At 42.8% G+C, this 71,740-nt stretch overlaps 1 protein-coding gene and 1 long non-coding RNA gene across 5 annotated transcripts; one reads left to right on the plus strand and one right to left on the minus strand.

Annotated features, from left to right (window-relative positions):
• Nucleotides 1–5,481: 5,481 nt before the first annotated feature.
• Nucleotides 5,482–40,840, minus strand: ADTRP (androgen dependent TFPI regulating protein). Of its 4 annotated transcripts, none has more exons than XM_062617900.1 (6): nucleotides 40,422–40,832; nucleotides 32,974–33,108; nucleotides 31,412–31,513; nucleotides 18,137–18,252; nucleotides 13,043–13,194; nucleotides 5,485–6,728 (listed from the first exon to the last, which is right to left on the minus strand). In XM_062617900.1, the coding sequence occupies exons 1-6, from the start codon at nucleotides 40,572–40,574 to the stop codon at nucleotides 6,685–6,687; spliced, it is 702 nt and encodes a 233-aa protein (XP_062473884.1). In that variant the 5' UTR covers nucleotides 40,575–40,832; the 3' UTR covers nucleotides 5,485–6,684. The 4 variants fall into 4 exon arrangements, with proteins under 4 accessions (XP_062473887.1, XP_062473886.1, XP_062473884.1 ...); XM_062617901.1 differs by lacking the exon at nucleotides 5,485–6,728 and adding an exon at nucleotides 9,250–9,628 and having other exon boundaries at nucleotides 40,422–40,834; XM_062617903.1 differs by lacking the exon at nucleotides 13,043–13,194 and having other exon boundaries at nucleotides 5,482–6,728; nucleotides 40,422–40,840.
• Nucleotides 6,915–11,119, plus strand: LOC134163235 (uncharacterized). The gene is made up of 3 exons (XR_009964635.1): nucleotides 6,915–7,454; nucleotides 9,009–9,184; nucleotides 10,437–11,119. It is a non-coding gene; the product is annotated as an uncharacterized LOC134163235 (long non-coding RNA).
• Nucleotides 40,841–71,740: the final 30,900 nt, after the last annotated feature.

A 71,740-nucleotide genomic window follows, 5' to 3' on the forward strand; every position in this document is an offset into this window, starting at 1 on the left:
AGTAAATATGTTGTAACTGGAGAGCATTACATGGAAATGTCAGCTCCAGTGTTTGCCAGAAATTTAAACTGCACTTTAAAACAGTTATTTATTTAGTTTTAAATCAGCTTTCATCTGAAATAGCTGAGGTGAGGCCTGTTTGCTATTTCTACACCTATGATTCAGAATTTAGGTCAAAGTTTAACTCTAAACTTGCATCAGACATCTAGAACTGAGAATTGTGTTTACTAGACAGATAGACTAGAAATACAAATGTGAATGAAAATTTGGAAGTCAAGCTTTCACACAACGTACAGTGTGAGTGTGAATTTGTCCTTTCTTTCACAGCTTTCTGTATAGATAAGACAAATGTGTTACTGATTGCAGATGATTTATCTTTATTCTCTATCAGGAAATCTACAACACAGGCAACAGCAATATGAAGTTCCTTTGGCTGACCAAGATGCCTTTGCTGTGGTCTGGACTATTGATAGCAGAAAAGCTAAGGTGGTCCTTCACTGGTGCTTTTTGAACTAGTAGGAAACAAACTCACCTATTAGGGAGTCATTTTGAAATAGGTAAATAAGCCCCTTTTTCCCACAAGCTATATATATTTAGCTGTGTGTGATATCTAAGTTTTCCAGGTATTTCGTCTTCAGACAACTTTTTCCCCTAACCAGGAGGGTTAGCCATTTTATGTTCCCTCATGAACAGTCATTCAAATTGATATTTGTGTATTCAGAACCAAACTGAATAACTGTAGTAAAGGTTGAAGAAGGGGGGGAACAGCTAAAAGAGAAAACTACTTTAGCCATCTGTATCTTTTCCGCCTTTGCAACTAGTTTTCTTTTTACAGTCACATCCATGTATAAATACCATTTAAGGTATTAGAGAATAATATGCAAATTTTAGTGCTATGAGCACATGGACAGAGTACTCAAATATTCGTGTTTTGTTCTCACTTATGCAACAATATAAAAACAGCTGCTGAGCTTCAACACTTCACTATTTGTTAATATAAACTCTCCCTCATAATGTTTTTTCTCTTCCATCCCCTACCACTTTCTTATTTCTACTCCACCCACTTCCAGTGTTTCTGCATGCTTTTCAAGTTGCTCTGCTCCTTTGGGTTTATTTGCGCTGTGTACACCATCCATAAAGTCATCTCTGAAACTTAGAAGTACTTCTGCAAAGACAACAGTGGGAAGGCAGTTGCATATCGTATTATTTTTGGCGAGATCTTACAGGAACAATGGCTATTGTTTGGCAGCTAGCAACAAGGAGGCTGCTTTAGCTTAAAGCCTGGGGGTTGTTCCTCAAAAGGTTGTGAGCTATTTTAAGGTATGTGTGATTCAAGGTCAAAATTATTTGGCAACATCTGGTTAAAAAAAAAAAAGGAAGAAAGGAAAAACATCCCCAAAACCAAGACTGAGGGTAAAAATAATGTGTTCTGTTAACTTTTGTTTCTTTCCTCTTGTACATGATTCTTACATGTGTTGACCAAAATGACTAACTTTATTCTCCCTGTGATTTCTGATTTAAAAAGATGGTGTTGGTTGGTTGTGAGGTGACGCAGTAGGACAGAGCATGGGGTTTTCTATTTGTCTGGTTAGGTCTCACAGATGTGCGAGTGAAACGGTGCCTGTGCCAAAAGCCTCTTCCACCAGTGCTCAAAGAGCAAATGCTAGCACAAATGGGGCAGTTTCAGGTGGCCTTCCTTGTAATGAAGTATTAATTAGCATCGTTTATAACCGACTCCCCCCAGTTGCAGCATCCCTGACGCCTGAACTCGTAGGTTGTTGAAATCACGCACAGCTGCAGCTTTTTCCCCCAACATGCGGCGTTTTCCACAGCTGCGTGTGGAAAAAACTGAGCCGCGGTCCCTCTTGGCGCTTCGGGGCAGGTGGGCACCCTCTGGGCTTGCCGGCAGCTGCCGCTCCGCTCCGTGCCACGGGCAGGAGCCGACGCAGCGCACCAGGTGGCGCTGTGGCGCTGCGGGAGCCGGGACCCGTCGCCCCGCCCGTAGCCCCTTTGCTCCCCTTGGAACAGGGAAAGTGAGAGCAGTCAACGTTCAGAACCTTCCGCGGAACCGAGGTGCTGGATTTCGGTCTATTCTTCCGAATGGAGCGTGAGAGACCAGTGGTAGCAATGTCCCCGCTTCAAAGTGCGTTTCTTCCCTCCCAGAGGCATGCTTCCACATTGGTCCTTCTCTCTGTCAGCATCTAGAAACACTTGATAAAAGAAAGTGCTTAAGCACAGAGCTCCTCTTCTCCTCTCCATTTGCTCCCATGTCGCACTTTAGCACCAATGCTTGGGCACGCTGAAACCTGCTGCAGCCATGCCATGTTTGCACATAGCTGTCGCGTAACTGCAGCGTGTGTGAGCTCTGACTTGGGAGCTGAGGCTGTTCCCATTATTTTGGCAGTTCCCACTGCTAACCAGGGCTGGGAAAGGTGATTTGCTGGATGAGAAAAGCCATGTCCTCACAGGCACCGGGTGTGGGCTCCGCCAGTAAAGATGCCCACTTGGTTGCCTCTGCCATGGGAACGGTCACATCTGAGCCTGGGATCAGTCACCTCTGCAGCACAGTCTCTAAAATGGGCACCTGAACTCTTCACAGGCCGACCCTTTCCCTTCATGTATGCACTGTGCAGTGTGCCCTTGCCCTGTGTCAGAGCCAGGAACACTGCTACCGGAGCTCCTCATCCTCATGTGGGGGAAAAAGTGGTGTTTCCAAACACGGGCAGAACTGGCAGTGTGTTGCAGCACACCAGTGTTAGTAGACTATGTGATGAATGTGTTTCACCTGCCAGCTGAAGATGGCATCATCGCGGTGGCTCCCACGTCACAAACTTGAATGAACCTCCCAAAACAAAAAGCAGGTATGTGCTGGTATAAGTAGGTTTCTGGCTCTTCTCCTCAAGGAATACAGCACTTATTAACAGCGAAAACGTGTACTCAGAGGAGGTAGTTCTGTTTGTTTCAGGTATTGGCAAAAAGATATTTCTTTTATATGTGCTTCTTTCTGAGCAGCAGGGGAAATTATCCTCTCAAGGCAAAAGGAACTCAAAAGCTTGCTAAAATGTTTTGGGAGCATTTCATAGAAGGTGATATTTGAAACGCCAAGCACTATTCGTACGTTTTATGGCTGAGAAGTATTATTGGGCCATATCCTGGAGGTTTTACTCAAACCCATGTTTTTAAACACTGATGTCTGGAAGTTAAACTAAAGTGTATTGACATGAAATACCTTAGGTATTTGGTTTGCTTCTCAGAAGCATCAAACTCTTTGCAAGGTAGGGCCTTTGGGGACTTCAAAAAGGCAAACATTTTACTTTGGAGCTCTCTACCACTTGTTACGAAGTCTTGCCTATTGTAATTGTGTTTGGTTTTTACCTGATGTTTTTTCCAAACAGTTAATTTAATTGCAGACAGTTCTTAGCTGAAAGCAGTAGCTTTAGTTCAAGAGCAGAACTTGATGTTGGGGTTATTTATACAAATCCACATAGACAATAACCTCTTCCTCTGAAGTAATCAGATAATCAGTAAGGTTAAATACTAACAAAAATTATCATGAACCTATATATATGAATGCAATGACTTTTTCCAATATTTACTGAATAACTTGCCTGGGAAATAGGTCTTAGTTTGGCTCTCATGGTTGATTCTAAGCTTCCTTCTACCAATACCCATGAGACTCTGGTTAATTTTGTGGCATAAAATATTTAATTATGTGCTCTGCCAAGTGAATACAAGGTCTCAATTTGAATTTCAGCCTCTATGGGCAACTATTTTAGACATTTTGGTAGAACGTAAATGCATATTTTCTACATGCCAGATCCTGGCCCCATATCCATCAAAGTAAATCTTCAGTAGTTCCACTGAAGCCTTGGAACAATCCTAAATTATGTTATTGAGGTCAGATCATGACCCTGAAGCTCTGGCAGAGACCCAGACCAAGAAATTTGTGTGGGAAATTGGGGAGGGAATAAATTATCACTTGCCTATGTTGTTTTGTGGGAGTAAACTTAGAAAGGTGTGAGCTAAGATGAAAGCTCCTAATCATGGTGGATATTGCTTTCCAGCTGTTTCTGCTGGAAATAGCTGTCTGTGTGGCTATGGGAGAAGTTCTTATTTTCTGTCTCAAATAACAACCGATTTTGCTTTTGTTTTCCCTGACTGTCCCTGTCCCACTCTCTCCCTTTGGAGAAAAGTCACTTGATCTTGTAAAAAAAAAAGTCCAGGCGTAGGTTCTAGTTTGAGCGGGGTTTTTTACTCTGGTGAATGTAAACCTTAATTTTCTCTCTCTGCCGAACAAAAGTGGCAGGTCTAAACAGTATTAGGTAATTGTGGCTGTCATATCGTACGTTGTACTGTGGAAAATATTAATTGCTGTTTTTCACTGGAGGGTTTAAACAGCGGTCCTTCTGTCTGACAGGGAGCATGTCGTTCTCCTCCCGATTAAGGCTGTGTACTGTAGAGCAGCATGAAAGGATTCCTGTACAGCTGTGCTGGGAGAGTGGGCGGGCATCTCATTCAGTAATAACATCTAATTTATACAGCCATGAAAATCTACAGCTATAAATAAACAGTTCTGACTGACTTCACATGCTTGCTCAAAATAAAACCAGAGAAATGGGCTGGAAGGAGGAATCTAGTGTAAACGTCATAAAGGCCAGATCCTCACTCAGAGTACCGCAGTAAAGTCTTTCTGAAATCAGTGTCGGATTGCAATCAACACAGGTGCATGCTTTCTTCCTTACAGGGCTTCATGTGCACCAGAGAAAGGAGCAAAGCAAACCCAAGATCCCATCAGTTGTATTTTGGGAGCAGGCACTCCTGATTGCTTTCCCAAAGAGCATGACTGGGATCCAGCTTCTCCACAGCAAAAAGCAGTGCCTCTTCTGAGTCCTTTTTAAACAAAGAAACACACACACGTACGATTCTCCTCAAACCCCTTGTAGTTCAACAGCACAGTCACCTCACTAGATCCAGAAGGTAACCCTGGCACAAGTGGGAGTCAAGGACAAGATCTGCTGTTCAGATCAGACATGGAAAGAGCTACCCCTCCATGTCAGGTCCCAGGCTCTACTTTGAGTTTCTGACATTTAAGCTTTTACAGTGGGTTACTTTGAGCAACCTGAGCTAGTGGAAGGTGTCCTTACCCATGGCAGGGGGTTGGAACCACATGACCTTTTAGGTCCCTTCAACAGTTCTGTGATTCTGTGACCAGTAAAAACCAAAATATTAGAAGAGGTAAAAAAAAACAACAAAACTGTTCAGAGTTGCCTCTTCCCTAATTCCCTTGATTTTTTTCTTCACTGTTTGTCTCTGAAATATTTCCTTTGACCAGCATCTTTAAAGTGTATTCCTTCCATGTTCTCCTTTAGTTTCAGCAGAAAAAGATGGGGGGGGGGGGGGAGTGGTGTGCCCACATAATTGCTTACATTCCCCTTGCAAAGTTAGCTGGAGTGAGTTATCTAGATAAGCTGAGAATTACTGGATGCATGCACATCTTTCATTGAGTTAGCTTACAGTCTAGCCCTAGTCTGTTAACTTCCCAGACTAGAATTTTATCAGGTGCTTAACATGTGAAAAGAACAATCTTATGTATACACATTATCTTTTTATTGCTCACAGGCAGCTTACAATGTGTTTCATTTTTACTAAGCTCCAGCAGCATTTGGAAGATGAAAATAACACCCCGGTGAACTGCACACACAGTAGCTCTAAGCTAAGGGTTTTGGCAATGAAGATGGAGTTAGACATTTAAGTACTGGAACTAGTTTCAAATCCTCTTTTAAATGCAAGGCTAATAACAGAGATCTTTCTTTTTCACATTGACCATTAAGGAACACTTATGCTACTGTTGGTTTTGCCTGTTTATTGGAGTTTGCAAAGCAGATCTCCAGTGTTTTAGATGTTAACAAAATGTTGAGGCTAATAACAGAAATCAACTATATTGAAGTAGATTAGTAAACGTGAATGGAGTGTAATTATATGGCAAGCAGCTTTATGTTAAACAGTGCTTTAAATTAACATGCTTTCTGTCAAAGCAATCATACTCTCAGTATAATTAGGTTACTTCTGCTGCAAGATTAACTGAAACCAAGAAAAAGGAAGAAAGTATTGCATTCAGATTTCCTGTTAAAATGGAAGGGAGATATTATGCATATTAATATCCCAGAAAGTTTCTCGTTAGGAGAACTTGGCTCCATGGTGAACTGTGCAGACATTCCTAATTACAGTCCTTGTTAGCCCAATTTGTTATCTAGCTAGCTTGGAAGTCACAGCACTGTTAAAATTATCCCTCTTCTTAATTTTTTCCAGACCTGATGAAGGGCAATCCAAACAAGAGCTGGCTTGCATTCACAGGTCTTTTAGAGAGTAGTGCCAAGCTCATGAGGGAGTTCATTTACCAGTGATGAGTTTTAACCATGGACACATCCTCACATACATTGTGCAAGATATGAGAAACTTGTGTAAACAGACGAACACAATTTTCTTTTCATAGAAGTTGCAGAGTTATCATGTAAGAGGCAAACATTTCATATTTTCCACTAGTTTTCCATATGTCTGATGACATAATGGCTTCACCAGAAACTGCAATGAATTGGAGAAAGGATTTATCACAGCTGCATTTATTTTCCTCTACTTCATGGCTTCAGTGTTCATGGAGAGATTGTTTGGCTCTAAGAGGAGGATTCACTTGCCTTTCTGCCTGTAGTCCAGTATTACTATTGAATCTCCTGTTTGGAGGCAGAGGAGAAGAGATTATTATGGGGTGGAAAAAAAAAAAGCACAATAGAGAAGTCCTTTTACAGATCAGATACACTGTTGGGAGGAGGATGTGAACCTGGCCCCAGCCTCCCAACATCCCTGGGAAACCGAACCCACCTGGGAGTGGGAGTAAGCTATGGCTTGGACCAGCTGCTGATGTTGAATGAGCCTGAGGCATCCCTAGCAAGTAAAGGATTACTCTGCTACTGAGGAATGATTTGAAATCTAACATGACCACATCCATTGAGAATAATGGTGCTTTGTTAATGGGAAAAAGTATATGCTGCCAAACAAACCTAGCTTGGTGTAAGAATATGTGAAAAACTTTAAAAATAAAGCTTGTTTGGAAAGACAGCTGATCATTAATCCCTGCATCTGAGATGTCTGGAGCATCCTCACATGGCTGGCCAGTACAGTGCAGGGCCTACTGCAGGTCCACAGCTTTCAGAAGCACCACCTAGAGACCCAGTATACTGCCATGGGGCACACCAAGTGTACCTAATCTAATACATGGCCTCAGTCTTCCTGTTGACGATCATTTATGCACAGGGAACCCTGTGCTTTCCTTGTCCATAAACCTCAGAGGCTCTGAAACACTAATTGCTGTATTTTATTTATCTCCAGCCTGCCTAGCGTTTGTTAATTGACCTGGTATGGAGTAAAATCCTGGCATTTCTTCCTTCCCAAAGGATCCTGTATGTATTTTGCACTGACCACATATATATTTTAAAGATTGGGTAGAAAAAAAAAAGACTATCTTATTAGGTCAGGGACAACATATTAGCAAGCACCTGTTAATGTCTGGCCTTCAGTGATGAAACTGTAAGCCCTAGGTTGCCAGGGCTTCCGATCCTGTCTGCCTCCAGTGCATCATCAGATAAACTTGTCAGTAAGAGCAGGGTGTGTGACAGATGGCACAGGTTTCCTTTAAATAGTTAGACTCCTCTACCCGAGGGGTAACTGCAGCTTGGGGGAGTGACAAATATAAAGGATATAAATATGCCATCACAGGTTTGTGGCACAACTAGGATGAATGGATGAGACAAAAGCAGGTATTTGTATTTAGTTTGCAAATTCTGGGCTGTAAATCCTCTTAAATTTGAGTTCCATTTGTCACTGGCAATATACTGAAATTGTAGATATAAATATTATTTGTTCACTGAAAGAAATAGATACACCCTGGACTTTTATTCTTTGTTTTCAAAGGCACAATAGAACAAATGAAGTTATATTCTTGAAAAGAGGCTCAGTTTAAAGATCCCTTCTGGACGCTGTAATAATAAAGGGTAGAACCTGTATCTGCATTAATAACTATCTGCAGAACATGAGCATTTTCACATTCATGCAAAACCACTGTGCCAGGACAATGGTAAAATATATCTCACACAGTTGCCCTTTGCATCACTTTATTTGCCACTCGAGTTTCTGCAATCTCAACAGCTGCTCAGAAGAATGAGAGCATTGAGAATTCAATCGTATTATAGTATTTGTATTAGACAGATTCATGTGCTGTCAACGTAGGCTGGGTTTCCCAAAAGCTGACTACAGGGTATTAAGGGAGCTTGGTTTCAGAGGCACATAAATACAAAAATAAAACCCAGGGAAAAAAAATTGTTTCCTAAAACATGTTATACATTTCTGGAAAATTCATTTAATGTAGAAGTGCTCCACAAAGAAGACTGCCATCTAACTTTAGCTCAGCTTTAGGTGAATATGTTTCAGCAGTGGCTTCACAGGCTATTCAAGAGCCTATTCAAGAGCCTGTAGAAGATCTGGAGGAGCACATTCATCTGTGCACTGGGCAGGTGCAATTATTCCACCATAAGTTTTCTCTTTTTTCCTGGGAATAATAGCTCTTATTCTTGTTGTACTGCTTTATCCCATGCTTTACAATATCTGTAATTCTGGCTTTGTCCCCAGTGTTTCCTAGCCAGCTGCTGACCAAAGCTTTCTCCTCTGAAGGTCAATGAGCATCAAGGCATGGATCTGTTGGAGCTGCTGCAAGCTCTTAGAGCTAGCCTCCTGTTCTGCCCCATTCCATCACATGGAGATGAGCATTTCTCTGGACTTGGCAGAGGCCTTGTGGATGTAAAATCTTGCAAGAGGTTTGCCCAGTGTCTCTCTGCAGGTATTTAAATCACTGGTGCAGTGGGTATTTGTTGCTAGCTACAGCTCCTATCCAGCTGCATTTCAAACTATTGAGCTGAAACAGCTGCTGAATGTTGTTCTCTGTTGTTTTTTTTTTCCAGGTGAGTTAGATGGAAGACAAATGAATTTGCTTTGTCTTCAAATGCTGGTGACAGGGAAGAGACCTCATCTGAAATGTTGCTCTGTCTGATGTGGAGAACTTTGATCCAAATTTCTCCTGAGGATCTGGTTGTCTCACCAGGAATAAAACGCAAGGGAAAACGGCTTTGCTTTATTTGTGAGTGTTCTAGTTTGACTGTAGTAACATGAGATCAGTTGCCTGTATGTTTTTTCTGCCCATTAGGGAACAGGAGAATCTATCGCACGGTTCCTCTTTGGTACTCAGACCCTGTAGCCAAATTCTTGGCTGAGGTGAATTTATGGCAGTAAAAGAATCAGCCCACTGTTTCAAATTATCCTCTTTGGAGTTTCTGTATTGCTCAACATGGTCTAGTACTCTAGAAACTCTGGGATTTAAAGCAAAAAAAAAGTCATTACTGGTACTATTTTCTGTGCCTCTCAGGCTATGCAGCTGGGTTGCCTTAGTTACCACCAATCCAACTGTGCAAGGGGAGGGAGAGGCACATAAGAGATAATACATTTTTAAAACCTCCAATACTGTATGAAACAATTCATCTATAAATAATAGAAGAAATTTAGGGTCTGACATTGTTTGGTTATTCTGAAAAGGGAAAACAAGGTTATATTATTTGACAGCCTGGATTTTTCAGCTCTCAGAAATGATACTGCATCTTTTTGGTCAAGCACTGGACATACCGCTTTAAAAATTACTTGCTTGAAGTGGAAAGCTGCCATCCATAGACTTTGGAATAAGTTGGACCTGAATATACCTTTAAGGGTGAAAAAGAGTAAATATTTACGTAGCTGTTTTTAGGACAAGTGGTAGTGGCCTGAAGCTATAAAGGAACATGAAAGAGAGCCCATATAAAGCATGGTATGCTGTGGGACAAGTTTCATTTGTGGCCTGAAGTCTGCCACAGGATGTAAATCCAAAAGGAAACCAGGCTTGCCATTCATGTGGAGCTATTTGTGAATCACTTCTCACACCTTTGACTAAACACAACTTACCTGGCCACAAACTCAGCTAGCTTTCTTCCTTCAAGTGGGAAGGAAAGAGAAGTAGCCTCCCCAGAGCCTTTCCCCTTGGGTAGAAGCCTGGTCAGAGCAGCCCAGATAAGGTGCTCTGCCTGGTAGATGCTGCCAGCATCAGGTCCAATTGCTTGGTGGCTATGGGTGTTAGTGGAGAAGGTGTTTCCAGATGTGCTATAGGAACCTACTGGACAATTGCATTACTGTAACTCAAACCGTGCCTTTGGGGGACCAAGCAGGAAGCAGAAGAGAGGGCAGAAGTGCCCTTCCACATACCCTTTGTGGTGGACAGGGTGGAGGGTCTGGAGAGATGGAGAGGTTTGTCTTCTACCACCACAAATCGTTTTGCTTTGTGTGGTTTGCTTTTTTTCTTTCTGCAGGGTTGTTTTAACTGCATCATCTCCGTTATTGTGATGGGAAGGTGATACAAGAAAGGGTAGAATGAAAAAAAGTGGAGCCATTTTTGCTGTGAGAAGAGAGGTATGTTGGAATCATGTCTTCATTCAGTTTGCAGCTCTTTTTACTTTGGCAATGCTGAGCCAAAGATTTATCTCAGTCAGGAACTTATTAAGACTCCAGCACACTGTAATTTCAAATAGTTTCCCTCTGGCTGTGATTCAATATTTATTGTGGCCTTGTTATCAATACAGCTTAAGGAGGTCCTACCCTTCTCTTGGGTGGACACAGCTGAGAAATGGGTCAGGAAAAAAAAAACAGTGTTGAAAACAGCCTCTGCTTGCAAGAAACCTTGCTTGAGCAACCTGGTCTAGTGGGAGGTATCCCTGCCCATGGCAGGAGGGGTTGGAACTAGATAATCTTAAGGTCCTTTCCAACCCAAACTATTCTATGATTCTATGAAACAGGCGTGCGTAGTAGAATAAGAGGGAGTGAGGGGTAGTAGGCAGGAGCTTATTGAGAAGTTATTGCTGCCAAAGCTCCCATACAATCAAACTATAGCCTCAGATACTGTGGATTGCCAGGTATCAGGGTACAGCTTGAAACTTCTTTTATCAGTGCACAACAAATCCAGGGAATGCTGCTAGTCCTGGGGGTGAAGAGCTGAGGATGCATGTGAAGCAGCACAAACATGGGGAAATGTAACTCAGCGCAGTGTCCCACACATGGATGAAAACACTGTGTAATTGTTAAGGCCATGATTTTGTGGATCCTTTGAAAAATATGAAGTATGTATGGAGAGGCAGACCCACTACACACAGGAGTTCTCCATAGATTGCAAGAGCACACCAGATACCTGTGGAGGATATTGTGTATGCTGTGTTTATATATATTCTCTGAGATAACGTTTGTGCTATCACAACTGGGGGATGCTTTTCAGCCTTTCTCTGTGCACAGAAAAGAAAGCTGAGTGTTTGTCCCAGTTTCTTTAGAAAGCTCTTAAATTAACATCTCTTAAGTGGGCATATTTAGTCAGCTGTTCAAACTGTGTCCAATTTGTGCAGTTAATTTGATCTCTGCTTGGCATGACCTTTTGCCCAATTGATTAACACCTTGCAAATCAAATTAATTTCATTCTGATTATCTCCAACTTACGCATCTCCAATTTAGGCATACTCTAGGCCTGAAATTACTATTATGTACTCAGTGATGAAGAAATCTGACACCTAGATGTATAAGCTATGCAAAGACCTATATTGTCTTATGATGATGTGGTCTTTGATTAGTAATAGCTACTGTTTATGTGATGCCTCTGAAAACAGAGCTAGTGCAGGATCTGTTTTCATTTACCAGCAATCCTCATTTTGTATCACATTTATGCAAGAATAGAATTCAGCCAAAATTTCCAAACATGGACATGTAGAGCAAGCATCTTATTTGCAAAGGTATCAAGCGGTGAAGCTGGTTATTCAGCACATTTGAAAGTCAATCTGCTGCTTTTAGGTAGCTGAGAGTACGAATGGTGAGAGACTAGCTACAGACGCTCTGCTTTGGCTTGACAGGCATGTGAGACTTCACAAAATGCATCAGGCATTAAATGTTCCCTGAGAACAGAGGGAAGTTGTCTTATTTATTTTCAGAGGTGTTTTTGCAGCATTTTTTCTTTCATCAGAAAGCTAGTGTAAGAAATTGCAAATGTTCACACGTTTGTCCTAAATAAAATACATGCGTTTTCCTGACGGAAACACTTTCATCCTCAAAACCATAATCTTGACTGAGAAGGGAGAGAGGAAACCAGGTGAGAAATAATAATAATTATAATAATATAACCCTATGCCAAACCACCAAAGCTGCTTCATCAGTTGTTTATTCCTTCCTTTCACTTGTTGAACGTGTCCTCCTAAACTACTTTCTTTTTCTAACTGCCCATTTGTCCAAGGAGGCTGCCTTTCATTTTCTTTAAATCACCACTGATTATGCCACTACCAAAGTAGAAGGCAGATGTTCTCAAGAGTTTGTAAAACTTTCTGAAGTGCTGTTTTACCCACAGAGGTGCTGTGATGCTTTCACTGGGATACACTAATGCCTTCCTATAAATTGTCAGTAAATTGCAATTCCCTTGACAAACACCACATAATGAAGGTGTAAAAGTTTCAGCCAGAGAGATTTAGTTCCTCTGGAACCTTGTTTGAGAAGAAATTCAAATTCCAGTGATTATGCTGTTAAGTGGTGTTTCTTGAGCCACATTTGTGAAACCTGGCCCTGTATCTGGTGGGATTGGGATTCTTGCTCCAATTTGTTGTCTCTTTGTTATTAACTGGTTAGGACCTATCAATCTCTAGCAGACACCCAAATACCACACCCACAGTGTACAAGGGTCCCCTTCCAGGTTGGACAAGGCTTTGAGCAACCTATTCTAGTGGAAGGTGCACCTGCCTGTGGCAGGGAGTTGGAACTGGATGAGCTTTAAGGTCCCTTCCAACCCAAACCATTCTGAGATTCCTTTCCTACCTGCTTAGGCAATCACAAGAATTCATTTAGATGATATTTTTTCATATAGATAGAAGTGAAAAACAAAACTTGGACTGACCCCATATAACGCTGTTGAGGAACTCCCCGAAGTTGTAGAAAGAGATGATGATGGCAACGCTAACGGCAAAGAAGGCTGCTAGCCCGGCTGGGCTGAACAAAGCAAAGAGCGGATATACCCACTCTCCTGTTACAGAATAAATCCACAGGACCCTAGACAAGGAGAGAAATGACCTTTGGTTAAAACCATTCAGTTAGAAGAACCACTTCATGATTTCTAGCTCCTGAAGGACCAAGTTATCAAAACAATCTTGATACAGAGGAAATTAGCTCCACTGTCAATACATCTCCTTGGCATTTGGGCTATTTGCTGTGAAGCACACTTGAGCTGCTGCTGAATTAGATGGGTTTCATCACAGTTTGAAATGCACACAATGTTCTGCTCTTCACCCTGGTGGCACTGGCTATTAACAGTGGCAAAATAATGGTAAAATAAAAAAATGCTTACAAATAGGGATGGCACGTGACTATTCTAAGGGAAGCTTATTCAAATGAGCTCTCACATATGTGCTTGCTCTTTAGTTACAACAGCTTTTCAGCCCTAGCCATATTTCAAGGATCTGTGAAGGCAAAGTGCTGTTTCTCACTGTCTCTATCCTGCCACTGCTGACCACTGTTTTGGGGAGTAGGAAGAGGTTTTCAGGAGGCTAGAGGCTATGAGAATTCTCCAGCACATTTCCTCTTGGTCTAAGAGGGAGGAGGAGAAGAGGAGCAGATAGGTAGGAAACAAAGGTAGCTGCTTTGCTCCTTTGTGCCAGAACCGTTTGCAAAGCACTCTCTGGAAAAGGGAAAGAAGGTTAAGAGAAAGGATAAACATGCCTGCTTTACAGGGCTTCTTTTCTTCTGTTTAGACCCTCTCTTTCTGCCTTTTTCTTCTCTCAGAAAAAACCCACCTTGTAGTGGCTGTCAGTCCACTGATATTATTTTCATTATTTATGTCTCCTAAGTGTGGTCGGTAGCAAATGCCTGGACTTAAGAATATAAAAATGGTCCCTATTTATTAAATAATGGCTGAAATTTAATACGTTTGTAATAAATATGTAAAGAACATAAAAATTAGGGTGGGTCTTTAGTGATTGTTATGAGGATGTGTTATTTTAATGATAATTGCCATAAAAAGGACCTTTGGGTCCAACATGTTCCAAAAGGTTTAATTCTTAATTTAAAAAAAACACATCTGAGGAACATATCATACTTTCCACCACCAGTGCCTACACAGGAATGCAATCCCACTCTCTCTGATGGCACCAAGCCTGTCAGCTTACACTGGGCATCATGCTTCAAAGGAAATGACAAGCACGCTGCCCCATCAGCCTGAAACTGTCATGAAACTGAGAAATGGGAGAATGATAAGGAAAATACTACTACTACTACTACTACTACCAATAATAATAGTGTGAAAAGATGATTTCTCCTTTCTTTAGGTAGAGAAGGAAGGGGTAGGGTATAAAGAGGTGCCTTAAAGAGAGATTCACTAATCCCCATCTAAGGGATAGAGTGAGGAAATGGAGGGGGGTGATAGTGGAGCTGTCCGGGCTGAGCATGGAAATGTTAAGGGTTGAGACTCATTTTCATGATTTAAGGTTCTTTCATCAGGCAAACAAGGCTGTGAAACAGCTAAGTGATTAAAAAGAAAAAGCCTGCACAGAAGGCCACAGAGAGGCTGAGCAGAGGCACTGAAGACTGGGTGCAAGCTGGAGCCCATGCAAATGTCAGCATGTGTTCTTCACTGCACAGGGCTGCTGTTTTCTTAATGTGCTTCTAACAGCAAAACAGAGGGTGATAACTGCCTTTATTTTATATAATGAGGAACTAGATTATCTTGATGCAATTTGGCCAGCTGGTGTGCCTCGAGTGAAGCACTCCAACCCATATTTTCAAACCTAAACAAATGACTACGCAGGAGAGCTAAAGCACTTTCAGCTATCTAGCTATCCAGCTTGGTAGGAGCCCTGCGTTTCCAGGTTTTTTATCCTGGGGCATACCTCCAGATATACCTGAACTTACTCATTTGATCACAGAATGGTTGACAGGTTTTGGTTTTATTTTTGTTTTGTTTTGTTTTGGGTTTTGCTAGGGATTTTGTAAATCTTGCAAATGCATATTGCTCATTACTCATGGGCAACCAACTATTAAATATACATGCAGGATTTGGAAGCTTATTATTCTGAAGATTTCATTTTACCAAGTTTCATTTTTTCCCAAGATTTTACCTTGAATATCAGTGACTGAGACAGAAGCAGAAAATGCCCAGAATTATTGGGAGGATAGATGGAGATAACAGCCCTGGGCATAGCCAAATTTGCCAAACTGCTATAGGATAGAGAACAGCATTTAGATACTAAGGAGAGGTGATGTGCTGTCATAGTACAGCTGGATAAAACTGGTGAATTTATCCTGTCCTCTCGTTACCTGTCCATGAATGTTAGCAGGACCACCACATTCACTGAAGGGGAAAAAAATGGCATCTCTAGGGAATTATTCAATGGGATGATCCAAAAAGAAGAAAATAACATATTGCTTACATATGATCTCTCTGAGTCTGGTCAATTCTAAATTAAAAAGTTGTGTACTGAAAATGAGCATGCAGTGACTGAAAAAGAATTTGATTCCCATCAGAGATGGAATATGGACCTGTTGCAAGAAAGTTATCAGTCTCTAAATTTAAGTGGTGGTGGTTTTTTTTTTGTATTGTAGTTTTGTATACAAAATGCAACCTATAATGATTTATATTCCCTTGAATATAAAAGTTTGAACTTTTCTCCAAAGACACATGCAAAATTGTGAAAATTAAGGTTTATTTTATACTGATCTGTTATCACTGAAATGGTAAATGGAAATCTATTGTTATTTCCTTTTTAAGATTTAAAAATGCCAGTTCTAAAATGTATATATTCTTCACTGTTTTCAATGTGATGACTCCAGGAGTAAGGCATTACTTAATGCAGCCAGGAGGTGCAAGTTCCATCTTTGCAAGAATTAACTAACATGCCTAAAGGTTCTCTAAACCCTGATGCCCCACAACTGAAAGCCACCTTTCCGTTTTGAACACTGTGGGTATTCAAAGCTGCAGTGAAGCCCCACTCAGACGCAGGTATCTCATGTGAGGCATCACCGGCTGCTTGGTTTCTCTACTGCCTTGCAGTGACCAGTCAGTTCTCAGCCCATCCACACTGGGGAAGGGGAAGCTCAGCAATGACAGTAACAGTTCAAGGAGAGACTTTTAGGAAGGACTGTTGCTTGTGAAACATAAGGTGCCCAAATGGGGCTATTAATTCACCAGGTTGCAGAACCAACAGTGAACTATTTACATGTGTAAAGATTTCAGTGCACAGGCTAAGAAATTTTTTTGTTAGTTGAACCCTGTTCTCTGTGGTTGCAGTTAACTGAGACAAGGAGGCAAAAAGAAAGCAGACAGCAAGCAGGTTCCTTGCTGCTTCAGGAGGAAAGAAAGCAACAGTATTGCAATCCTAATATCTTTAACCCAGTTATCAGGGCTCTGAGACACAGGTGACAAGTGCTCTCACGGACCACCTTCCACTCAGGATCTCAGCAACACCCATGAGACATCAAGTCATAGAAGATACTGCAAGGACTCAAATGTGTTGATACTTGTATTGATCATCACCCTTTGATGAGGATTCAGGTCCCAGCATGACCTGTGTCTCCTGTGGGGTGGAATTGCTCAGCTGATAGGGGCTTTAGGGGAAAGCATGGCACTCATGACTGCAATAGCTGCCTGGAGAGCTGTCTGGTCTCAAAGACAATAAAAACCAAATGCTGTCAGAAGGCAAGCAAAATTAAGCTGGCTTTAAGCAACTGGGTGAACCAGAACATAGAAAAGGAATTTAGGAAGCCGTGATTGTAATCCTGTTAGGCTGTGGCCTGGATTAGGATAAATGGCTCCTAACTTGGTTACGTAACATAGCAGTGAAGTCCACTGCTTCGCCAGCCACTCTGATGGTTTTCGAGTCACAGGAACATTTCATCTGTGCAGTTTATTTTCTATTCCAGATTTTCATTTGGTGGCCTGAAGGCAGTCTCTAGGTAAGAGTGAGAACTGGTAGGTGGGAATTGGAAGAATGGGCACTCTCATAGTCCCAGTAACTTCTCAGAAATCTTTGTGAGAGTAAGTCACCTCCATGCTGACCGGTTGTTCTGTACCCTCTGCTCTAGGGCCTGGGTGCTTCCTGCACTCTGGAAAGTGATATTGCAGCATACCCTGAGAGTATACGGACTCATTCTTGAGCTGAGTCTCAATGTAAGTCATCTTCAGAGTGGTCTGAAGCTTTGACAGGTGCCCATATTCAGATGGAGCAGGCAGTGCCTCCAGACCACTGCATCCAGGATGCAACAAGCAGGAGTGGATGTAAAACCAGCTCCAGGGGTGCATGACACACACAGGACATGAAGGGGTGGCTGTGGGCTGGGGGGTGCCTGGTGAGGGATAGTTTATTGTCTCAGGATCACCCTCCAACAGGTCGGAGATCAGCTGAGGTATGTAGCTGGAAATGTAGGCGGTGTCCACCGGTGGAGTGGGAGGTGGAGTGGGGCAGATGCCTCCTTGCTGCCCGTCAGCGTGCACCTGGCTCTGGATATCATTTTCTATCTCAAGTTTCTAAACCCAGACATGTGTCCCTGCCAAATACCAAACTGGGTTTTGCTCCTCTTCTGCTCCCATGACCCCAAGACCTTTGAGATTTGGAGTTTCTGCAGTGAGCAAGACACCGAGCAGAGGTAAACTCGATGGCACTGTTAGATGTACTGGGTTAGAAATAAAAACCCAGCCTGGAGAAATAACTCAAAGTGCACCAGAGTTCATGGCAATTTAATTGTTTTTCTAAAAGAGGCCATATAAGAGCAGGAGATATTACGTATGGTCTCAGGACCAGTATTGTGTTTGAAGAAACCTGCCCTGCCTCTGTCTGGAAATAGTTTTCATGGGTCTCAGCTGAAGTTTAAATGACTTCTCTCCACAGAACAGACTGCTGTCTCCCACGTGCCTGGGAGGGGACCTAAATCTAAGTACAGCATTTGGCCCTATTTTGCAAGCTAGATCACTTAAAGAAAATGTTTTAAAGTATGTAATTCTTACCAGCTGATATACAGAAAGCTGACAAATCCCAATAGGATCAATCCCTTCTTCTTTGCTGGGTAACGGTGGGGCAAGGCAAGGAGTTCCAGGACAGCAAATGGCAATATAGCTGTGTGCTGAGGAGAAAGAAAGTCTGTCAGTGATCAATCACAGTGCCTCTCCTTTGGTGATTGCTGATCACGAAGCTCACGAGTCTGCCCGTGAGCAAAAGATTATTTAACAGCACTGAATGTAACTGTATACAAATGCACATAATTCTTAATTTTTTTATAGTGAAGAAGTACCCCTTCAGTAATGAGCATGGAAATTTTCTTGTTAGTGTGCTGTATAAAGTGGGTAAAGATGTGTGTCTGCAGAATGACCTGCATTCCTTCATAATACGTGAGCTTCCCGTTTATATTTTATAATACTGTAACTTTTTTTGGTAATTCCCATTAGAGTACAGAAGGTATAGGAGCCTATTGTTACATACATTTGAGGATGTCAAAAGTGTCCTCCTTGAACTCACTAAGCAATTGTTGAATTGCCTTCATGTTCTCCTCAAGTCATTATTGTATTTTATATATTGAAATATTATTTACTCCATTGAATTGCAGTTTGTTGTGCTTCTCTTTGTAAACTGAAAACGTGGAAGTAATCATGCAGAGGACTTAAGTTATCTGTGATTTGAGATGGTGAAGGAACTTCAAAGATGCTTAGCCAAGGGTTAGTAAAGTATCAGCTTTATGGAGAAGGTTTGGGTTTTTTTTCTTCTCTCTTTTTTTTTCCAAAGAGTTTATTCATAGAATCATGGAATAGTTAGGGTTGGAAAGGACCTTAAGATCATCTAGTTCTAACCCCCCTTCCATGGGCAGGGACACCTCACACTAAATTTGAGTTACATTAAGTTTGAACTATATTAAGGGGCTTGACTTTCTAGGGCATTTATGATGACAACTGAGCATGGAGGAATTTTAGCACAGGACAGGACAGACCAGGTGGCACTGCCTGTTTTGTGGTGGGGAGCTGCCTCCAAGAGGGATGCTTCTCACTGTTTGGGAAGTTGGAGGCAGAGCATAAGTCCTTCTGGGCTCAGGTATCAAACAGACAGTGCAGGGGTTTTGGAATGCCTCAAATTGTTGGGTGATTTGTGGTAATTTCAAAAAAATATTTGTTGGGGTGAAACCTCCCCACTAAAAGTTTTGTAATATTCCCTGTGCAAGCAAACGATAGTTTGAAGTTGCAGTACCTAGTACAGAAGGCTTAAACAATGCTAGAAATAACACAGCAAAAACAGTCAATGAGGCGCAGCAAGAGAAAACTATAATAACAACTGTAGCTGACTATTTGGTTAAATTTCTGTTAATTAAGCAAATAATTTAATGAGTAGATGGGGAGGGGAAAGGAGGGAGCACAGCAGAGAAAGACAGACATTTAAACAGAAAAAAAAAACAAACCCAAACTAATGATTTTTTTGATTTTGTTTTTCCGTAAAGGCACAGCCTGCTGAGTATGCTGTATGATACGAAGTTTCCTCTTGTCCGAGGGAAGTGATTTTCGTACCTTAAATGTGCATTTGTCAGAAGTGGTGAGAGATTTGGTGGTATGGTGTCAAAGTTTTGTTGCTGTATATTCATAGTATATGTTGCCACAAATGCATATGAAAATCTTTAAATGTATATTGAGCTACATACAGCATGCATGAAAACATTATTTACCCATTTGTTTAAGAGGCAGACATCCATTTTTGTCTGCCATTGCCAAGCGTCAGCTCTCTGGAAGCTGCGTGTCCTCCCTCAGGCCCTGGAGGAGCTGCTATTCATATCTGGCTGTCCTACTACCAAAATAACCCTTCCATCTCAGTTATCATTTTCCAGAGAAAAGAGATAGAAAAGATTTATTGGATGTTCCAGCTCCTCTCACTCATTGACACTGAGATTTTCCTCTGGTCTGTTTCACAAAGATATTCTCCAGCTTGGTTGTTAGCAGAGGTCTCATTGTATCAGTACAAGTGATTCCTGGATTCATTTAACCATTAAATGTCTTCGATTCACAGAGTTTTCATACATAATCCCTCTGTCTTTTAGTTAGAAATCCATGTGCTAGGCTGATTTTAGAATGATTTCCATAGGTGTTCAATAGTTTGTCTTTGAATAGGCCAAAATACTTGTGCAAGACAGCAATGATGGAAAACTTGCGCTTAGTCGTCACTTTAAGGCTTTAGCCTGTTGCAGTGGATTTGTCCATTATGTGAAATGGATATAAGTTCTGGTTTTCATCTGACATCCAGAGGGCTACAAAGATCCTTCGGAATACATAAAATGTCTTTGCTAGTCTTTTCATTAATTTAAACACTTTCAACTACTCTAAGCTGGTTGTTCCAGCTGCATTATTGCTGTCCTAAGAGGGATTTTGTAGGATTGACCTGGTGAAATAATCCTTTGTTGAAGTGAAGAGTTTTTAGATGGGGGTTATTATACATACTTATTTCCTTAGTTTGGGACTTTTTGTTCTCAGTGAATGTTAAATAAGTGCAAGTCAGCATTATGATGCTGCCTTAATAGAAAAAGTGTGTGGTGTTCTGGGATGGTATTAACAGAAGTATTGTGTGTAAGAAAGATCTGGGAATTAGCTATGCTGCTCTGCTTGAATTGATGAGGTTTTGGCTGGCACTCTGTCTCTGATTTAGGGCACCCCATTTTGACAGGGGCAGACAATGTGGAGCATGCCCAGAAAAGGACAGCACAAACAGCAAGAAATGATGAACAGGAAATCAGTTCAAGGACAGGCATAGAAGTCAGGGCTGAATGTGTTGGTATGTTTAGAGAGAAAACGAAAATGAGGCGTTTTAAATGAGAGAGTTTCAAAGGCTTAAGAGGTTGATACAGTGATGATTGAATGGGTGAGTTTTCCATGGCCATTGCAGATATGACGAAGGGCAATTGGCTCATTTTACCTCAAGAGAGATACAGCTTCATACTGGGAAATATGCAGCAAAGGCAAGTAGGGAAATTACCATACAGGGGAGCTGGGCAAGCCCTTTTACACAAGCTAGAGGAGAAGTGTGATTCTGCCAAACCCCTCTGGGCATCTCTGACCCAGCCTCAGTTTTTCTCTACCAAGAGCTGTATGGTCTCCAAAGCTGATCCAAATGTACATGTCCAGAAACAGAGGATGAAAGTATGGAGAAAGGAGACCTATCCTCTTCTGACAGGAGCAAACTATCATGGCTAAGACCACTAATGTCTCCACTTGCTTAGCCAACTTCTGTCTCAGTCCATGAATCTTTGAGCTACCTTATAGTGCGTGAACCCCTCAGGAAAGGTGGAAGAGGAATAAAAAGCAGAGCTTTGGACCTTATTTGCAATTTCTCATTTGCCTCACAGGCATGAGTGGCACGCACTGAATGATGGCTGGAGGCACCCTGCAGCAGCACACCAACAACGTATGAGCAGCATGGTATGGTCACAGGCAGTAATAAGCTGGGGGTAGCAAGGAGAAACCCACTACTGTAACACACTCATTGGCACCACAAAGAAGAAGCAACTGATAATGGTTACAAAAGACAGTTGGGAGCACTTCCTTTTATTCTGTCTTGACTTAGAAAATGCTGATTTGCTTAACTAGTCATCTTTTGGCGAGCTCCTCCACTTACAGAGGAGCTGGAGAAAACACTCAGGGGCCCATAAATCAAAAGATGTTTGAAAGTTACTGGCAAAGCTGGAAAGTTTGGCTGCTTTTGGAAATAGCCAAGAGTTTATTGGAAGGGGTAGGCTAAAATTTCTGCTCTGCCTGATTCACATGGGCTTGAAGCTGAGCTTGGCACTGCCTACAAGAGTGCTTCCACCTCCAAGAGCAGTGGAAGAGTTCAGGAGTGGCCCTGTCTGCCCCTTGTTTTGTGAACAGTTTGTTAAAGGTCTTGGATCTACTCTGATATGGGAATAAAAAAAAAAGACAAAATTTGTTGTGGCATAGGAAAGGTGTTTTTTTTTCTCAAGTCTAAGATGACACTGGCCCATGAATTATTAAAATGTGTGCCCTGTCTTCTGTACAAATAATTGCATCCTTTAAAATATTTTGCTATATAATACTCCAATTGTATTTATTATTAGAGTTTTAGCATATTCCTACTTAGAGAGAACCACTATGTGTATCAAATCGACATGCCTTTTTGTAGGGCCATTTAAACTTGCCATGCAAATGCTTTCTTGAGGTAGATTTTTACAACAGTTCTCAGCTACTTCATGCACCCTCAGAATGAAAAGTTTTTTGGTTTAGAATTTTTCTCTTCTGGACATAAAGCTTCTTTTCCTCCCACTTCCTTCTCATGTACGCATACATCCCAGGCCCACTAAGTATGTAAGGAAAACTTCCCTTGAATTTCTGCTATCCCCGAGTCTACTGGTGACTTCATGTATTTCTGCCAAGCCCAGTTTGTCCATTAGCAGTAAAATCACAGTGGAATTTCTACAGAATAGTCAAGTATGTTTATAAGAGCAGATGCGTATTTATACAGCAGACACCAGAGGAACGTGTGGCTGGCTACAGGGTGCAAAGCCTGCCCTTTGCCTATGACATGCAGTTTGCTTTTCAAATGATTTCCTTCTCACAGCCGATAGACGTTGATTTTGGCAGCATTGTTAGTGATAGACCATATGTCATGGCTAATCATAGCTGCTGATAGGCTTTAAAGACTTCTCATATCCTTCTCAATAAAAAAGAAGTATTTTCTCATTCGAGTTATTTTTACCATAGGTCTCTAGTGCATAATCATTAAATATACTTTCAACCCTATTTAGTTGCGTTTTATGTCCTTAAACCGACAATTGTCTAAAGACTGCAGTATTTGTAGGGGCCAAATAAAAATACACAGTTTTCCCTCTTGCTTTAAAGAAAACCTAATAATTAAGCTCAGATTGACACAGATCAAAACACTGGCAAAAATTGCTGGAAACAGTGACTCATTTTTTTATTTCAATTAACAGTTTCTCAGTTTCACATATAAACAGTGAAACTGTCAAAAGTAATTATCACAGAGGGAGAAAAAAACTATTTCACTCCAAGGTAAGGAAAATGGGCTGAAACAATAGCTGTGTGTGCTGATCAGGCTGTCAGTGAACTGAACTGAATCTGAGAGATTTTTCCTTCTCTTGTCAGGAATCCTATTAGCTCTTATTTTTATGTTCTTTGAAATATTAATATATTTACTTCTCTAATGATGTCTGTTTGTTGAGGAAAGCTTTCAGCTTACAAATTTTGTAAGGACAGAAGTATCTTAAATGCCTTTTTTAAAAATTATTTATACAATGGAAAGATAAAAGTGATGGGATTTTCAAAATTATCTGAGATGTTTTGTTAACTAATCACATTTATAATCTGAATTCTGATCCCAAACGATCCTTTGTGGCTTTTTATTTTTGGCTTTTACTATGATTTTTAACTTGGGTTTGGTTTCTTTGCTTTTTACCTGACAAATTCAGGTGAATCTGAACTAGTTATAAAATTGCAACATTCGTTTTATTGATCATAAACTCTGGCATATAAATACAGTGTGGAGAAAGTTTCTGAAATATATGCTGAACTTTATCTGAAATACTGACATGTTAACTCATCTCCTGTGGAGAATTAAATTATAACATTGTCCCCTTTCTTTATTTTTGTTACCAACACTATGTTGTATGTTTCCCAGAATCTGTTTCAGGTTCATGAGTTTAAACTGAGATAAGTAGTCCTCTCTGGATATTATATCCACTGTTTGGTAAGTCCATATGGAATTTTTGCTTCCCATATTTTGAGAATTTGTGTATTTATTCAGTTATATCTTCGTTTTGCTGTTGAGAATATAAGTAAAAACAAGTTTCCTGGGGCTTAGAAGACAGGGTTGAGTAGAGGTTGTGTTCAGCTGCAGGCTTCAGTTTAGGCTGAGTTTTAAGCCTATGAATAATCTCCCCAGAGCTGCTGAGATCACTTGTACTCTTAATGAGTGTGTCTCAGTTTGACTTGGTTTGACCCCGTTTGACTCCAGAGTGAAGGAAATGATGCCTCGGTTGACCATAGCTGTTTATTTCTAATTTGTCTGCATTTACATACCCTCTGTGTCTGCTTTCCATTAACATGTGGGACTTTAGCAGGGGATTTTTCACAAACAGCTACCACTGGCCAAACTAAACTCCACTGGGCACAGTTCGACGCCATCAAGTGCTTTTGAAAAACTGCCCATGTTTCTCCTTTCAGACAAATTCCCCACAGAGCTGGTGTGCTGACAACCACTCGTGGCCAATAGTCATGCTTGTATCTTCTCCATCGCTATGTTACTGCAAAGAAAAAGTAAAAACCCACTTCAGCGCTGTCTGAAGAGGCTCATGAAGACAGTGTTCGTTAGTTGACCCTTGAGGTATTTACTCAGTTATTCAACTCTTTGTTGGGAAATGTCCTCTTGTCTATGGAAATTTCCTTGGGTTGGATGCTTTCATAAACAATTACAGCCTGTGTTATCTGAGCATAATAAAACTAAATGGCTTCCTGTCACCATAACCTCTATTTAGTTTTATACTCCTCATAATTTTCTGAATCTCTGTATGCTCTCTCCTTTCTTGGCTTCATTTTGGAGCAAGCTCCCTCTTTTGATTTATTTTGCTATGACGCTGTCTTCATTCAAATGCCTCTTTTAAAATTTTCTTTTGTAATCTGTTCTTAGACATTTTCTTCCTCACTTCACCTCTTTATTTTTCAGGGTGGGAGGTCTGTAAGTTCATTTCTTTAACTAGTACACTGCCATATTTAGCTAAAGAAATAATTCTCTCTTAGAGTCACTACCTGTCCTTTATATTCTCACCATTGGTGCATTTTCAAGGATTTATTTTCTGGGTAGAGCGGGAGGTACGAGGAGTCCTGTTACTGAGCAGGTGTGACAAATTAGTCAGGAAGCTATTGCTCAGTTTAACTCCAGCAGCACTCCTCTCTGAATGAGCCTGTCTCTGTTTCCATTTCCACTACTGTTTCTACCCTTTCCAGATCCAGATCATGCTGATTGGAAAAGCAACATTTATTTTTTTTCTCTGCTTTTCCCGAGACATGTAGTTAGTTTGGGAGCACTATTGTGACAAACATCAGACCAATTGTATGATCAAAGGGGTAAAAAAGCTTCAGAGATAACATTTCCTGCATACACACATGGATTTTTGGAAACAAGGCCCTGGCTGAATATCCTATTGCTTACTAGCAAATGGTTTATCTCTGTGTCCATGCCAGAATTTCAATTGCATTTCTCCCTGACATTTGATACGTAGTCTAAGAAACTGATGTTGCACTGCAGCTGGGAGCTGACATAAGACTGAAGTGACACATCCTCTTCTGTGGAATATTCGTCTCCAGCTGTTCCTTCATGGGGTGGGTTGCAGAGACTGCACCTGTGCACGCCGAGGTAGCAGCAGCCTGGGAGGAGTCCCTGCCATAACATGTGTCTGTGAAACACATGGTTTCTCCCTGGGGAAATGGGCTTATGTCAGCAAAAATGGAAACTTCAAAAATATATATCTGTAGCACTGGGAAAAGAGAAGTGTCTTTGCTCTTAAATGTGTGGGGTGATTAATTTCATGTGCCATACCCCTCACATACACATTCTTCTTCTTTGCCAAAAAGTGAGTTTAATTGGAAGCCTATGAATGTCCATAGTTGCCAGACAGCTTAAAATTGAGATACTGTGAAATACAAACAAATGGAAATGTTTCTTTCTTGTGTAAACAGGCAAGAATTATTAAGCTTTGAATACCAGTTGCAAGGAGAATCTTTTAAGATGGTCAAGGATGAGCCTGAGGTGGTTCTTGTGTACACTCCTGGAGTAGGAATCCAGATAGAGTAGCCAGGACAATGGGGTTCTGCTCCACACGCTGATTTTGCCACCCTTTTGGTTGGTTAATGGTGCAGCAGCTTCCTAAAGTAGTTGCAGGAAAATATAATCCTTCACACAGATGCCCTCACATAGAGTAATTTGTATTCATATAACTTATTTTCTTTTTCAGATGGAAATAAATCATACTGATTCGAAAGAACATTTCTGTTGATGTAGTTGTGTCCACACTAAGGAAGGTAAGTAATGCTTTAGCTAGGTGAGACAAACACAAGCAGCTTGTAGATACCAAAAAGCTCCAAGATGAAAAAAGAGGCTTATAAAAAGTGGAAGCAAGGACAGGTGGCATGGGAAGAGTACAGGGATGTTGTCCGGGAAGCTAGGGACCAGGTTAGGAAAGCTAAGACCCAGTTAGAATTAAACTTAGCTAGAGGTATTAAAGATAACAGGAAGGGATTCTACAAGTACATAGCAAATAAAACACAGACAGGGGAGAATGTAGGCCCCCTCAGGAAGCTCTCGGGAGAACTGGCTACACAGGATTTGGAGAAGGCTGAGGTTCTGAATGACTTCTTTGCCTCGGTCTTCACTGGCAAAGGCTCTGACCAAACCGCCCGAGTCTTGGAAGGCAGATGCAGGGACTGTGAGAATGAAGACCTTGGGCCCACTGTAGGAGAAGATCTGGTTCAAGACCATCTTAAGAACCTGAACGTACACAAGTCCACGGGACCTGATGAAATCCATCCATGGGTCCTGAAGGAGCTGGCGAATGAAGTTGCGAAGCCGCTGGTCATCATATTTGAGAAATCATGGCAGTCAGGTGAAGTTCCCGACGACTGGAAAAAGGGAAATATAACCCCCATTTTCAAGAAGGGGAAAATGGATGACCTGGGGAATTACAGACCAGTCCGTCTCACCTCTGTGCCTGGCAAAATCTTGGAGCAGATTCTCCTGGAAGACATGCTAAGGCACATGAAAATCAACAAGGTGCTTGGTGACAGCCAGCATGGCTTCACTAAGGGGAAATCCTGCCTGACCAATTGGGTGGCCTTCTATGATGGGGCTACAGAACTGATGGACAGGGGTAAGCAGTTGATGTCATCTACCTGGACTTGTGTAAAGCATTCGACACTGTCCCACACAACATCCTTGTCTCTAAATTGGAGAGACATCAATTTGATGGATGGACCACTCGGTGGATAAAGAACTGGCTGGATGGCCGCACACAAAAGGTTGTGGTCAATGGCTCAATGTCCAGCTGGAGATCAGTAATGAGTGGTGTCCCTCAGGTATCGGTGTTGGGACCGGTCTTGTTCAACATCTTTGCCAGCAAGATGGACAGTGGGATTGAGTGTGCCTTCAGCAAGTTTGCCGATGACACCAAGCTGTGTGGTTCAGTTGATACCCTGGAGGGAAGGAATGCCATCCAGAGGGACCTTGACATGCTTGTGAGGTGGGCTGATGCCAACCTCATGAAGTTTAACCATGCCAAGTGCAAGGTCCTACACCTGGGTCAGAGCAATCCCAGGCACAGCTACAGGTTGGGCAGAGAAGAGATTCAGAGCAGCCCAGCGGAGAAGGACTTGGGGGTGTTGGTTGATGAGAAAATGAACATGAGCCAGCAGTGTGCACTTGCAGCCCAGAAAGCCAACCGTATCCTGGGCTGCATCAAAAAGAACGTGACCAGCAGGTCAAAGGAGGTGATCCTGCCCCTCTACTCTGCTCTTGTGAGACCTCACCTGGAGTATTGTGTGCAGTTCTGGTGTCCTCAACATAAAAAGGACATGGAACTGTTGGAACAAGTCCAGAAGAGGGCCACGAGGATGATCAAGGGACTGGAGCACCTCCCGTATGAAGACAGGCTGAGGAAATTGGGACTGTTCAGCCTGGAGAAGAGAAGGCTGCATGGAGACCTCATAGCAGCCTTCCAGTATATATAGGGATGCTGGGGAGGGACTCTTCATTAGGGACTGTAGTGATAGGACAGTAGGTAATGGGTTAAAACTTAAACAGGAGAAGTTTAGATTGGATTTAAGGAGGAAATTCTTTCCTGTTAGGGTGGTGAGGCACTGGAATAGGTTGCCCAGGGAGGTTGTGAGTGCTCCATCCCTGGCAGTGTTCAAGACCAGGCTGGACGAGGCCTTGGGTGACATGGTTTAGTGTGAGGTGTCCCTGCCCGTGGCAGGGGGGTTGGAACTAGATGATCTTAAGGTCCTTTCCAGCCCTAATTATTCTATGATTCTATGATTCTATGGGGGGGTCTGTTGCTGTCTATCTGACAGATAAGTAATTTTTTTCCTGTGCCTCCATTTACCATCCCTCCTTTTTAATCCTCAGTTATTTAGCTTACAAGGTCTTCAGAACACACACAGTTCATAACCATGTGTCAGTAAAGTGCCTGGGACACTAAAATGACGATTTTTGTAAAGCTGAGAGGGTAACCCAGCTTCAGAATATATCAGGAAAGGAGACGGCTAAACTAAGCTGCAGCCTGACAATAAAGACAATTGTGCTTTTCACAAGAAAATTTGCCTTTTACGAGAACTGTGCCTTACAGGCTGAAAATATAAACCTCCTTTATATAATATATATGCCATTACCATTTTTGTGAACACATCTGGTCAATGTTGATGTGTATCTTTTCTTTTGTTATAGATTAAAATATTTTTGAGTGATCTCTTCTGACCCACCATTGCCCCTCTTTGTTTACCATTCAGTTCTGTCAGCCCCTTCAAAATGTAGTGCTCCCCTGTACTGCCATTCAGTTGAATAATACATGCATATTGTTTAACCCAAGTTGTCTCCAGCAGCTAGTTGCTTTCTGGAGAGTATCCAGATGTTGCTTGAAAAGAGATGACTGGGAAAGAAATAAACAATTTCACTTGATGAATTTGCAGGCATATCTTTTGCCTCAGCCGTCTTCCACTTCGAAGATCTTTTTCAAATGCAATAATTGTGCTTGAGACTTAAGTAGGTTTGTTTTTTTTTTTCCATCCATAAAACTCAAAGCTTTGTGTAAAGTTGGTAAAACATAATTATTCCAGGCAAACAGAAGTGGAAAAAAGCCTTTGACTTAAACTCAGTAAAAAGGCAGAGAGAAACTCAGGTAGTCTGGAGTATTTGGCCTCCTTCAAATATCAGCAAGATTCCTTTCTGCATTAGCCATCCTTTCTGCAAAAACCAGAGGTTTCTGCTCAGAGTGCAAAAACATGCCTAAAATGTAAACCTATCTATATGACTCTGGGCTACCAGGTGAGCACCAACACTTTCCCACTGTAAGAGCAGTAAATGTGAGAAAAATAAATGGCTAGTTCATCTTTGCAAGGAAGGTGCTGCAGCACCACTGAGAACTCAAGGAGGTTGGTATTCCTGAAGTGTTTCTGCACGATTATTTTTTAGGTTCCCTCTTCAGTTACATAAAAACATATGTTTTCCTATTTACAACTTTAAAATAGGCTGAGATAAAAAAAAATACTCCCACTGCAAATGGTGCGGCACTGACGTCTACTACTGATGCACTGATGTCTTTACCACCAAAGCCAGCTAGATGCTGCCTCAATCTGCCATAAAATGTCTGTAATCTTGGATCTATAAAGTATAGCATTGTGCAAGGAAATGAACCCAAAGAAGTGTCTGTTTGGCAATCAGAACTTGGAGATTGTCCCTTAAAGTGTCAGTAGCTCTCTGGATTTTCCTAGTATTCCCAGCGGATATTTTGTGTTGGAAGAAATAAATGCCTCAGATAAGCCTGAAGGCACCTGTTGGAAGGTGGCCCTAAATGTGGGACTGTCAATAGTGGAGATTAGTCTATGCTGGTGGCGGATGTTTTACGCTTGGTAGTGACTGGAAGGAAAATTTCCAACCCAGGAACTGTCAAGCACAAGATGTCTGCAATGTATTAAGAGCTTTAGAAATAAAATACTAGGTTGTGATTGAAGCTTGCTTTATGTGCAGTTTCTCATCAAAATAATTTTGAGGAAGAACTGTTTTCCTTTTTTAACACCTGTTTTTGACATTTCTGAAATGGAAAAGCTTTTTGTTGTTGTCATAATGACTTTACTATGAAATTTAGATGTAGGCAGGGAAGGAAAAAAGTTATAACGAATACATTTGAGCGATTCCTGCAAAGAGCTCTTGCACATGAAATAAAAATGTACATCTTAGTACCTCTCAACCTTTCCATGTCATAAACAAATGTGGAAATGGAAAGGGCAAATTCTCAGCTGTGTGCTGGGATTAAAACAAGCAGCAAAGCCCATCTCCTCTTGGCTCCACCCTGTGCCCTCCCCTTCCCCAGCACCTCCATGACTGTAAAGATTTTAAGATTCAACCAGTCTCCCATACCAAATGCCGGACCTGAAACCAGCATGATGCTGAGGGCTCAAGGAATCTTTCCTTTCGGTGGGTGATGGTGTTGAGGGAGTGGTGCCTGTTTGTGTCCATGCGGAAGTTTGGACAGCCATGCAAAGACCCTGGTGGAGATGAACTGGTGGGCAGAGAGCAGGTGATGAGGTTAAAAGTGCATGATGGCTGCAGTTTATCACTCAGATATCAGTAATGCGGACATGCCTATGTGTGTTTAGATTCCAGGCACACGTGTCTGAATATGCCTGTCTAAATCAAGTGGCTGCTCAAAACCTTTATCAAGTGTCCTTGGCCAGAAACCCTGAAGCCTCCCGCATTTATCCTCAACAGGCATTGAGAGCTGCTGCAGTGGGTTGCAAAGTGTTGTACTTAAGAAATGAAGTCTGGGGAGAAATGAGTCTTCTATGTGATTATTTCATACTTCTTGGCTCCTCTGATTCAGTCTAGCGGTGAACCTCTCCCTTCTCTCCCCCTTCCCGCTAGCCCCATGAGGCCTCCCTGACCTTACAATCCACCCACGGTTTCCATGTTACTGTCAGACTCTTTACACTTGACTGATGAGAAATATGTGATTATTCAACACATCATAAAAACGGCCAGAGCAAATGAAGGAGAAATCTGGAAAGTATTTATAGCAAATCTGTAAACAATCATTGCGATTCATCTATTCAAAGCTGTGCACACATTAGCTTATTAGCTGTAGAACTGTCAGATGTTCTTTCACCTTTTTTAACAATTAAGAACTGCTCTGTTATACTCCCAGCTATTTCATATCTCATAGACTTCTCTTTGAAGAAACAATTTATTTTTTGAGCTACAATAATTGAGAAGATATTTTTAGATTCTTTTTTCCTTATTACTACACATTTCATTGACTTTTCTTGCATGCTAAAAGGCTTGTTGAGGTGACTTCAAGCACATGCCTGCTGTATACAGCTCAACATCAGATTCAGATCAGTAGGAAGGAGGAGGTGAGAAAGAAGAAGCTGTGAAACTCTTCTGGGAAGCAACACAATGCAACGGTGGGAAGCACGTTGCAGAGTCTCTCTTCCCTGCTAGAGGCAGGGGTGTTTCTTACTCACCATAGCGTGATTTAACCAGAGTGGGATGACTCCATCAAGGCTTTTGGGGTAAACCAGCTCTCGATTGTAGCTATACAGTGTCCAAAAGGATATAGACACAAACTGGAACCAAAACACAAAATGAAAGAAATTTCAAAAGGAAAGCCAAACGTAACTGATAGGTTTTGGCTAATGCTTTCATTTCTGAGGAGGCAAAACACCACCTATATGTGAAATGGTGATATTGCCAGATAAACTCATGTATCTCACATGTTACAACATAAAGAAAGGAATTTACTCTGAGGTGCAATGTTCTGTGATGATACAGCAAGAAAAACCTCCTTTATAAACAGCCAAAACTGATATTTTCTGTGGAATACTGGATTAGCTTTAAACTTTTTTTCTTTTTTTTTTTTTCCTTTGCAGATGGGATCTTTTGATGGTCCAGAAGTTCTCCTCAAGGGATTGGCTGTCAAGCCAGAGCACTTTTTCTGCTCAGTAACAAAGTAAACCAGATCTTGGTAAAACAGTTCAAATAAAACTTACCCTTATCTTCACAGTTCACATGCCTAATTCCTAAACTGCAGGTGTAAGCTGCACTGTGGGTACCTACTTCTTTCCCAACAGAGGAGGATTAACAGTGGGAGAATTTAACTACAGGAAATGAACCCTGGTATCAGTTACTGATACCTGGAAGCAGATTTGTACTTTTTTGGCCTTGCTTTGTATTTGAGCACACTTTGTGTTTGGGGTTGGAAATCAGGGATGTGAGATGCTAGAAGAAGGGGACTAGCCTGTGCTTGTCCTGAGGGCACAGTGAGGATGGCTAGTGGTGATACAGCAGCAGCAGCACAAATACTGCTATGCAGGGAAGATAAATTAGCCAGTAGCTCTGTAGTCCCTGGCAGGACATTTTAGTGAGCCAGCTGGCTGAGCTGCCTGTAGACCAGATTTAAGCAGTACTTCTCAGCCCTTTGAGATTCAGAGGTAGCTGCAGGCTTTACTCACACAGAGCATACCTATGCGTATAAGTAACCCATCAGTTCCTGTCCAACACACAGTGCCAGATAAACAGCATTTCGATAAACATCATTGTCTGTGAGGGAGTGGGTGATCCATGGGGAATGCGAGGTAAGCTGTGACTGTAATTATTATACTTTGAATTTGTTTCTCTCCAGTGCTTATTTAAAGCCACAGTGGAGTCAGAGAAGGAGATGTGAGATTTTGCTGCCTCTTAGGTACCTTTCCATGTCTGCCTGGCCCACGCTGCCCTTTAGAGAAATGCCCTAAGCTGATAAATCCACAGCTATTTGGACTGTGAGATTAACGGAGGAGTTGCACCTCATTCACCCTTTGGGGTCAATCTATGTTAGCTTGGGGGCAGCAACCCTAAAGTTTGCGCAAGAAGCTTTGCATTCAACTCTGACAGGCTCAGCACGGTTTCTTCTTCTAAAAGGTCCAAAACCATTTTCAAATCGTAAAAAAAACCCTACTGTTCTTATCTATTGTATACATGTGTGTGTTATGCTTGTACACCGAATCATTTGTGCAGACGTTATTTTTTACTTACAGAAGTTACTTACTGTGGACAGTGGGAAAGCCAGGACACTGAAAAGAAGGTCTCTGCTGGAAATTACACACTTAGCACATCGCAGTTTCTTAATTAGTCTCAACATATCAGCCAGCAAGGACACCCCATAGAAGACAGCCTGCAAAACCTAAAGTAATTACACTTAATGAGGGAAACTCATCCAGCTTTCATTAGCATGTTCCTCAATGAACTCTGTTCTTGCTCTTCAGGGAGTTGTTTTGTTCGTGAGCTGCAAGCCCACGTGAGCGAAATAGCTGTTGGCTAAATCTTTTTTACTAACTGAAACTGATTAAATAAAGTTGTTGGGGAGATAACTTTAACACTATCTCACTTAATAGAGTAAACAGAGATGTGTGATTTGATTCAGATAGCAGAGGTGGAAGGACATGTTGAAAGCCAGCTCCTTCACACTTTCTAGTAATTGTTACATTCAATGTGTGTGGGCAAGAGCAGGAAAGAACAAAATATGCCAGGAAAGCATAATTCTGTAAAGCAATTGCTAGATCGTTTCTCCCACCATTTTGCCAACACAGGGCTTTCTTTCCAGGGACTCATGGTGCAATTGATCTCAGTGTGAAGTAGCTAAAAATGCTCTAACATGAGAATTAGGTGCAAAAGTTATCAAAACCAGAACTTCTTTTGCTGAACTCAGAGGCCTTTCAGGGAAGGATTTCAAGCTCTTAGAAGCAGAGATCTGGACTTCACTAACTAATACTGAGTAGGTTAAAGTATTTATAAATAATGAATTTGGAGATGGGGGGTTGGGGGGGAGTTGTCTTTTGGTTTTGGTTCTTTCTTTCTTTAAATCATTTACAAGTAATGAGGTAGGCTTGTTTGGGAGGGTGCTGGGAGGATTTGGTTAAGAATTAGGTAAGTGCACAGTGACAAAATAGAATTCCACAAATTGTGTGTGAAATTGTCACAGTATTGTGGTTTAAGCCAATATTGCTTTACCAATTACTTTGTTTTCTGTCCTAATGCTACACAGGAGATCAAGCTGAACCACGGTTCAGACACACACAGGCAAAGCCTTGCAGAAAACTACTTCTTCCACAACCTTGCATTCAGCACTGAATCTAGTTCAGTTCTGTTAACTTACAGGATGGACTCTTTCAGTCTATGTTCTCCCAGAGTGATGCAATATGGGAAATGCAGCTTACTGCAAACGCTGGACCAGCTAGCAATGCTTAAATGGAAAGAGGCTGTGTCACAGCTTTCAGGATGAGATCTCTTTTGCCATGATCTTACTCTGAATCAGATATTTATTTAGAGCAGTGACTGAAGATGTGGCTGGTTACTTCAGCAGTTCCTGAAGGAGGCAAGAAGGGTGGTGCTTGAGAGGGGACAGAATTAATGCAATGATTTTCCATCAGAAATTACTTTATTATCAAACTATCTCGGGGAAGGAGGGGACTGTGATTTCACCATTCCCATTGTCAAACAAGGGTTTCTGTAAGCTTTAGTTTACAGAGACTAGGTCTTCCTGCAGAGCAAAGTGACCGTAGTTTGCATAACCAAAGTATCCTTGCAGCTATCTGTAACCATCCCCATCCATTTTGTTGCTTCCCAGCAAAAGGAAAAGATACATCCTTCTTTATCCATCCCTTACACAGTTCTGACGGTGCCCACAGTAGACTGCAGCATGTCCCCCATCTCTGCACAGACCCACAGAGGTGGAGGTGCTGACGCAGGCTGGGTGACTGGCCCAGGGTCACCCAGGATAAGGTATTGGAGATCATGCACCACTCAGTTCAGCTGCAAAGCCTTGTGTTTCCTCTCAAGAGCATGGGGTGAACAGCCACATTTTTGCATTAAAAAAAAAAAACCAAGCAGTTTCATCAGAACCCACATATGGTTTAGTTCAATTCTGAGGCACCCAAACCAGCTCTTTTAAATGTGGTTTTCTCTCTCCCCATTATCACAATTAGCCTCTGTAGCTGCAGACACAATTTCAGCCCACAGAGATTCAGCCCTCCAAGTCACGAATCTAGTTCAGAAAGTCCATACTGAGGCACAGTGTACTTAGACCCAAACACATGTCCAACCCAAACATCTGTCCCAGTCCTTAGCCTCACCAAGACACCAGAACCAAGCTCCTGAAGAGCTAAGAAAAGCCTGGTAACAAGCAGACACTCTTATTACACCCTGTAGAGTCAGCAGTAACTTTCTGTGAAAGCATGAAAAATGAACATGAGGGTAGTGACAGACTGGTGACACAGGGTGACTAATTGCCAATAAAGCAATTAGGGGGAGGCCTGGTTCCCAGAGGATGGGGCTATTATTATCTTGTTCATGGTCAGCCTTACATTAATCATGGGACAGGGATAGGCTGCTTCTTCCCCCTCCTTCAAAACTGACTAAAACAAACATTGCTGAAAAGAAACAGTCCCAAAATAGCCACATTCTCAGTCTGGTAAATATTCTGTCATATGCAGGGAAAGATAATTTTATCGTCCATATGGAAACCGCTTATCAGAATGTGTAACCTGACCCATTTCTCTGACAGGACATGGAGAACAGCTCCTGAAGAAGTTTGAACTCAGTCTCAGGAGCTTGTTTTGGCGCTGCTCACAGTTCTACCCTTGTCCATTTCTGTGAGTCCGTAGGGGGTTCGGTCAGTTTGTGGTCACCCTGTACTTCCAGGAGCAATGGAAGTGTATACAAGTAATTTTCAAGCCAGAAAACCTGAACCTAGTTAGAACCATCCCTAGTAACGCTCAGTCTGGCAGGGTACATTGCTCGTAGACTAGAATCAGAGGTCCAAACCTGTGCTTTTCCAGGCTTATTCCTGTAAGAAAGGTGCATCCAAATCTCACAGCCCTTCATTAGTGAGAAAATGTTGACTTTTTTTTAAAAAAAAAGACATGAAAACATCAAATTATTCCAGATGTCCTGTGAATTTCCCAAACAGCAGTGCTGGCGCTCATAAATCTATTGCAGCCGCTTGTGGAATATAAATCCACTGGCTGTAAATAAAGAGCATCCCACAAAGTATTCCCACACGAACAGAAGGAAGACTGGAAGCATTCAGAAAGCTAATGATTACTCCAAAGAGGACAACATGGATATGCTAATCCCTGTTGGAGAGATGCTGCTTTCCTCAAGACCCTGCAGAGCTCCATGGCACTAGGTGCTGTAGAAACACTTAATTTGGCCAGATCGATTTTCCAAACTGAGAGTCATTGTGACAAAGACAAACTCAATTTTTATCTGCTGCAGTGATCAAAAGGGTGTTTCTGTTTAACCGACCTGACATGATTTACTTTCCTATATAAGATCTAGTCATATGTGTACATTGAAATTTCCAACTAGTACAAATAAATTGAAGCTCTGCCCGTAAGGGGGGATAAATCCAATAGTATGAGTAGGCTATTAGATATAACAGTTAACATTGAATATAAACAGACACGCATCCATTCACATGATAGTGACCTGGAAAATATGCATGCTAAATACTGTGTCTATTTTGAAATAAAATAAACCCTGCTTTTAGGAGAATTGAAAAGTATTTCAATTATGAGACAAAAATGTAAGACATAAAATAGGGCAGGAATGCAATTAATAGTTTTTAAAGGTGCAGTGTGCTCATTATACAATGATTTGCTAATAGATTTATGGCACTGAGCAGATTTTTATAAACTTGGATATTTCAGGCAACGAATGATTCAGCTTGTCCTGTTTTGTGTCACAGACAAATGAATACAGAACTGTTTTTATCTGTCATTTCTGCTTGTTCAATAATCAGTCAATGAACTCCTTTGATACAAAACCCACTTATCTATTTTTTTCCCCTACAAAAATATTTCCTTTCTAAATCTTGATTGCTGTGTTCATTAACTAGATAAATGAATCTGAACGTCAGAGCTGTAGCTCTCTTGGGAGAGCCGCATGACTACTGAGGAATTGAATGAGGTGCTAAAAGAGGGTCATGTCTATCAAATTCTTTCAGCATCCCTCCAGCAGAGCTAGGAGTCAAGCTGAATTTCCACCACTGGAAAATGCCACGTTTCCCAGTATTTCCATTTTAGATCAGAGTGAGCTGACCACAGCAGCTTTCCACAGAAGGAAATTTTTAAATGCAATTCCAAAGAACTAAGAGGAATTCTGGGGGGGAAATTTCCAAGCAACTCATCCAGCCAGTGCCAGAAGCCAGGCAATCACAGTCTGGCAGGAGACAGGCAGAGAAACTGGACAACGGCTCTGCATGCCTGGCTCTAGGAAAGCCCAGCGTGGCAGCTCAACTGAACCAGCACAGACCAGCAGGAAGCTTTTGCCTGCTCTTCTTCCCCAGGGCGGTATCTCCCATCATCCCAAGGCACCTCCTGGGACTAGGCACTTCCAAAGGTGCAGAAATGTCAAGCATCAGGTGTGCACCTTATGGTCATCTGTGGTTGACAGCCACCAGGTTCCTTCATGTCTCTCAGCAGCAACAAGAAGTGTTTTAATACCAAACCATAGGACAATTCTTCTAGGTCCTGTGGAGCTCCACTTCTCTTCCTTTTCCTCTTTTACACACCTGCTCAGGAAACTTTTATCACCTGGAGATACCAACAATCACTGTTCAGATCAGCAGCAGAAGAGGGAATAATGGCATTTCTCTCCCTGGGCCCCTTTCCTTACTGTCAATTCTTTCTTGAAAAAAACCCACATCTCTATAGAAGAAGCACTACAGCCATGGAAGAGTAATTTTGCCCACCCTGCCCCATTGCTACATTTTCTGCATGAGAGATATACAACATCTTCAGCCTAAACCATCTCCCTCCCCCTTGCCTGACAGCTCTGTTTAAGTGTTGGGATCAGATCAGTAAGTGGTTAAAAAATAGGAGACAAAGAACTGGAGAAGTGGAGCAAGGGCCCCTGCTCACAGAGTTTTAATGAGACCTGAGCCGTTCAGCAGATCCATAAATGAGCTGGGGAAGAGAGCAAACACTGAGGGGGTAAAGCTTTGTAAATCTTTTTTTTTTTTTTTTCCTTCTGTCAAAGCAAAGCCTGACTGCAAAATTGCCAAAGAATTTCACAATACCGAGTGCCTGAGAGACCAAATAGCAGGTAAAAATCAGTGCTGGTGAATGCAATGTAATGTATTTCAGGGGAAGGAAAAAAAAAAAACCATAACAAAACAACAACAAAAAAAGCAGCTTGAATTATATTTTGTCAACAGTGGATTTTAAATTAGCTATCACCATCCAGGAAAGAACTGTTTGACCCACTGTGGATAGCTCTCCCAAATTGCCTTGCTCATCAGTCATCAAAAAACCCAAATACAGAATTAAGAATTGTTAAGAAGAAATAAACAGATAAGGAAGAACCTTTGGGCCACTGTATAAATCCACGCTGTTCTCATAGCTCAACCACTGCAGCCTGCCCTACTTACCCCTTCCTGAAACTAGAAAAACTACTGCAAAAGACAACAAGGATGCTTTAATAAAAGAAGCAGCCCTTTGTGAAGATGGATGAAAAAGGCTCGGACTTCCAGCTTGCAGAAGAGAATAACCGAGGGAAAAATCTGGCAGAGATCTCTAATGAGTGGCAAAGAAAAAGTGAAGAGGGACAGATGATTAGATTGTACTACAGAAGTGAAGAGGAATCCAATTCAGTTGTCAGGAAGCAGGTTTACACCAACAAAATGAACAGCTCTTTCATACAAGGCACACTTGCCTCAGAACAGGGAAGGTACCAGAAGTATAAACAGGTATGTTTTTCCTTCAGATAGATGAAAAGAAGGCTTTGAACGGGTATTAGCTGCCTTGGCCTGGATTTATTTTCGGCTGGGTAATTTGGTACACCAGTGTGAAGTCAGAGCCATGGAGGGTTCATTTTACTCTTATACATGTTCTTGTGCAGCCTTTCGCTGATCATCCTTAGTGATGGTCACTAAGGGAAGATGGATAGTAATTTCTCAAAATACTAGGAGGTGGGTTACTTGCTTTCTACTCCTGATCTCATGCTTTAAAGCTGTGTCATATACTGAGTGATCGATCTCATTATAATGCTGCCAGGAGATGCTGTTTTGCCTGAAAGAATGGATGATATTCTAATGGGGCCAGGAGAGGAAATGGGCACAAAGTCCTTGGCTGGTGGTGTTCTGGGCTACTGACATATGTCCCAGCAGGATGAACCGAATATCTTTAAGATTGTTGGATCCTGACTATTTGATTGCTGGCTTTTCAGAAAAAATAATTTTTAAAGCATTGCAAAAAGCCTAGGTTTACTGATACAAAGACAACATAACAACAACCCATAAGTATGCCATCCTGACTGCTGTGACATATGTACCCTCATCCTTCCACAGCCAGCTTGGTCACTGAGAAGGGCTCTGTGCTTCCCTGAAGCCTGTTGTAGCCAACTCATGTGCCATTCACTGCCTCTTGGTTCCAAGTATTTCAGAGTCACAGAACGGTTGAGGTTGGAAGGGACCTAAATTTCATAACACCCTGGAGGTCTCCAAAGGTGCCACTTGGAGCTGGGGAGCCTTTAGGCTTCCATTGAACTCTACCATGGAGTATCTTCTTCTGGAGAGTAAAAGCTGAGACAAGCACACCCTGGGACAGACCTCCCACTGATATTTAACTCTGACAGTAATGAGGAAGGGACAAAAGTCTAGTCATCCTTCAGATTAGCAAGTGTCCCTGAAATTTGTGCCTTGTAGCAGCCCTCTCCACACACCCAATCTTTCCACCCCACTGACACCATTGCCACAAATCACTTATGAACCACATGCACTGTGAACAAGCTTCCCACAGGGTATCTCACGTGCTTTCATTTTGATTTCTGTCTTATGAAACATAAGTATATCAGGAGAATCAGAATACATTATGGTCTGTGTCTTCCTGTATACTTTTTCGAAATGCAGCAAGCAGTTAAAACACTAGCACTGTCAAAACACACGTAGTAATGCCACAAGTACCTCTCTCTACAGGCTGTAATTTCTTTCCCTTGTGCTCTCAACTGGTTGTCAAACTATGCATGCACTCTGAATGGCTAAATCAGCACTGTACTATGCTTTGTTTTACCTTCTCTGTAATTAGAAGGACATAAAAGGCTATTAAAAATTTGAAGTAAAATTCCAAGCAGCATCATAATGTGTATTGTTTTAAGGGTTAGATAACGTGCGTCAAACCTGCACGTCTCCTGGCTGGACATACCCTGCCTTTCTGTACCTCTCTTCACTAATAGCTTGTCTCTTTCACAAGGAGGCAGCTAGCTTCAGAGTACTTTCTGAAAGCCAAGAAGCTCACCAGCCAAGATTCTTTCTGCATAAAACCTGTGAATACACTTCACAGCACAAGCATGGATCCCTACGTAGTTTCATTTGGGGTATAAACCATTAAAGGAAGCAGTTTAACAGCAGCAAATATACCAGCTGCATATGTCTTGAGGCACAGATGGCAGACAAACAAATAGACATATTGGTATCACTGTACAACACAATTTGCTTACCAGATTGAGGACTGTCAAATATTTCCACTGCCCACCATAAAAGAACACTTCAGATGGCCGCTCTTCTGTTCTTATGTTTGTGATTGAATAGGCAATGAAAGAATACCAGACAAAAGCAAGGCAATGGTACATTGCAAGAGTAGAGATTTCCATGCTTTACCTAAGAGCAAGTGATAATCAGTCTAAAAGCAGCTTTTCTCTTAAGGTCCTCAGTCACTGTTCATGGGAAATGGCAGGACAGGAGGGTTTACTTCAGAGCTGGCTCAGAACACGTTGCCACTTTGCTCTCGTTGAAAGGAATAATCACAAGGCTGTGAACTTTGCTTCTGTTTGTTTCCCTTTTCACTGTACAGACAGGCTGGGGGAGCAGGGGGGAGAAGAAGCGGCTTATTCACCAGATTTAAATGCCTTCTCAAGATTAGCAAAGATTAGTTGCAGAGTTACATAAGTTTTGGGTTGTTTTTTTTTTTGTCAAAAGTATGGCCAGCTTTGCTGCTGGTTTTGTGTAACAGGCTGTCATGCTTTGGGTAGCAAGTGAGAAAAAGTGTCATTTTCCCCACTCGTATCTGTGGGTGCAGCCATGTCTCCAGCTCAGCTTCTGAAGCCTCTGTGACTGTTTTTCCCTTGTGCCAAAGGAAGAAATGGCAAACAACAGTCTGTGAGAGAAAAAAACAAGTTGATTTGTTGATAGGCTACGAAGGTGGCTAGGAAGTTGAGTGTATTCGTAGGCAAAGGCCCTCTGGATTGAAAATCACTGCAGCTGTTGGATTTTTTTTTTTTTTTTTTTTTATGGCATAGGCTCTGCTGCCTTTATGCTGCTCCATGGAGCTCGGATCCTTCACAGCTGTGCACGCCACATTGGCTAAACCCTGAGTTGCTTCAAAGCTCTGGCAGGGATGGAGACACAGGACAAAAGCCTTGGGTGACAAAGCGTAAGCACTGAGCAGAATATCTCCTGTATCTGCTTCTTTGCTTGCTGCCAAGCACCTTTGACAGCCCCTCTTCCCTGATGTGACATTGTTGCACCATCAGGGCAGGGGTAAAGAAAAGAACCAATATGCACACAATGACACTAAAATGAAGCAGTCAGAAAAGTTCCCATGGAAATTCTCATTTTTCCCTACCCTCCTGCCTCACCAAGTAGCCTTAATTAGCACTGGAAAACACACATGGCATTCCTTATTTGGGCTGGAGTCTGTAATTGCAGTGCTGTCAGCAGTAATGGGTCTCTGAGTGTTTCACAGGGGCCTCAGTGGGAAGCAGGTACCATGCCCAAGCCAGTGCCTGGACTTTCCCCATGGAGAATGGGGAGAGGAACTGCTCTTCTTGCCCCTGCAAAGGCTGTCCCCATGGGCAGGGCTAGGCTTTGGACAAGCAGACTGCCTTAAGGGATCTCAGGTTTTTTGTCCTTCTAACTGGCCTGCAGGCCACATTGGGCAATCTGCTGTGTTTTGATTTGGTTTTCCTCTTGCATTTTATTTCCCCCCCTGGTACCAGACATAAGGCTTCATGTGGGATGACTTCCTATGAACTCAAACAGCAATGTACATGCATGTTGGGAAACAGCCCTTACAATAAGGCACTTCAATAGTCTCCTGTGTTTCATTGAGTTCTCCTCTAATTCACATTACCCGCATCCAGATTCTCCAGGCATTCCAGGCACCACAATCCCAATGAAATATTTCTGCCTCACTTAGGGAAAATAAAGATGTAGATCCTTTTGTGCCTTTTGCGGTTGGCTGAGGTTGGAGGAGAAAACCCCTTGCCAGAAAAAAAGTTTTTTGGATTCTGACAATGTCATCAGGCTTTTCCTAAGAAAAGGGTTTTCTGGGGAAGTGGTGGGGCAGTGCTTTCATGAGCTGCTTACTTTGCTCCTCCTTGTCAAGACTCATCCCTGTGACTTAAGGTAGAAAGAGAATAGGACTATGACATGGAAGGACCTTTTTTATTAGTGATTTGCATATCAAAGGCACCAGGCAATCAGCACGTTTTCTGAGGCTTTGCTATAGTACAACTTTAAAAATGGGAAGGCATGTGCTTCTGCTTGGGAGGTGCCCAAATGCATGCAAATGAATGTAAATGTATGCAAAATGGCAAGGTATGTTTTTAATTTTCTGGAGGATCTTGGCCAGTATGGCTGGGAAGGTGTCAAGTACGGTGACAGTTTTCTGATGTGGACACCTGTCCCACAGACTGAGACCATCTGCTTTGTTTTCCCATATACAAGAAGCAAGATACATACCCTTCAGCCTAGAAAAGGGATTAAATTTGGATGCAGAAACATCGCAAAGAAAGGATGAGTGCCAGATAGGATCTAAAGTCCAACACACCACACTTCATGGAGTCTTTCTTATTTCACTGCCAGTGTGATGCAGTGAGTGAATACACTGGAAAGGTCAGATCTTACACAGTCTCTCCATCTACTGAAGGTTCAATGGAATAAGAAATTCAGCCCAAAACTTTTTTGCAGGGAGTGGAGAGAAGGAAGAAAGAAGGAGCACATCAGGTACAGCCAGATGTGCTGCTTCAGATCTAGCAGGATGGCTTAGGGAAATCTTCCATCTGCTTGGTATCAGACCCCAGTTCACATCTGCTGCTTCCCTGGAGCTGTGCCACATTTATGCACCCTGCCAATGCTTCCACTCTGCTTCATGGGCTCATCTGATTCAAGCAGCAATAGCTGACTTTGTACCGAAGCAAACTGAGAGCTCCCAGTTTGTCCAGTAACATGGTTCACTGAAGAATGGTGACAATTAGCTGCAGCTGTAAATCACCTTATATACAAATATCCTCCACTCATGGTCTCTTGTATTATTCATATTCAGGTACAGAGATGACAGCAAACAGCATAAACTGGTAGCATTTTAGACCACCATTGTCTGTTTGCAACATGACTGTGTGTCTCCACTGATGGGCATGGTATTTCCAAGCTATGAAACAGTCTCCTGTATGTCCATCATTACCATACAGTGTTTAGTTACTACCTCAGCCTGTTGCTAGCAGGGCAGCTGGTAGAAACACATATTTGTGCTTCCTCTAGGGCTGACAATTCATTTAGAGATCAGTCAGGCACCTTTCAAATACTGTTCAATATTTTTGCACTGGCAAAAATTTCCCCTCTGACAGGGTAGCATTCAATGATGACAAAACAGGCAAGAGCAAGGCAGGAAATTACTGGCAGGTGACAGTAGTTTGAGCCAGGTGGGAGGAAAAGATTCAAAGCCAAGCAAAGCCCTCAGAAAATTTTGGAGACCTAAAAAGTAAAACTGGATTTTTATATTTAGATGCTTTTTCTAGGCACAATCTAAGAAGAAGGGCCTGATACGCAACTGGAACTTGTCTCTGTCAGGGGATTTTACAGGGTAAAGAAAACACAAGGAGTTGGGTAAGTAAATTTTTGTTCTAGTTTTCTGACACTTGTTTCTATCGTCAATGCAGTTCTATTCCCTCGTGTGTGGGTTTCATAATTTATTTATTTTTAATTTACTGCTGTTGTAAGCTGGCTTGCATTAAGGGCAGCATTCCTTGAAAGTGGGGCCTAGGGCTGTTCTTGTTCAACATCCTCCATGTGTTATGTGAACGTGTCCAGAGTTAACAGGCTGTCTCTGCTACATTCTGATTTAGTTGCAGGTAACGCAGAAGTCTGCGTGGAAAAAGCATTTTCTGATAAGCATTAGTCAAGAAAGCTTTTCAGCATGTAACACAAGGCTGTCTGAGCTCTGTGTCCCCAAGGACATCTGTAATCATTCATTCTGTGATGGTTCTGATGTATGAAATGAAGCATAATTGACAAAATTGCAAACCTGACATAGTCTGCTCCAGGCATCCTCAAATCCTGAGGCAAACTCCCTCAAATCATGTGGTTAGTGTAATTCACAAGATTTAATTCTCTGTGGTTTTATTTGTCTTGGGCTTTAACAGCTTCTGGGGGTCTGAGTTTTCCAACTCTTCTTCACAGCTGTGTGAGCGACAAGTATAAAAGCGTTTTAACTACTAATAAAATCCCAGCGATGAGCAGTGATAGTCACAATTTATGAAGACCAACAAAAATATCCTGAGATATTGCATTAAAAATCTCTGAATGGGCAATGCTGCAACAGCTACCTGCTGTGTATGGCAAGCAGGAAAGTTATACAGTTGAAAGACAGCTTCTGCAGTCTCCTGCATGGGCCTCTCCCCTTTGCCTTGTGTGAGAATTTTCTTTTTTTAAATATATGTTTTTTAAGGAGAAGACAGCTTATATCATTTTCCTAAGTTTGCTCTGAACTGTTGTTAAAAAGTTTTTCCAAAAATGCCAAAATCCAGATGGATTTTTCAATCGCAAAATGATGACTGGTGTACAAGAAGAAACTGGATTCACTAGTTCAAGTACTCATTCAGATTTTGGAGTTTCTCCTTCCCATTGAGTTCCACTGGCTTTTAAGCTGTATGTTTATTCAGACTGCTAAATGCAATGTCACTTTGATCCAGAAACAAAACTTTCTGTGTAACAATGATTTGACATTTCTGACTCTAAAATGAATGCAAATGATGACATGAATCAAAACAAAACCTTTTCAGCTAACAGCTTGGGTGCTTGAAGTAGGTATGCTGAAATTAAAAACCATTTGATTGGATAAATGCTTGCTTAGCTCATCATCTCCAACTTGTAGTGGAAATTAGTTTGCTATATCACCAAACCCCAATAGTGTCTTCTCTCTTGGCAAGATGAGTATTTCTTAGAAATAAAAAGCATTACTCTCATGAATTCATAACAGTTTCTAAGAACTTTTATACTGTTTGAAGAGATGTAAAATTGAGAAGAAAATTATATTTTTTCCATTTTCTGTCAGAGTCGCAAAATTAATCTTTGACATCTTAGAAAAATTGCGCATAAAAACCCTGAAGTTCAGATTGAAACACACACTCATGCCACAGTGTGCTAGAGAATAAATGCAGTGGCAGTTTTTAGATATTTAACAGCGGAAGTATGACTGGTTCTCATTAGATATCTTCCCGATATGTATATCAGTCTATGTATAATCATAAATAACTATTCCATATTACAGTGGAATCACCCAATAGAAGAATCATCCAACACTCACCCCACCAGTCAGTGCTTGCTGAAATGGTGTAGTTTATGTGCAAATCTATCTTAACAGATATTGTTACAAATCGGTATTAGATAATAAGTCCTATCTATTGCCTGTATTGATGTACTACCTAAATCTGTTATCCCAACCTTTGGTACTTAAATTGCAACAAATGTTGGGCAGAGGAAGGAAACTATTATCCCCACAGTGTGCATGGAGAAGTACAACACAAAGCAGTGAAATAGTGTGTCCAAGGTCATGTTGACAGCCTTGGAACTAATAACACCTAAAGCATGTTGAAGTAAAGGATGTAATTCTGCAAGAGATGTTGAAGAGGTAGTGTTTTGCACCCTGTTACTAGTATCATAAAGCATGCCACAACTTCAGGAGCCTCCCAAGACTTGCGAAGTGCTGGGGTGACAGGTGCTGTGTCAGCTGGATTGGCAAGTACAATGATCTCCTCTCCTTGAGAATACTAAAATCCTTGTACATCAAACCAGTGTCCAGTTCCTGCTCCTTACCAGACACTGAACAACAAAATAATATTTTCAGTCTGTTAAAGACAAAGGTAAAACAAAGATTTCAATGTTTTAACAATGCATGTTTAACAGCATGATGTCAACAACATAACAAAGTTTGAACCAGTGGGCTGGTCAGACTGCCTGCCTAGCAATGGGGACTAAGAGCACTGGTGCAGCCTTCACATGAGATATCAGCAGGGTCTGACACAGCTTATGGCTTCAGACCCTACTTGTCTATTGAGCGGTCAGCTGCCAGTGGTTCCTTACTGGAACAGGGGTTGTTACTCAGGGGGCTGTGCAGGCTGAGATGCAGCCCTTGGTGAGGCACTGTTTTGGCAGTCAGGCTCTAATGGGGCGCTGGAAGCAGGCTAGTGTCCAGTTTACCAAGTGAATGCTGCTCTTCGTCTCCTTCTCAAACAAAAAAGCAAATCCTGCAGCAGCGGCTCTATAGCGATAGTATCTCAGTGTCTTGGGCTACTGCTCTTCAGCAGCAATTCTGCTACTGTGAAGAGCTGCTAAACTGCTCCCTAACACCCTGCCCCTTTGCCCTGGGAATATCTTTCTGATTTTTTCTATCTCTTTGTTGAAGATGGGAAGGGGATGTACAGATCAAGCCCTGCCCTGCCTCCCTAACCTGAAGGGGCCTACTGCCTTTTCTCTATTTCTTCTTATCTTGATCACCAGGATCAACCCCCACATAAAGATGTTCCCCATCACAAGCCTCTTTGTGAGGAGGTCAGCCCACTTCCCCCAGCTTCCTCTTAGCACTCATATGTATACTTACTCACTGTAGCCCTTAATTTCCTCTCTGCATGGCTTTTCCCACCTCCTCAAAGTACTGTGGTAAAGCACGTATTATCCAAAAAGCTGTGCTGAGTAGTACCCAGTTCTGACACACAGCACTTATCTGCAGTTTGCCTGTGCTCCAGCAGTGCTATAGGTGATGGAGGTGGCAGTAAGAGAGTATTTCTATTTGATCCTCACAGAGCTTGATGTAGCATGTCATAGAATCATAGAATAGTTAGGGTTGGAAAGGACCATAAGATCATCTAGTTCCAATCCCCCTGCCATGGGCAGGGACAACTCACACTAAACCATGTCACCCAAGGCTCTGTCCAGCCTGGCCTTGAACACTGCCAGGGATGGAGCATTCACAACCTCCCTGGGCAACCTATTCCAGTGCCTCATTGACCTTACAGTAAGAACTTCTTCCTTATACCCAGTCTAAACTTCCCCTGTTTAAGTTTTAACCCATTACCCCTTGTCCTATCACTACAGTCCCTAATGAAGAGACCCTCCCCAGCATCCTTACAGGCCCCCTTCAGATACTGGAAGGCTTCTATGAGGTCTCCATGCAGCCTTCTCTTATCCAGGCTGAACAGTCCCAACTTTCTCAGCCTGATTTCATACGAGAGGTGCTCCAGTCCCCTGATCATCCTCGTGGCCCTTCTCTGGACTTGTTCCAACAGTTCCATGTCCTTTTTATGTTGAGGACACCAGAACTGCACACAATACTCCAGGTGAGGTCTCACAAGAGCAGAGTAGAGGGGCAGGATCACCTCCTTCAACCTGCTGGTCACGCTGCTTTTGATGCAGCCCAGGAAACGGTTGGCTTTCTGGGCTACATGTGCGCACTGCCAGCTCGTGTTAAGTTTCTCATTGACCAATCTCATGGTTTGATTTAGTGGTAGCAGAGCATATTGCTCTGAAGCTGTTTACAAGATGGGCTGTCTTCTATAACAAAAAGTTATTCCTAAAAAATTATTCTACTTAGAAATTAACTTGGATGAGGGGAAGAGAGTGAGGGGGAAACCCACAAAACAACAGAACAAACCCAAACCCACAAAACACACAACTTTTTTTTTTCATTGCTCTTGTCAAAATCCACCTTAACTTTCTTTCTGCCACTGTCTGTTCCATTACATGATGTGCATTGGCACATTTCCTTTCCTTAGAGCTATTTTCAGTGCTGAGGAAAAGTGCCTCCAGCTTCTGCAACATTTCATTTGGTTATTGGTCAGATAATCAGATATATTTGTGAGGAATTTGAGTTTGGAATAAGGCCCCATAGAATCACTTGATACAAAACTCTTGTGTTGACCTCTTCCTTCTCACTGCCCTCTGAAAATATGCTGTATTTCATTAATTCTATATGAGTTTGAGAGATTTGAACTATTTGGTTTATGTGTATTAGTTGCTTAGGGAAAACATAGGTAGTTTGTATATACTTCTGTTTCTGGGATGAGCTGATGGGGAGAAGTGCTCTTTGCTGTTAGCTTCCCTTCTCAAAGACTTGGAGTTGTCTTGCATTCTTGTCTCCTAAAAGTGGGGCTGGAAAAGAAACCTGTCCTTGCCAAATTCAAGATGCTAGTTATCAGCTGTTTCCACTGTTTACACAGCTAAACAACTGCTTGTGTTTGGCAGTGAGCTTGAGTTCATCTGCGTTATGCAGGACAGAGCTGCCTGCTTGTTTTCATCAGAAGCTTTCTGCTGCTGTTTAACTGTAACACTCAGTGGTGATCTGCAGTACTGCTTTCTATTTGGGCATTTCAAGATGGTTTAAAAGGGGGTAATCATCACTCTTGTTTTGAAGAAGGAAACCTAAGCTACTAGACAAGCTGTGCAGGGGTGCTGGTCCCAATTAATAAGACAGAAGTTAGTGTGAAAAGACAGAGAAAAGTTAGGAGTTAAGAACATCCTGTTTTTTCCCAAAATTTGCCTCATGATAATGGAGTTGCCTGTGCTAATATACTCTGATGCTGAATGGTACTGCTGCAGGTGGCTGTCAGGGGGATTCTGACTTGCAGTGACTCCTTTTGGTGCCGGTGATCAGGACAAGAAAATACGTAGGGGGAAAAAAAGAGAAAGTGTAAAAATAATCAAAAGAACCTCAGACCTAGATAAGGCTCTTCCTGGGTGCTCTCAGCCCCAGGTTTGCGTAAGCAGAGCTGGAGTTTTGCTGGGATGTGAAGCTGAAGCTTTTCTTGCAGCCAAGTGTATCCTGGGCTAGGTAGCGCTGCCTTTCAGTAGTGCCGTTCTGACATGGGGAGGAGAGCTGGTGCCACCTAATGAGGTGCCAGCGCTACCTCTCTGCTCCCTGGGCTGCCAAGAGGAAATATCAGCCTCTGCGTCATTAGTGACAGCTTCATTTTGCTGAACGAGTCTTTGATCCCTTCCTCCTCTGCAAAACTGCACAGTGGGTGGTAAATTAATCCCTGGAGTTCAGCCCAGCATGTATGCAGAAAACACAGGGGAAAAAGTAGGTGATTCTGAGCTGATACTAAGAGCTTGCATGTGCCCTTGGTTTTGGCTTGGTGTTGTTTCACTGACTTTAGTGCCAGAAGTTCATTTGCACAGATGTACATAACCATAGTCCGTGTTTCTTTCCTCATGTCTCCTGACAGGGTCATGCAGTAAGCATGAACCCAAATGGCACTGTTCATCTAACTAAACATTTAGTCACTGTGGACTAAAGTGACCTGGTTCAGGCTACTACAGGTGCAACAAAAGGTGATGTTGTCAGCTAAGTGGGCTTAGTGTTAGGAGACTGGACAGTGTTTTATGCATGCTTCAAGAGGGAAAAAAGGAGGAGAATCCAAGCTGTCTGTACTAATGAATGAAAACTAAGGAATAATCAAATAGCAAATACAGCTAGTTAAAGGAAGGGACCTAAAGTTCACACCAGAATGGAAGGGACAAAGACTGCCATGTTAAAAGGATGATCATTCCCAGCTTCACTTGTTTTGCTCTTACCTTTTTTTCTTTCAGTCTTGCTCTCCTCTTCATTGGGATGTAAATTTCCAGGCTCAGAAGTTAACATCATTTTAGGACACTTAAAAGTGGAAAGAAGCTTTGCTTTATATGTGACTGGGAAGCAAGAAAATATACTCTCACCATATAAAGGCCTGTAATTTCTGTATTCTGGTGGCCAGCGTGGTGTTAGAGCTGAAGCAAGCTGATTCTATGTTAGAAGAAAGGCTTTGTGGAGAATCCCAGTCATTGGCTCAAACTACCATCTGCTGAAAATGTCTAGTTCAATCCCCCTAGCTGTAGCTAGGATGTGGCACATGACTGCAGCACATGCTCAGGACACTTTGAACTGCCCTTTTTGCCTTTCTTGAGAAATAGATCTGTAAAGCATGCAGTTCAGGAAGGCCAAGTATCACGTGTGACTATTGCTGACTGTACAGCACAGCAAAGGTCTCTGCTGAATGAATCTGGGCCTTTGTGGTTCTTTGTAGATATTTACTAACAGCCTCAAGCAGAACATCTTCACTTTCCAGAACAGTTCTTCTAGTTCAACACACCCTCTCTCTCAAAGAGCAATCTATATACTCTGGCAGCTATTTGTGAGTAAAGCTGTATTTCACTTATTAAAGCGTAACATTTACGCAGCATAGGTTTTCAGAGAGCCTTGGGTAAGGCAGAATAGCTACTCTGTAAGACGGCGCCACGGGATAATGACTTCCAGACTGTCCAAAGCTGCATTCCTTCAAGCTTCTCCATCAGTGCACTGCAGTAACAAAGACCCTGTGAGCCACCTGGCCTGCATCTGTACTGTGTGGGAGGTAGCAGCCCTGCTCCCCCAGCTAGCCAGATGAGGCTTGCTGCTGAACTTCCCTCCTGCCACATGCATGAGTCTCCTTCCAGTGGAGCCAGGAAATGCAGTGTGATGGTGTGTGCGCACACACGCAGAATATGACCGGGGCTGGATCATGCTGGAGATGGTTTCCATGAGCACAGCAAGAGTCAATTAGGAGAGGTACTGCAAGGGACCAGAAGTGCCCTTGGCCAGGACAGCTTGCAGGTTTAGGGCCTGAAGCTAGCAGAGGGCTTTAGCAGTGCAGCTTCGTATTGCTTTGCTGGAAACCTGTTTCAGAGTGAAATTGATACCTAAAATATTGAACAGATCTGACTTGCACCAAAGATGAGTTGGACCTTCATGAGACAGGAGCTCATTCCCCAGCAACAGAGAAGCTGGAGTATGCAAGGGGCTTTGCTATAGATTATTGAAAACACCAACTGTGGGGAGTAATCAGTTCATTACAAAAAGAAGAAGAAAAAATGAAAAAGGCTAAGCTGCATGGCATTAAAATCCCCAGTCTGTTTCTTCCATAAAACTAGGTTTTGTGACTCCCTAGTGACTCCACAGAACTCATGGCTATGCTAGACTTGCAGAAGCCGTTCCAATACTGACTCCAGCTTACAGAAGAAAGAAGATAACAGATTTCATCAGGAAGTCTTTTACACTGGGGAGAAGTAGACAAGCTCTGAAACGAAACCTCCTCTTTTGGTCTTCAACAGGAGCCCTGCACTTCAACGTACAGGGACTTGGAATACACACAGGAATACATACAGTCAACAGCAAATGGGATACCTTGTTTACTCTTTGGTGTTTTGTTCTGGATGTATAATAAAAGTATGAAATACAGAGGAACACCATATGGAAACATGTAAGAGAATATAGATTTAAGTGAGTTCTTTGAACTGACTCAGTAGCGCAGTGGTTTGGGCATTTTTAAGTGGTGTGTTCAAGGATTGCTGTTACAGCTAGCCACATAATTCTGTGGCACACGTATGGACTCTTAAAAATTTAATTGAAGCATATTTCTGCAGTGGAGCAAAAAAGCCCTCCATTCTGTGTAATTGGTCTCACTGAGCACACCTTCTCTTTCAATGAGCCTCAATAGTTAGCTTTGCAATTAGGCCACGGAGAAAAGTTTGGCAGGCAAAAAAGGTGAGGTTCAAGAATGAAAAATATGAGAACTACAGGAAGAAAGTAGAAAGCCAAAGGGAAAGTGGCCTAAAGGAATGGAAAGAAGAAACGCCAAACAGTCTTGGAGAAGATGGACTATATTTTTTTCAAACTGTTTTGCTTTTCAAATGTAGAAAAAAAAGCCCAATGAAACAAACCAATATTCAAATCAGGAGCACAAGTTCAGAGTGGCCTTGTTATCTTTGGGTGTTGATTACTTAAAGGAGGATATACTTCTAAGGTTGTTGCTTTAGAATAAAAAAATGGCTTGGTGAAGCAGGGAGGGGGATTCTGTCTTCTGGATTCCCTATATTATTTTTATAGATGGGTGTGCTCATTTATATATGTAATGGTTGTGATGACATTTTGAATGGCTTTATGTGGATTCCTTCTTTTCTATTGGAACAGCGTTATGATGGAGGGAGGAGTCTGTCTGTATTGGATTTATGAGACCATGGTGTTAACCACTCCTCAGCCAGAAATCACATTCATCCTGTAGGTTGCTTATTCACTGATTAAGCCTCTACCTAAAGTAGGGTGAACTGAAAGCTTGACTAAGTCTAGCATCTAGGATATTCCCAGTGAGTTGTTTAGTACCTCTAGCTGTAATTAGACTTCAGTGAAAGTGACAAAGCATACACCTATCAACCTCATCCCCAAATCCAGGGCCTTAGGTGACTTCAGCCACTGGTTTAAACTAGGATGAAGGCACACAGAATGAGCTGAGAAGCACTGCACAGGAACTGGGATTGCAGCTGCTACTGTTGAGCTTTTGCTGCCCCCAGCACATTTGTACTTGAAAATCCCCTCAGAGGCTATACGCCTCTTCTAGTCAGGGAGACACATGAACTTGCTCTTGTTTGCCCAAAGTTGATCTCTCTCTAGGGGTAATACACTAGCCCCATGGAAAAATCAGTCTTCACCACATGTCCCTCACCCTGTTCCTTTTTTTCCCTCTCCCTCGGCTGACATGGGCTCTCCACCCAGTCAAGCACAGTTATTTCATAGAATCATACAATAGTTAGGGTTGGAAAGGACCTTAAGATCATCTAGTTCCAACCCCCCTGCCATGGGCAGGGACACCTCACACTAAACTATATCACCCAAGGCCTCGTCCAACCTGGTCTTGAACACTGCCAGGGATGGAGCACTCACAACCTCCCTGGGCAACCTATTCCAGTGCCTCACCACCTTAACAGGAAAGAATTTCCTCCTTATATCCAATCTAAACTTCCACTGTTTAAGTTTTAACCCATTACCTCTTGTCCTATCACTACAGTCCCTAATGAAAAGTCCATCCTCAGCATCCCTATAGGCCCCCTTCAGATACTGGATGGCTGCTATGAGGTCTCCACGCAGCCTTCTCTTCTCCAGGCTGAACAGCCCCAACTTCCTTAGCCTGTCCTCATACAGGAGGTGCTCCAGTCCCCTGATCATCCTCGTGGCCCTTCTCTGGACTTGTTCCAACAGTTCCATGTCCTTTTTATGTTGAGGACACCAGAACTGCACACAATACTCCAGGTGAGGTCTCACAAGAGCAGAGTAGAAGGGCAGGATCACCTCCTTCAACCTCCTTCAATGAGCACACTGCTGGCTCATGTTCATTTTCTCATCAACCAGCACCTCCAAGTCCTTCTCCACAGGGCTGCTCTGAATCTCTTCTCTGCCCAACCTGTAGCTGTGCCTGGGATTGCTCTGACCCAGGTGTAGGACCTTGCACTTATCATGGTTAAACTTCATAAGGTTGGCATCAGCCCAAAATTTCTGCCCATTTCATCAACTTTCCTGGAGATGCTTTGAGCTGCACCACAGCTGTGGCCTGGAGAGAACCATCCCCAGGAGACGCCAGCCTGGGGTTAGACTCAGGCTGAGATGTCTGCTTCTCCTCTAGCATTCTATACCCCATTGCTGGCACCTACTAGAGGAAACTCCTGGGGCTGCCCCAGTTTCCAGGGGTTAGAATAGGCCTGCACAGTTCCCAGGTTGGCAACATGGGTATTGGGATATACTCAGCAGCCTCAAAGCTATTTAAAAAGTTCTCTTGTGCTTTGTTTTCTGTTCCCTACCCACTGGTCCCTGAATATCTGTCTTTATTTTCCCACTTTCAGCATTTAAGTGGACAGAGTTCACCTCCCCATGTGCACATGTGGACAGCAAACACAGTTTTATCTGAAGGAGGCAACTGTTGGGTTTGACAGCTCTTAACAACTACAGGTGCTTTAGGCCGGTTAAATGGAAGTGATGTGCGTCCTGCCCTTTCGCAGGTAGGTCAGCTTTTTGGCATTACACAATTCTTACAGAAATGGCAAGGAAACCAGAAAACTGATTTTGTACGTCCCTTCTCCACTGGTGCACAGCAGTCCTGCACAGCTGGGTGTCTGCCCATCTTCTTTTTCCCTTGCTTGTTTTCCACCCAGTTCATTTTGGAGGATAGGAGGGAGAAGCTTCCTATGCTAGCTGTCTCCTGTGAAGGAATAGAGGCATAGCTCAGCAACTTTAAATTCCAGTGAAACACTGTAAGGAAGGGATCTGGGCTGCTTAGGGGTGTCATACAGTATATAGCTCTGCCATGCAAGTCACTAAACTGTCCTGTCACCTTCTGACATGCCCCCAAAATCAGATGATCCTAGCAGCTGCCTGCATGGGCTCTTGCTCTGCATTAAGATGTCAATTGCTTCTCTCTCATCTGCTGTGGTTTTGTCCCAGGGACCTGATGGGAAGCTCTCCTGATGCTACTTCCTGGGACCTGTTAAGGTCTGTGTGTCCTCTCAACAGCAAAACTAACTCATTTCTTCTGTTGCTGTAGCTCAACTGCTGAGGTGAACTAGCAGCTAATAGTAATCATGCTTTTTCTCTCTTTTAATAGAAGTAACTTTATCCCCACTCTCCCCCAGTGAAGGAGGCTTTGTTTTCTCCCTCACCATGTACTCCTCTCTCTCCCCTGCTTCTGGTGGAATCTTCCATCATGGACAAACCTTTTTTTCCCCTCTGTAGTGTGTGGGGAATGCAGAAAGTAGGCATCTACTTCCTGCATTTTTCATACATGCTTTTTCAAAAAGCCTTTTGTGTTTTTTCACATATGTTTTGCTTCTGTTTTGGTAAGCCTTGTTTCAAAGTCACTTGAAGTTCATTGACCCAACATGTTTATTTTGAAGATAATATGTTCCCTATTAAGCTACAGTGGTAATTGTATGCAATAGGTATTTTTTTAAGTGAAAATGTTATCCACAAGTCCCAGATGATGATATGTCTTGCAAAGAAGATGCTGGAGTGGGCCAAGATTGCCTTACAAAGTGAGAATGTGTCATCGGAGGATGAAGAAAATGGAAATGTTTGCTCAGGGGAAAGAAACAACCATCTGACTTTGTGTTCATGCACTTCTTCCTACTTTAGCTTTGAGCCCTGGTCAAGTACTTGTTACAGACTTCACTCTGAGACTTGGATGCATTTGTCTTTCTCACCATTTGTGGTGAGGAGAGTGAGGAAAAGCAAGGTGATGCGACCTGTGTGCGGTGCAGCCAGTGCCTTGCCTGCAGCATCCAGCTACCCATGTGCCAGCTGTGCTGCAGGGTGGTCCCGAGCTTCCCACCCCAGGTATTGCTGAGATGTGCTTTTCAGCTTCTTCTGGGGTGATTGAATTTGGGATGCTTAAATGACAGTTGATTGAAATGTGTGAGGAGCTGTGCTTGGACATGTTGCTGGGGTATGGTGTTAAGCGCCTGCACCATGACGCTGTGCAGCTAGCGAAGGCAGTGACTGCTGCTACCCATTGGGAAAGTGGTTTTTAAAATGGAGAGGGCTGATTTTTCTGGTTGCTTTGTGGCGTTCAGAGTTTGTTTTGTTTTATGAAGAAATACGCAGTTTTGAGAATCTGCATCTGCCTGGAGTCTCTCCAAGCCACCATTTCTCAGGAGTTACCATTTTTATTCTGGGAATGATGGTTGCAGTTCTAATCCTGCTTCTCATCCCTCCCAACTTCCTTGGGGTTTTGGGCTCTGCTACTTCCCTCCCCACCACCTTCTCTTTACCCCTTTTGCATAAATTGCAGTACAGCTTGCCTTGGATAAGAAAAATCGGGCTAGACAGGATTGGGCAAGGCTCCCAACTTGTCACATACAGGGCAGTGAAGAGGAAATGTGGCCGCAGTTAAAGTTATTTCGGACACAACCCACTGGTGCCCTGCCCTTTGCCTGGGCCTTGCTGCAGGCTCCAGCTGTGCCAGGGAGACTGGCAGCATTGAGGGGCTGGTCTCTGTGGAGGAAGGAAGAGCCTGGAAATCTCTGGTGCAAAAGAGCAAGTGCATTGTTTTATTTCAACCTGGGAAATGCAAGCTATGTGCTTTTTCACTTTTCCTTCTCTCTTTTTTTATTTAGAGCAGAAGAGAACCTACAGATCCAAGTGAAAAAAATCCAAACATTTGCATTCCTTTCATTTTCACACATATGTCATGATTTGGATATTCCTGCAGTTCTAAAATAGTGGGTTTGAATGTGCACAAGTTGAGGAAAACCAGTAACAACTGGGAATGGTTCAGCAGCAGGACTGGGTTTCCCAGAGCTGTACCCTCCCTGGGGTTTTGCTTTTCCCGTTGCCCTCCCCTTGGCACTGTGAAGGAGATGATGCTTCCAAAGGCTGACAATCTTGTGTGACAGTTGCAAATCATCTCTTAAGTCCATCCTCTGGGATGGAGCAGGAGGAGCATGTGGCTTGTTTTTGTTTTGCTTTCCCCAAGGGTTATGCAGGCTGTGGTTTGTTGGCTGAGGCACCGAGGCTTGTGACTCAGGGCACTGGTGATGCTCCAGGGCAGGAGGGGGGCTGCCTGTGGCCCAGCCTGGCTGGGGAACCACGCTCCTACGTAGGCGCCGAGCTTGGGGATGGGGATGTTCCTCCTCCTTCCGCCACAGAGGAGCCAGGAAGATCCCCGTCACCACTGACAGCGGTTAAGCACAAGGCATACGTATTTACAGAGGTCTCTGGGAACACAGCTGAGAAACAAACTGCCTTCCCTTCCCGGGCTTTTTGCTTTTGTTTTTTTTTTCTCCCTTGTTTTTATTTCTGCAACACTTAAAGTCCCCTGGTGCTTCACCCTCCCTCAGAGCACTCCCACAGCTCCTCTGCTAGAATCTCCCTTATAAACCACAGCTGAACGATTACCAACACTGCTCCCAGGGTGCTGGCTCCCAAAGGATGGTCCCTGTGAGGGGTCCCGGGGAGACCTCCCTGCTTGCCTGATGGTTAGGTTTAGCAAGGATGCTATGCTGGGAAAATCCCATGTGGCTCCTCTACATGGGTAAAACAGCCAGGCACTCCATCGGCCTTCAGCTGAAAGGCTCTATATGCTCTCTCTGTGTGTGTGTATATATATACATGCATGTGTAGAAAAGATACTATTATTTAGCAGCATAAGCCCTCATTAATGGCAATGGGATTTGTATGGTTTGCAGCCCCTAGGAAGCTATTTGATAGCTTACTCCTAATTTGCAAATCTTTGAAGCCAATCGCTGTACCTGGTGATTAAGGGTTTTTTTGCCATAATCCGGTGCAGAGAAAACAGAGGCCTCTCGATAGTTTGCATGAAAAGGCTGCCGAGTGAGTCCTGTGATTCACGGGCCAAAAATAATGTGCTCTGTTTAAACAACGTTAGCTCTGTGATGCAAACTGACAAAAGCCAGTGAAATTTAAAGAGACCCTGTCAAAGTGGGTCTAAAAATAGCTCCAGCCAGCTGTGTTTTGGTGAGTGGGTGCATGTACTTACGTGGTTCTCCCTCTGCTCTGTCAGTTTTGTCTTGGGTTGTTGTTTTTTTTTTCCCCCGAAACAGGCTAGTGCAACACTTGAGCTTTGCCATCTGGTCACTTGCTGTATGAAATTACCCTGTCCTGGGAGAAAAGGGTCTGGCTTTAGTGTGGAAAGGAGCTTCCCATCTCCAGTCTTTTGAGGGAGGTGGGAAGTTGCCTTATGGGGATTTAGCATCTGAAAAGGGTGCTACAGAAACACTGCTGGGTACCATCCCCTAATGCAGGACAATCGTGGCAGCACAGGGTCCCATCCATGCCTGTTCATCCTGAGTGGGTTGTCCTCATCATGCCTGTGTGTTCCCAGGTAAGGGAGGGCTCTCATGACTGGAGTGTGTTGAGGTGTTTCTATGGGGCTGGGAAAAGGCTGGAGTGGAACTGCTTAGCACACTGTACCCTGTCACTAGTGACTCCATGCAGACCACAGCCTGTGCGCCTGCAGGCACACTCCATGAGTGCAGTATTTTTTAGGAAGCTTCATGATGGAGCGGATGCCCTCTTCTCCTTCCACTATCCTAGGTTTGGAGGCATCGCTCTTTCCTGGGGAGTGGTGTGATCTTTCCTTTCCTACAAGAGCCTGTGAGATGGGTTCCTTGTCATAAGGCAGCTCCTGTTTGTAGGACAAGGCTCACTTTGAAACTGGGATTTCCCCCTTGGAGCTGCTAAAAATACCCTGCAGCATAAAAAAAGCACAGCTCTGCTACCTTGCACCTTGTCCAACCTTGACTTGGTCTTCTCTGGAAACAAATCTAGGCTTACTATTTCTATAAGATGCATCGAAAGCGTATGTACATGAGATGCAGCTACTTTGAAGAGCAGAAGCAGGCCTCAGTTGCCTCATCTGAAGCAGAAATGGGAGATAAGGAGTTGGGAATTTCTCAGTGCCATTTATCCATGTGCTGAATTTCCCCAGGTCCTGTTTTTTCAGTCAGAAATGGCAACAAATTGCTGGGGAATTCCTCTTGCAGAAACATCAGTAGAACACCTTCCCCCTATCCCCAGAAGCAGATGCTGTTTTGCCCTTCCCTCTCCCACATACCCACCAACTTTCCTGCTACCGTCTGCCCTCTTGAGGTCTGTATTGTGGAAACCTGAGGTTGCTCTGTCTCCTTCCCCCTTGGGCAGAAGCTGCAAAACCCAGAAGATCCTTAGACCTTCCCTGCCAGGCAAAGAAAAGAGCTGGAACATGTGCAGTGCCTGAACAACCATCCCCTCGCTGTCGCACAAGGAGCTAGGGGCATGATAGAGGTGCTCTTTCACCATCATTTCAATATCACTTCTGGTTTTTGGGTTCTTCTTTCTAAGTGTGATTTCATTGTGACTCAAAATAATATCCCCAAATTGCACTATTCTTGACCAAAATAATTACAATTAAAGAATGACCCCCAAAACCTCCTCCCAGCATGCTTCAGAGCAACTGAAACATGCATTTCCATCCCATTCTTTCCTGAGGGTATAGATAGGTACGATTTGTATCTGTTGACTGATTTTACCTGACTGACTGAAAAGTGAAGCAAAGGTGGCTTTGAAATTAAGTTAAACAAATTAATTTTAGCACAGTGAAACTGTAAATACAGCTATCAGATTCCTTTTTGGTATTGTCAACATTTACTTTTTGATGTTATTTCCAAAACATGAAGTCTGTGAAACTTGACATCTTGACATGAATTTGTGCTTCTCTGATTTTGCTAGAAGGCTGTTTTCTGAGGGGACCTTGTGCTCTTTCCATGGTGGTTTACCTTTACAGGATACATACCGCTCCAGTAATCTCCCACACATAGGTGATTAGTGTATTTTGCAGTTGATTACAAATCAGGCTGGTGGTAGGATATTTATACTGATGTTCTAGTAGCTGAGTCTTTTGTTCTAGACCATTCTTCCACTGTACTAGTAAAGGACAACAGTGTCCAAGGGTGAAGAGAACACCTGCCACCAGAGGAAATGTGGCATGATAATCAGAATATCAGATGGTCTCTGATATTCTTCCACGTACACACTAAGGGGGGAGGTAAGAAACCCTTCATTTTGATCTCATTGCTGGTGCTGAAGTGACAATGAAGTTCAAAATGGCTTTTCATCTTAAGACAGAGAAAGAAAACTTTCAAGATTTTCCTCTGAAAATAGTTAAGTGGAAGACACCCATTCTGTGGTCTTTCACATCCATTGATCTAGGCAAGGAAGACAGAGCAGGAGAAAGAAAATAATTCTAAAGCACTTTTCAGTTGGTGTCAGCAAGATGCCCACTGTTCATCAGAATCAATTCATTATTTGCCTGAAAAATCAGGGGTCAGACGAAGTGTTGCAGAAAACTTTTGTAAAAGTAAATTCCAAATTTCTACAAGAATATATTGCAATATATCCACATTTTCTGTCTACTTCCTGCAAATGGGTTTACTGGTGAGAGTGCTGTGGAACTGGGGGGTGAGTGGTGGAAGAAAAGAGGGATGGACTTCCAGCAAATATCAGAGTTGTCCCGAAGAAAGCAGCTTCTGAGTTCATCATAAGTGTTTTTTTCCTCTAAAAAAATGGAGTTAATCATTCAAATACAGAAAGATGCTGGCTGATTCGTGTGTTCAATCAAGACTAATCACCGCAGCTTGAATTTTGAATATTAAATACTTGTGGAGTCTGCTTACAAATTAGCTGCATAATTTTTGTCATGTAGATTAAGCTATTTGATGAATTATGTCAGGCAACACATACATCTGAAAGTTGGGACATGTTAGTGGACAGTCGTCAAACAGGGGAAGAGATGGGTGTGAAGGAATACATGATATGATTTCCTATTAATAGTTTATTCATTTGTGAGTTTAATTTCAAGATCTACAGGTTTTAGTTTTTCAGCAATATCCATTCTCATACAGCAGAGTTTTTACAGGGTATGATTTATGGGGGAGCCATCTCCCTTCAAAGTTATGGCATTAGAAGCTGATATCTGCTGCTGTGCTACAGAGCTTCTTAGGAGCTGCGTAGCTGCAGCCTATTTGGTCTGCTCATCTTGTATCTCCTTCTTGCGCTGGTGATGACTGCAGCCTAGTGAGGAAGGAAGAGCTAGTAAAAATGCCATTGGCATCTTGAACATACAGGAATAAAGCAAACAGCCTTAACTATGTAATACTGATGGTAAATCAATTGCAACTAGGCATTAGAAACTGGCTCGCTGAATTGGAGAGAAGCAATGGCCTGATTAAAGAAATCCAAGTGAGTTGGTAGGTGAGAGCCAGTGAAATGCAGAACTTCACCAGCATGAGAAACCAAATCAATGCAGCAGTGAATGATAAGGTGAGTGTGAACATGAAAGCATTATGTAAGTCCTCAGGAAAAAGATCCAAGCAGTATGGTGCTTCACACAAGCTTGGTTGGGTTAAAGGACCACTTCTTTAAAGTGTATCTGAGATGCTTTCACTGCATTGTGCAGATGGGGCAACCTGTGTTTCAGCTGAGTCTGGCTGACTGGTGCCCTTTCCTGGGATGTCCTAGCCTTTCCTTGGAGCAAAGCATTTTAGCACCCCTGAGATTTGCTTGTACATAGCATTTGTTCCAGTAGAGGCTGCCCCTTGCTGTGATTCCCTTCTTGGTTACCGTATGCTTATGGCTATTGTCTTGTGTTTGCTCATGACCCTTGGCTGGATAGCATCACACAGGAGGGATATTTTGTGTGCAGTACCAGCATATCACAGCCTGTGTCCATCTCTGATGTAAGCTAATTTGAAACATGTGAATTCAGACTTTCTAATGCATTTTACAGGGTTAAGGACACGAGTAATGCTGTGTTTTGGGCTTGGGTTGCTCACACAATAGACTGCACGGTTAATTGAGAACTTCACATTTTGGCACAATTTGTGTTTGTGGAAAAAGCCTGAAAACAACCTGACACAGCAATCAAATGTATATGGTGGGAATGATAACATACACAATATCTTTGCCAAAACATTAATTTGAAGTAGTTTTGTCTAATTTAATTTCACCCTAGATTTTTGTTAAGGACAAATTCTAAAAACACTAGAAATCTCTTTGCAGGGGATCCCAAGTCCTTCCATTGCTATTGACTTCCTGTGACCCCCAGAACAATGAGAGTCTTCTGACACTGTCATCATCTGCATCTGTAGGAATGTGTTTGTGATTGGCCACAAATTAGGCAATGATAGGCAAAGCAATGCAGAAATGTCTCATTAAAAAGAAAATGCAATGTCAACAGCTGGTTTTCATACAGTCCTGTGTCCCCTCCCTGCTTCAGCCTTTGCAATTGAATCCACCAGTAAAAGTTAACTGTAAATAAAAATAAAATAGAGTTGATTAACCAATCTGAGATACAAAACAGAGAGAAAAGTGTGAGCTGACAAGCTAAATGGATCATGGGTTTTTTTCTTTTTATCATTAATAGGATTTTCAGCTATCAAGAAATACACTTACTAATAGCCCATTTATTTGGGCTGCTATAGTCGCACCATCTTTCTAATGAAGAATCAAGTATGGTAACATCTGGGATAAACAAACCCAGCTGTTAAACCCTGTTTAAAAGTGCAGGCACTGCAGTACCCTGGTACTGGATCTCCTTGCTAGAGGTAGGGGCAGGAAGCTTCAGTTTTGCCAGAGAAACTTGCAATTTCAACCTCCTGCTGCCCCAACCACCTTCTTGAATAAGTCTCTTGCTTCTGGGGCAGCTCACTGTGGTATGCTATTACAGAAAGTCTCACACAGCAAATTGGAGGCTTCATTCTCAGCCTCTTGAAGCCCAGAGATATGGCTCCTAATTATTTCAGTTGGTGCTGGAGCAGGGATATTATTGCACCTAATAGGAAAATGAGAAAGTTCTGGGGAAATCAGTGCTAGCTTCCAAAAAGTACACTGTTGTGCATACAGTGAAGAAGGTCCCTCACATAAGGGACATTTGTCTGCAAAGCTGGTTACCACCACAGGTCAGCAAAGTCTAAAAACCCCACCACCCCCCCAAAAACCAGCCACAGGGTAGTTGCCTGGATGACAGTAATATGCAGAACTCTACTATCATATGTTAGCAAAATTCAGAAATGCATGCATCAGTGGCCAATGAATCCCCAAATACTGAAGACTGGTGAGAGATCTGGTCACGTAGCCTCACATTTAACCACTTCTTTATTCACACAGGAGTTGTTTTTCCCCAGGGGAAGAGTAGCAAGCTAGCTGAACTGAAACTTGCTTAGTCACTGCTTTGCCCACAGAACCACCCATCTGACCCACGTAAGATTTCCAGGCTGGTTTGTCACCCCTGCTGTCCCTTGTGATGGCATAAGATGATTAGAAAGTTGGCTGTACATTTCTTGGGTGTCTCGGGGAAAAAAAGGATCCCTCTGTCTCTGTAATCCTCTTTGAAGGCCCAGTACCACAGGCAAAGTTTGGGTGTGTGAAAGGGCAAAAAGATACAGGTCAGAGGAAAGAGAAAGCAGGATTATTTGTTTCTCATGTAAGCAGTGGAAGGATTGATTGGTGTCATGGGAGAAACTAATGCACACCCCAATCATGCAGCATCTGAAGGCTTGCTTCCATTGCACTGGGACCTATTCATCATTGTGTGATTTGTTTCTTGTTGAAGGATGTTTGGGGTAAAATAAAGCACTCTGCACGTTTACATGAGGAAAACAAATGTTTTATGTGTATAATCTCTATAGAGATACTTGAAAGTCTTCTTGAAATGCTCCTGGCACAACCACCTCTGGGTGACCCTACCTGAACGGGGGGGGGTTAGCCAGATGATTGCCACAGGTCCCTTCCCACCTCAACCACACTGATGTTGTCCACCTCCAGTATTTTCACTGAAAGCTTGTAAGGAGACTGTGTTTTCATTAGGAAATGGTGGGTGCCAGTTTCCAATAGCTGAATATTGGTGAGAGAGAGAATAAGTGAAGAATGGCAGAGCCTTTCCAATGTCTCAGAGTAATGAAAAGTGAGCTCCCTTTGTTTCAGACCATGCTGTAGTAATTGTGTATGTGCCTTCTTTATTGATAAATGTTTCCCTAACTCTGGCTGCAACTTCTCATAACAGGAATATCGGGGAAAAATATTAAATACATGTCTAGCAGCACAACTGAACTAATACAAAAACCCCACCCTCAGTGCAGCCTTTTCCAATCCAAAGCTTGGAACACAAAAGGGGAAAACATGCCAGAATCCACTTTATGCCTTTGAAAGCTGTCCTTTCTCTGCAACTTCACCCACTCTGGAGCAACTACAGGAAGAACTGGATTTTGACTTTTTTAAAAGCTCTTTTTCAACATTGAGTACTGTCTGTCTAGGGTTTCTCTGACCCTTGCAATACAGTGCTCATTAAGTATAGAGAAAGATGTGATGTCAGCCCCCATTATATCTGACAGGACTGATAGCTGAAGTAGGCAATCAATGGGTACCTGCTGGTATTGGCGGCTTCTGTTTGCTGCTGAACAAAATGCCACAGGCCCAAGAGACATTAAAGTAGGCTTTGCCAAACAGTGCAGGGAAGGCATTTTATTTTGGAGAGAGGTGACACAATAAGCTGGGAAGTAGTTGGAGAAAATATCTGAAGCATTCTTGTTTCTTGCTATTCTGCAAAGAAGTGTTTTTGCCTAGAACTGCAACATCCCAAACTCTTCTGTAACCCTGTTCATGGCCCACTTCCTCCTCAACCCCCACAAGAAAATATAAAAGAAAATGCTTTTAATCTGTCTCTTAAAGGTAGCAGGGAGTTGGGTGCATCTTTGCTTTCTTGCTGGGGAACCATGAGACGTGGCACCAGGGAACAATGCTGTGGAATGACTAATGGAAAGGGAGGTACTATAATTTGGCATCTTCTGTGGCACATGAGCAGTTATTTTAGAGATGCTTTTTTCATAGGGATGAATGTCAGCATTGCTAGCAGGATTTTCTTCTCTGGTTGTAATTGGCACTGTGAACAAGTCCCAGAACTGTATTCACAACTGACTATACATACAGGCATGGCATACAATAGATGTGCAGGCTTGAAAACAAAATTAAAAGAATGAATTGTCTTTGTGATTTTCCTGTTATAAAACAATTTTATGATGATTTTAGTATTTTACTGAAGGGATGATATGGTGTTTTCCAAGCTGGAAAAAAAAAAATGCTGGAAACTAGTTTTCCACCTGGCAGATCAATAGCTTTTCAACGTCTTCCTCTTTCTTGAGTTTCACAAATGAATGCCTGTTATTTGGAAGCATAACAGAAAAAAGACAGAAAATGACTACAGGAAAATTTGAAGTCTTTCAGTTGAGCAACTGTAATGTATGGAAGAAGCAAAGAAATCTGACTTTTTTTTTTTGCTTCTTCTTTTCTTTGCAGTCAGCAATGCTGTATTCCTGAACAGCAACATTCATCTGTGGACGCTGGCCTGAGCGGGCCCTTTTCTGAAGGCCTGTGAATTAGCTGGAGTCAGTGGCTTGAGAAGCATGCTCCACAGTGGTATTTTCAAGCATTTAATGTGTATGTCCCCAGCTTTTGCTAGGTGCCTGGCACTGAATACTTTGGGTGGGTTTTGGTGGTGTTTTTGCATGGACACCTGAGTGCATGCAAAGAGATTACAGGAACACTTAAACATTGCCAAAAAAATACAGGATTTATCCATGGCTGCAGAGAGGTCTCCAGGAAAGTCTGAGTTCTGCTCAGAGGGAGGAAGAGAATTTGGCAGAGTTGTTCATGCAAGAATGCAAGGGCATTTATCATTTTAAAGCTTGAAAATCTGCCAGAGAACTTGATCCTTTGGGAGGAGCAGAGTTACCTACGTGTTTCTTTCTTTTCCTTCTTTCTACTCGTCTATGGCATTGCATCTCTAGCATGAAATATTCCATTGCCTCCTGCAGCCTCTCTGCTTGTGTGCAGCCCTGCTTTGCTGGCGATGCTTAGAAATGTACTGACGTTAGCAGAACAGCCTTGCACAAAAGTGCATCTGCAGCAACACTGATCAGGGGTGTCAGAGCAGCACAGTGTTTCCAGTTTGTTAACAAGGAAACATGGATGTGCGGTTGAACAGCAGCTGCTAGGGATCACTTAATGGGGCTACACAGGATTAGAAATGAATTTAAATTGGCCAAGTCCAATACTCCTGCTCTACCACGTCTTAAGCAGTTATAACAAAGTGTTTGCTTCTCTGAGCAGATGGGTGGGTTGAATGCTCTGAAAGTTGATTTTGGAGTAAGGACGCGACCACCTGGCCTCACCTGGTGGCTAAGGAGATGCTGAAAAGCACTCCCAGTCCCAGTGGTTGTATGCACATAGGATCACCCTGCCCCGATACCCACTGGGCCTTCAGCTGGGGAGTGTTTATGAGGAAGAGGGATCTGGTAGTGGTACAAGGGCAGCACTTCAGCTCTGCTTGTTTCCTGGGGCAAGTGGTTCATTTCTGTATGCAAGCAGGAACCACTGTCTAAGATGGGGCTGCAAAAAGTTGCCAAGTGCCTGGAAACCCCTAAAATTGTCAGAAAGGCTGTGTCTGTCCCTGCTGCAACAGGGTAAGGAGAGGCCAGGGTATTGTTCCCTCTCAGTCTCTTTCTTTGGGAGAATGGAGCTGCTACCCCATAGCACCAGGGTCTGCCTTAATGCTCGTGACATGAGCGCTGGGAGAGGACCTGAGGAGAAGAACCAGACAAGTGACCAAGCACCAGTAGGTAACTGTAGCCCTCCCTGGCCAAATCCATTAGAGCCATTGCAGAAAGGTGCTGGTCCTGAAGAAGGTCCTTGGTGCAGGAGCAAAAGGAGCTGTTCTCCAGGAAGCATGGCTCTGCAGCCAGCTGCCCAGACACAGTTTGCTTAGGGAATCATGTGCTGCTTGCGAATTCCAGGGGTATTTTCATGCCACTTTTCCTCATCACCTGCTCTATGCTGACCCCACTATCAGGAGGGGGGAAGGAAAACGAAAAGGCAAGGGCTGGAGAGCAGACTGCATGAGGAGGACATCTGGGAAGGATGATGAGCACTGTGCATGGGTGAGCACTGTAGAGTACAGATGGGCTGTGGCAGCATCTTCCAGTGGCCAGGGACTTCTTGCAGGGCCAGGCAAGACTGGTCTAGGGGCAGGCAAGACTGCTTCATGCAGACCTTACTGCCCCTTCAAGCTCCTTTCATTAGCTCTTCTCCTTAACCTTTCCTCAAGATATGGAGGTATCTGCTTGTGTCTGTGGCAGAAGATGGCTCAGATGGTCTGTCAGTGCACCAATCCTCAACTCACAGCCAGTCAGCTAGTATGTATTTGGTATTTGCTATTTGCTCCCCTGCTCTGATTCGATTTGATTTGATTTGCTTTTTATTTATCTGATTTTTTAATTTATTTTGATTATAACCTCTGAAGAGCAACAAATTTTGCCTGTCTCTGGTGGGTACACTACCAAAGCCACAAAGGAGTGTGAAGAGACTGTTGTGGGGGGAAAGCAATGGGTCTGGATTTCTCAACATCTGGTGGGTGGTTTCAAGGACTCAAAAGGGAGCTGATTTAATGAGCAATGGTTTTCAGCAGACTCTAGGCCACTTTGGCTATATAAGGCTCATCAGGCAAGACTCGAAGCACTCCAAATCACTGAAGTCTGTATTTACAATCTTGGCTATGTTTTATACTAGCCATCACCCTGAATGCCTTTTATTCAGGACAAGTTGTCTTTTCAGCAGTGTTTAAATGCATTCTTAATGTGAATTATCATGTTTTATGGTACAGTATCTGAAAAAGAAAGGCTTTAAGAAAGCTTTTTCCTGGCAGTAAATTAGATCCAAGTTTCTGTGATAAGCTGTAATAGCTCTTCAGAGCAGATGTATTTTATCAATTTAAGTACACAGACTGAGAAAACATGTACTGCGTTCAGGCTTTTAAAAATGTATTTACATGTTAATGTGTACACAGTCAACAATAAATCTATAGGAGCTATGATTGTCTTTGCTAAACTTGGTGCAGCTTGCACTGTGTCTGTTATTTACATACAGGATGACAAAGGCACTTTTCAAGCCAATGTTGCTTCTTAAGGCAGAGCTGGGTCCTGGTGGAAATGATGGGCTATTGGCCCAGGTTCAGTCAAGGGAAAAGGCATACTCCAAGGCAGATAACCCATCCACATACAGTTTTATAGACTCACAGTACATGGGAGAAACCTCTCAGTTATCTGCAATCCAGTTTCCTGGCATGGGAGCCTTCTCAGCTGCTGTGGCTGCTGCTTCACATGGTGTGAAACATGCCGCTGACACCACCTTCCTCTTCCTCCTCCTCCTCCTCCCAGATATCTGTACTCCCGGCCCGCAGGGAGGGATGCTGGCATTAGCTACCAGAATGGGCTATGCTGGACCCTATTGCACTATATTAGCTGGTTCCCTGAAAAGTCAACATAGTCTCACTCTCCCAGGTGCTTCTGTGGCAGCCCACATTTGTTCGAGGTTCTTCTGAGGAAGCAGGTCTGCCTTCTCTGGATGTTACATGGTAGGTATGGAACATGGGCCCTGTCATCTTCCTCTTTTTCATAACAGTGTCTATCTGTAGGTGAGGTGCTTTTGCTCACCCCAGCTATACAGGCTGACTAACACTTCCAACCAACATTTTTCTTGCCTTTTTCTGGAGAAGGGAGTATTTTGAAGAGAAGGCTGCCCAGTTTTGCATACATTTGTATCCGGTTTTCAACTGTGTTGTGAAAATAGTCAATAGAATTTTCATGACTTACTTTCATCAAAAAAAGTAGTCAGAGGAAGGTTTTGCTAAAGGAAGAATTGATTTCCTCACCCGTAGAACACAGAGAACCTGTAAATTGAGGCAGAGGCTCTAATGACTAGGACCTCACCAATACAGGCTGTGTGGCTTCCATGAACAAAAAGGTTTCCAGTCCTACCAGCAAACTAGTTAACAAGGATTAGAGAATTAAGAGTACAGGAAAAAAAAGCTACATTTCTAGTATGTTTTTTCTAAGGAAGCAAGTCTTATGCAATCATGTTGGCTGCCTTGTTTGGATGTCTCAATGTTTGAATCCTTTGGTCATTTTCACATTTTTCAGAGGGGAGAAAGTCTGCTACGTTATTAAATTCCACCAGTCTTATGAAAACTGCAGCTCCATAAAAGAAGACAACAAGATGTGCTCCCCAGTTCAAGCAATGTCTGCAACATGATCACATATGTTATTACCTATTGGAACACCCCCATGAGAGACAGAGTTTGTGAATGTCCCAACCACAGGAAGTTTCCCTGGGAGCTTGAAATCAACCACATGACACAGATCTGAAAGAAGTCAGATTATGTTAAATTGGGATGTGTGAGGGAGTAGCTTTCAAATGTCTTCATTTCCGCTTGCCAGCACCATCCCTATAGTGTTTGATTTGCTCAGATCTTGAACATCTAAGAGTTTTCTCCAAGCAACGTAATGGATGACAATAGATGTGCAGGTTTGGAGCATGCAAGGAATTTTTCAGAAACCTTGCTGAGCTCGGTTAAGCAGCAGGAACAAACATATTCTTACTTTCTTCATTGTATTATATTATTCTTTTCCCATCCACAGGCAGGCAGACCTGGCTTATGAGGTTTCCAGGCCAACTCCAGTGATGCAACATTAGGCTGGCCATGTAATTTCCTCTTTTAATTGTGTTTGTTTCTGTTCATTCTGCGGTTGGACCAAGAGGTTACCCAGGGTTTGGGATCTCCCCTTTAGTTCCTTATTTCAGCGTGAAGGAAATTCACAACTTCTTCTTGCAGCATAACATGGTGGGGATCACGGGCATCTCTGTGAAAACCCTTTTCTAGATCTATACCGAATTAGGCTTCATGACAGTGACCAAACCAGATTTATTCCAGCTTAATTATTTGCAGAGTGGAACAGCTCCAGCTGGAAATGCTGAACCCTAAGGCAGAATAGCCAGCAGCCCTGTGGTTTGGGCATCACTCGGAAAGGCCCATGTTAAAATCCCCTGTCTGCCTAATTCAGAATGGGAACTTGAAGTGGACCTGTTGGGTGCCCCTTTCTGTCAGGGAGAGCAGCTGTCCTCTGTGCTGAGGATGATAAGCTTAGGTCAAGACCAGAGAAGTAGGTAAATGCCTGTATAAAATGTAGGAGAAAGAGGCCATGCCAAAGAAAGCCACAGAAAACACAGCTTCTCTTTACCTTGTCCCTTCCCCATTCATGTCTGATATGGTCACTCTTTGGCTGTTGGGCTGGGTCATCCTGGGCACATTTTCATATCAAGCTGAGCTTCTCTTTTCCTCTCTTTATTTAGGCACTGGTGTTCCTGGGACATGTGTTACCTTTCACTATGGATTGCTGTAGGGCCTGCCACCGTGGGCACTGTTGTGAGACCTCTTTATTCTAAAATGCAGAAAAACAGCCTCATGGAGTCTTAGTCACCTGTAGGGTTTGGTGGCTGTCTGAATAGGCTTGGGAGGAGATATTGTAGAAGATGCAGAAAAAGCTGATTGCTTCTTCCTGGGCTGAATAGACTTCTGGGTGCCCTGGAGCTTTAATAGCAGGAAAATGTGACATTTGCCTTTTCCTCTTTCCTGGATTTGGCCCCAGGGGGCAAGAGCTGGAGGCTGTGGTTTCTGCAGTTGGTGATTAGATTGCTAAATCACTGACCCTGGCAGACAGGTATGCCCACATATTTACTCTGAAATGTAAAGATGAGATTCTGTTCCATCAAGGTGCTCTCAAGGAGTAAAGATTTGCAAAAATCCATTTTTCATTTGATATTAAGGAGCAGGAATTTCATTTCCCCTTAGATACAATCCCTATTTAAAACAAAATCTCCATGTATAAAACAAAACCCTCACTTTATGGTCCAGAAATAAATACATTTAAGAAAGCCCAGTCACATAGGCATAGTTGTACAATAGCATTGGCTCTGTGTTCTGCAACAGCTGAAACTTTCCAAGAGATCTCAGTTGCAGAGCTCAGCCAGATAAACCTTCTTGTTCTGAAGCACTAGATATCTTCTCTACATGTCAGAAAACAGAGTTCAGAGTTGTTGTCCGAGAGGAAGAGAATTAGAAGACTTTCTTAGAAAAGCTAAACTTTGTACATTGCTATACACCCCTCCCCACCAGAGAAGGACATTTACTTATTACATACTTCCATCATTGAGTGTGTTACTATTGGTACTAAAAGGCTGAGACTTGCGTCAGAGTTTGCATATAAAGCCCTTGACTAGAGCAAGCGAAATGGTAAACTCAAAATGGCCAAACAAAATTCTTGGCAAAGCCACAGGATAGTACTTTGTTTGGGAAAATTCAAGGACACAGGACTTCAGGCCTAAGGGAGCCAGGATTCCTCTTGGAGAAGGCGGCAGACCCTCTAACAGCTCCTGTCACAAGTAAAGATAGCAGATGACTGAACATCAAACAGCAGACATAGTTTTCTGGACATGTTTCTATTCACAAGCACTCCCACGGCTGTTTTTCTAAGTTGAAACATCCTGACAAACCTGGGTTACTTTCTAGTGCTGAGCCTAAAACTGCTCTGCAAGTCCATGTGTGGCGGGTTTGACTCTGCAAGATGGCAGCTTCACACACACAAGGTTTTTCTCCCACCACTGCTCTGCAAACAGAGGATGGAGGAGCCCCAGCCGCTGCTGAGTCACCACCGTCACACAAACAGGTTCTCTGTTCTCACGGGTGGGAAAATACTTGTCCCAGTGGTGTTTGGACTTACTGTAGCTCCAAGGACGCTTGTGGTGTTATAAATAGCAGCAGTGGGGCTATTAAAGAGCATAGGGCTGTGACTAATGCTCTGTTTGAATAGTGCACTCTCTGAGGTAGATTTATGTTTTCATTTCCAGTGTACGTCCAGCATTTATAATCTTTCCTTCCTGGAGATCGTGATGAATTTGGAAGGGAGACGCTTTGCTTTCTCATTTTGTGAACTGGAATGATCCTGGTACACTGGGCCTGTTACAGACCTCTGCCCAAATGCATGCAGCAGTATAAAGCAGTGTATTTTATCCTCCTTTTTCCCTGGTTGCTTTAAAATGTGCATTTCATCAGAGTAGCCTGAGTGCTGATTCTCTGCCAACTGTCTCTGAATCTCGCCCTCCTACATGTCATCTCTGACAGCATATAGAGGAGTCTTCCCGACTCCTGAGGGCTGGGAGGGAGGGAAACTGAAGGGGAAGTAAGCCTCTGCCCGAGGCTGTAGAAATGGCTGCAGTCAAATCAAGTGGTGTCTGATGTGCAATACGGGGCAGGTCACCCTAGAGCATGGGAGG

The sequence above is a fragment of the Pezoporus occidentalis genome, unplaced genomic scaffold, assembly GCF_034315485.1.
Source record: "Pezoporus occidentalis ecotype Australia unplaced genomic scaffold, CSIRO_AGI_Poc_V1 ctg2, whole genome shotgun sequence".
Classification (NCBI taxonomy): Eukaryota; Metazoa; Chordata; class Aves; order Psittaciformes; family Psittacidae; genus Pezoporus; species Pezoporus occidentalis.

Excerpts from the sequence above, each read along its gene's own strand:
- ADTRP (XM_062617900.1), bottom strand. The coding sequence starts at position 40,574 with ATGGAAATCTCTACTCTTGCAATGTACCATTGCCTTGCTTTTGTCTGG. Across the intron at positions 13,195-18,136 it reads AGCTTTCTGTATATCAGCTG|GGTCCTGTGGATTTATTCTG; the intron begins GTAAGAATTACA and ends CTCCTTGTCTAG. Across the intron at positions 6,729-13,042 it reads CCTCAACAGCGTTATATGGG|GAGATTCAATAGTAATACTG; the intron begins GTCAGTCCAAGT and ends GCCTCCAAACAG.